Source organism: Bos mutus, chromosome 2 (assembly GCF_027580195.1).
Source record: "Bos mutus isolate GX-2022 chromosome 2, NWIPB_WYAK_1.1, whole genome shotgun sequence".
Taxonomy (NCBI): domain Eukaryota; kingdom Metazoa; phylum Chordata; class Mammalia; order Artiodactyla; family Bovidae; genus Bos; species Bos mutus.
In genome coordinates, this window is record NC_091618.1 from 40,176,935 (window position 1) to 40,249,023 (window position 72,089).

Below are 72,089 nucleotides of genomic sequence, written 5' to 3' on the forward strand. Positions count from 1 at the left end.
TAGATGGGGAACCTAGATTTCTCACAGCCTCTTAGTGCATGATTCTGTCATTCCACTAGCTCCTCTCAGACTTCCCTTTTCACAGGCCTTTGGAGGCAGCAAAAATATGAAACAAAGCTCCCTTTGCTTATTTCCTTACATTGTGGTTAACAGTGAATTAGTTTCTTAGTCGTATCCGATTCTTTGCAATCCCACGGACTGGAGCCTCTCTCCATGGGATTCTCCAGGCAAAAATACTGGAGTGGATTGCCATTCCCTTCTCAAGGGGATCTTCCCAACCCAGGTATTGAACCCAGGTCTCCCAAATTGCAGGCAGATTCTTTACCGTAACTAACCCAAGGCTATTTTTAATGCACAAATCTCAAGTTCTTTGGGGGATATAGCAGAGCCTTGAAGAAACTGGAGGTGGGTGAATTAGTTATTTCCTCACAACCTCTCAATCAAGTGAAAGCGGATCTCAAGACAAATTCTGCCCCATATATGAATATGAACAGGTTGGCACAAAGGAGCTCATACAACCTGCTCTGCCAACCTGATGACATCTCAGGGCTCTCACCTTTTGGTTGTGTTTATCTTCACTTGTATGAAAGGTCCACTTGGGGAAGACATGGTGATATTGTAGAGGTAGAATCTGCAACTGTTCAGACCAGTTTAGGCTACAGAAGTCCTGGCTAATGACTGGATGTAGGACCATTCAGACATCAAGTCTGGGGCATCATCTTAAAGAGACAGGCTACAGGTCCAGCTCGATTCTGATACCTAAGCAAGGATGCAGAGGGCCTTATAAATATTTTATTCAGTCTATACATCTTGAATACATCTAATTTTTACCAATAAAGCACATTTTTAACCTTTTGAACCTCAGGTTTCACTTCTGTAAAATAAAATATTTAAGGAGTGATGTTACAAATATGTGGAAACTTCTGTGATACTCTAAAAAGCCATTCATTTATTTAATAAATCACCATTTAAAATATTTCTAAAATTTACTTCACTAATTAGAAAACCTTGGGTACTGATTGAGACTACGGAAGACAAAATCATTTGCAGTAGCTGCTTCTAGAACAGTCCTCTCAAATGTGATGCTAACTGGGCACCCCAGGAGTATAGGTTTTCCATTAAGGCAGCTGACTGCCCCTGGAGTGGGAGCTTAAACTAGCATATTCAGAATATCTCAGTCTAGGCTAAAATATTTCAAATTAAATTATAATTAATAAATAAATTAATAAATATGCAAAAAACTCCAAGTAATGTACTAGGGCTGCCAGTTGCTTTACATATTTTAATTACATAATTGTTATGCTTATGTCCTCAGGCTTGTTTGCAAAGGACACAGTTTTTCCTTTTTAAAATTTTTTTAAATTTTTATATAATTTTAAATGTTACTTTCCATTTACAGTTATTACAAAATATTCACATATTCCCCATGTTGTACAATACATCCTTGAGATTATCTTACACCCAGGGGTTTGTACCTCCTAATTCTCCCCCATCCCACTGGAACCATAGTTAATTCTCTGTATCTGTGAGTTTGCTTCTTTTTTGGTATGTTCACTAGTTTGTTTTTCTTAAAAAAAAATCTATTTTTTAAAGATTCCACATATAAATGATATCATGCAGTATTTGTCTTTATCTGACTTTTTTCACTTAACAATGCCTTCTAAGTCCATCTATGTTTTTGCTAATGGCAATATTTCATTCTTTTTTATGAATGAGTAGTATTCCATTCTATATTTATAACACATCTTCTTTATCCATTCATCTGTTGACGGACACTTGGGTTGTTGCCATGTCTTGGGAATTGTAAATAATGGTGCTATGAACATTGGGATGCATGTATCTTTCCAAGTTAATGTTTTTCTCAGATATATAACTAGTAGTGGAATTGGTAGGTAATATGGTACTTTTATTTTTATTTTTTTGAAAATTCTCCATATTGTTTTCTACAGTGGCTGTACCAATTTCTGTTACCACTGACAATGTAAGCATATTCCCTTTTCTCTACATCTTTGCCAACGTTTGTTATTTGCAACTTTTTGATGACAGCCATTCAGACAGGTGTGAGGTGATATATTTTTATGGTTTTGATTTGCATTTCCCTGATGATTAGCAGTGTTAAACATCTTTTCTTGTATATGTTGTTGATCTATATGAGCTGTTTATATATTCTGGGAATATATAAATTTAACTCCTTATTGGGAATATAATTTGCAAATTGTTTTTCCCCATTCAGTATGTTGTCTTTTCATTTTATTGATGGTTTCCTTTTCTGTCCAAAAGCCTTTAAGTTTAAGCAGGTGTCATTTGTTGATATTTGCTTTTATTCCCTTTACTTTAGGAGATGGATCCAAAAAAATATGGTTTTGATTTATGTCAAAGAGTGTTCTGCCTATGATTTCCTCTGGGAGTTTTATAGTATCCAGTCTTAACATTTAGGTCTTCAAGCAAATGATGCAAATTTTTCAAACCAAATAAAGAGAAAAATGGATAGAAGAGGAAGACATAGAGAATGGATAGAAAGGAAAAAAAAAGGCAGAGAAAAGTGGAAACTGAGAAAGGAACAGTTTTAGAGACTCAGAGAGAGGCACAGAGAGAAGAAGAACCAAAATAGTCAGGCATCCTCAGCTTGGTCATTTTTAAATTTTCATGTGATTCCTTCAAAGACCTCTTTTTCACTGCCAAGCATAGCAAGTCTGTCTCATCAAAACTATCCCTGGCTTGGCTGGAGGGATACACAGAGGACAACAGAAATATCTTCTGATAACCCCCGTGTTCATTGCGGCAGTACTTACAATAGCCAGGACATGGGTTGAATCTGTGTCCATCAGTGGATGAATGAGTAAAACTATGTGATATATATAAATTTCAGCCATAAAAAGAAGGAAATTCTGCCATTTGGAACAATGTGGATGGACCTTGAGGGCATTATGCTAAATGAAATGTGACACAGAGAAAGACAAAGGTTGCATGATCTTACTTTTATGTAGAATCTGCAAAATCTGAATTCATAGCAACAGAATACACTGTTTTCTGAAACAGTGGTGGAGAATAGGACATGGAGGAAATGGGATGGTCAAAAGGAACAAACTTCTACTTGTAAGATAAACAAGTTCTGGGGATAAAACATACAGCATAGTGATTAGAGTTAACAATACTGTATCATATATTTGAAAGTTGTTTAAGAGAGTAGATCTTAAAAACTCTCATCATGGGAAAAAAAATTGTTACTGTGTGAGGGGATGGATGTTAATTAAACTTACTATAATGAGCATTTTGAAACATACACATATATCAAATATCATATTGTACACTAATGTGTGTGTGTGTGTGTGTATGTGCTCAGTTGCCAAGTTGTGTCTGACTCTTTGGAATCCCATGGACTGTAGCCTGCCAAGTTCCTCTGTCCATGGGGTTTTCCAGGCAAGAATACTGGAGTGAATTGCCATTTCCTCCTCTAGGGGATCTTCCTGACTCAGAGTTTGAACCCATGTCTCCTGCATATCTTGCATCAGCAGGAGGATTCTTTACCACTGAGCCACCTGGGAAGTCCCATGGTACACTAATATGATTAACTAATACAATGTTGTTCATTGCTCAGTTGCTAAGTCATGTCCGACTCTTTGCGACCCCATGAATTACAGCATGCTAGGCTTCCCTGTCCAACACTATCTCCCAGTTTGCTCAAGTTCATGTCCATTGAGTTAGTGATGCTATCTAACCATCTCATCCTCTGTTGCCCTCTTCTCCTGCTTTCAATCTTTCCCAGCATCAGGGTCTTTTCCAATGAGTTGGCTCTTCACATCAGGTGACCAAAGTATTGGAGTTTCAGCTTCAGCATCAGTCCTTCCAATGAATATTCAGGGTTTATTTTCTTTAGGATATGTTTTATGTCAATTTTACCTCAATAAAATTGGGAAAAAATGAGAAATATCTCCTGAGGAAATAAATGTAAGCTCACTCTCTCTGAGTCTGGCAGGGTGTTGTGGTGCTGGTAGGCACGTGGGTAGAATCCTTCCTAGAGCAAAATGGCAGTGCTGCAGCCACACACCAACTGCAGGGGATCCCAGGGCTCTTTCCAGAGGTGGAGTGAATGACTGCCCACGGGCAATGATATAGGGGTTTCAGAAAAGGATCTCCTTACTCACGATCTACATTCATTGCCTGCCTTGGCTTTGCCACTCAGTGTGGCATCAGACGAATTATTCAGCCTTTCTGAATCTCAGATTCCACCTTCATACAACGAGGACTAGTGCCGTAAGTATATGCTATATGTACTGTAAATACTTCTTTTTCCTTAATTCATTCTCTCTCTCTCTTTTTTTTTTGGTAACAGATTTTATTTTTCATTAAGAGTATCTTTTTAAAATATCAGTGACTCTAGGAGAGGTGTCTTAAGACAGTTTTTCTCAAATACCCATCAAAGTGCCCCTAATGGAGGAGAAAGATAAACATTTAGACCCTGGAGATCTGGGGAAGGATTTGGAAGCTCTTGCTTCAGGCTCAAATTTTATTTATAGTTTTGATTCATTTTATTTTAAAAGTCCATGAATTTTGCATTTTACTCCATGTTTGTATAGTATTCTAGTTTGTAATGCTCTTAAAAAAAAGGAATTTCCCCTATTATTGGCACTTGAGGAAAATGTCTCATGTTTATCCTGCAGCTTCTTGTTCTCCTGGCATGTGGCCATGTGCTCCTTAGGGTCTATAATCCCTGGCTTGAGCAGAGTGGCCTTATGTATCAGTTAACATGCTGGCAAATAAAGCTACAGAGGAAATAGGACACCCAAAGATGATTCCAGTTTTGTCTTGAGGCCACTGAGCCTGGTATTCTCATGTCTGTGCTGTATGCTGTGATGTGCTTAGTTGCTCAGTCGTGTCCGACTTTTGCGACCCCATAGACTGTAGCCCGCCAGGCTCCTCCATCTATGGGGATTCTCCAGGCAAGAATCCTGGAGCAGGTTGCCATGCTCTCCTCCAGGGGATCTTCCCAACTCAGGGATCGAACCCAGGTCTCCTGCATTGCAGACGGATTCTTTACCATCTGAGCTGCCAGGAAAGCCTGGTATTCATGTCTAGGCTACTCTAAATTTCTAGCTAGAAACTATGGTGATTTTATTTCAGACTGAGACCAAAGGTGATAGGAGGAGTGAGTTTAAGTTCAAATATTGGGGTTTTCTGATTTTATCAGCATCCTAAGAATTTGGCTTTAAATTTGAGGTCTTTTTGGCCATGTACAGAATGACAGTTTTCTAGTCTCTCAAAGATCTTTATCAGGCTCATTCATCTGGGGCCCTAAGAGAGAGGGTGAGAATTTGAAATGGGATATGAACCTGAAATATCCTTCCAGGTAATATTTATAGTCTTGGGAGCCTTGAAGTTCTCAAGGTCCTCTTGGTTTCACAGTGCAAGTGTTCCTTTAAGATGGCCATGCTAGTGAGAAGGCATCATCTAGTCTTCTGCAGCCACTGAATTAATGATCCTACTTTCATGAAAAGGTACTAAAAGGTTAAATGTTCCTTGGAAGAGGATCTTTTTAGAGTCATCTCTCAACAAGTTGTCTTAGGCTGTACAGACTGTCTCAACCATTACTAACAGATGCATCTGCCGTGAGACAATTTTGCAAGCCCAGGCAGAAAAGAACTCATGCTTTTCTGAAATCTTTCCCTTGGCTCATATTAAAACTAGCCAGGAGAGGAGTCATAGCAAAGTTTATTAGGGACAGTTCCCTGGAGAGGAAAATAATGGGGATAATGAGACAAATATTCTTAAGGCATCCTGGGGCTTCTGGAATAAGCAGGCTCTGGTCCACCGGAATAGCTGGTGGAAAAATGGCTTTGTTATACATAATTTTAGAAAATGTGTACTGTTTTTATATTCCAAATATATTTGAAATTTCCTAAAGAAGTTCTTTGTTGTCGTTTGTTGTTGTTCTGTCGCTAAGTCGTGTCTGACTCTTTTGCAACCCCATGGACTGTAGCCCTACAGGCTCCTCTGTCCATAGGATTCCCCAGGCAAGAATAATGGAGTGGGTTGCCATGCCCTCCTCCAGGGGATCTTCCTGACCCAGAGATCAAACCGGCGTTTCTTATGTCTCCCACATTGGCAGGTGGGTTCTTTAACAGTAGCGTCACCTGGCAAGCCCAATGTAATATAACCTTAACCAGGAAGGAAGCAGATGAAGTGTATGTGTGCATGTGTGTGTGTGTGTGAGAGAGAGACAGAGAGAGCAAGGAAGAGGGAGTGAAAGCTAGAGACTGACTTTCTGGTTAAGGTGAGATATGCCATCCATTTAATGGTCTAAAAGCTACTGGAACCATCATGTTAGGTCCAGGTAAATGCTACCAAAGGCTCCACAAGTCAGTATAAGGTCCAAATATGAAGAAAGGAACTTTTATCTATTCCAAAATCACATTACAAAGCTTTATTTAGCGCATCTTCCCAATGGCATTGTAGATAGCTGTGACCCTAGATATATAATGGGGAGGTGAGAAGGGTGTTTTGTGTACAAACCAGGGAAGCTCCTCCCTGCATTACTTCCAAGTACATTGACCATTTTCTTATAGGCCTGGCCTTGACACTGAGAATATGAAATCAAGCAAATCTGGACATAGTTGAATGTGAGGAGCTTCTGGTCTACTGTAAAGGATTCATGCAGAGGTGTTATACCATGGCTAGACGCACATACAGGAGAAGGCAATGGCACCCCACTCCAGTACTCTTGCCTGGAAAATCCCATGGACAGAGGAGCCTGGTAGGCTGCAGTCCATGGGGTCGTGAAGAGTTGGACACGACTGAGCGACTTCACTTTCACTTTTTACTTTCATGCCTTGGAGAAGGAAATGGCAACCCACTCCAGCGTTCTTGCCTGGAGAATCCCAGGGATGGGGGAGCCTGGTGGGCTGCCGTCTATGGAGTCGCACAGAGTCGGACACGACTGAAGCGACACAGCAGCAGCAGCAGCAGAGGCACATACAGAGGCGTTATAGTGTCATGTAAGCTCACGGGCTTCTGAAGTCAGGCTGCCTGGGTTCATGTGCTACCATTGCCACTAATTAGTAGTTTAAGATCACTGAATCTCAATTTTATCATTTGTAAAATGGGATAGATCTTACTCTATATATGTATAGGATATATTTATTTATATATATATAGGTCTTCCTATAGAACTATTTTATCTATAAATGAGCTGATATATACACACACACACACGTATATGAAGTGTCTGATTCATAATAAACATTAAGTAAATGGAGATATATTATGATTATATATAAAAATACATTTTGTTATCATTGATATTTAGGGAGAAAATTATGTCAGGAGACCTTTAGTAATCCTCAGATTTGGGAATAATGCCCCAACTGCTTTGGAGGTAAATTTTTTTTACTTCTGTAAGTTAATACTTTGGGGAGGAAGAGGCAAGTAGACCTCAATGAGATATTCTAGTCTCACAAACTAACTATCCTATACAGTAAAACTGAAGTAGTGCTCAGCAAATGAGAAACTGCCTCTTGCCATGGACTTTTAGAGTTAGACAGGAATAGTCTATTAGGACTATCCAATTTCAGAGACTGTTGAAGGTCTTTAAGATAGCAAAGCCAGCATGAGAATGCCGATTTGCTCAAGGAACAAGAGATGGAGGAATCAAAACAATGGTCCAGTGACGAGCTTGGAAATTCTGGCTCTGCCCAGGTTGCAGAGTCTGAGACAACTGAAGTGACTTAGCACCCCCCCACACACAGCCCCACCTCTACCAGGTGAGACAGGAACAGTAGAATTTTAGGAGCTGACCTGGGGTTGGGAGTTGTTGGCTGGCCCAAACCTGAGACACAATTAGGCTATGACTGCCTTGAATTTTTGTAGATTCTTCCCATTTTTCTGAGATAGGTGTCTATTTTCTGTTTGATTTTGGATGACTATACCTGGACTCTTTCACACATATGTGAAGGGTCGAGCAAATTCAAGGTGAAATAGAAGCACAGACCCAGATGACCTTCAGAAAAGGTCTTTTTCTGCTTATTTTTCTCCCCTCTGCTGAAGGCTCCCTTCTTAAAGGGTTCCTCACCCTTTCCTATCTCTGCCCTCCCCTTCATCAATTTCTGCTTCTGCAAAAGATTTGACAGTAGTCATTTATATTTCATAATGAATTTCAGCCAACATATTACTTCTTTCAGGAGTAATTTTCCCTTAGCCTCAGATACATGTGACTGTTGAACTCAGCTTGTATTGGCTTTGCCTCGGCTCCTATGTTCGTTGCAGCATGATAACAGCTTCGGGGGCTCTGCTGTAGATTTTACTGTGATACAACATGGAAGAACTTTTGGTTTCAGAAGGACTTTTAATTCACTGATTTTCTTTGATCAAACAAAATGTTATCCGTACCAGGAAAACGAGCCATGTTTGCAGGCAAATCAGGAAGCACACTAGAAACTGAATGGAAAAGCAGAGGGAGAATGAAGAAAAGAGAGAGGAGAAGAGAGGGGAGAGGGAGGGAAAAGGAAGGAAAAGGAAGAGAAATAGAGAGAGCATCAGTATCACCTCCTGGCTGAGAACAAAGAATCCGAATGACAGTGTGGACACAAGGCGCCTGGAAGCGTCAGCTTGATGGTATAAACAGGTGCCACAGAGCAGCACACTGATATTTTACAATTCTTTTCTCCTTTTCTTTGCTTTACAAATCTTTGCCTATGAAAAAGCAGCTTACCATCTTTCTCATTTCTTACTTTTTTTTTAAACTCAAAATTTCCTTGCTTAAAACATACATACACAAAAGAAAAACAACACACACACTCCATTTAGGATTTTTCTATGTCTTCCTGTCCTTGTTAGATATATATATTTTTTTCCCATTCTGCTCATGACCTAGTCCTTTTCTCTTTCTAATTGATTTCTTTGAAGATTTTAAAGGTCAAAGTTGATTATTACCTTTAAAAATGTACATTAAAAAATAGAGCAAAGAATATTCTGAAGAATGAGCCAGGTGATGTACAAAACCCAGAAATTGTTTCAGTTTCTAATTACACGATCTAAAACTTTGCTTTTGAACAGAGAAAAAACTAAGGGGAGAAAAGAAGAAGATCATCAAAGCAAAGAGAAAGAAGTCTGAAGTGTCCAAAAAGTATTATGTTTTCTTTTTTCTCTTTTTAACAGACTAAAATAATCTAAATAGCCCATGAAACATAGTAGTTTTATATGTAGTTTATATATAGGATGTGTTGGAAATGATATATTAGCTTAAAAATGCTTTTCTTGAAAAATGGCTCCCCTGCTCCCAACTTACAATGTCAAACTGATGATGCTGTAGTTGTAGGGGGAATATGTAGCTTGAGGAAACTTAGTATCTGAGTTACAGGTTAAAATTAAAATTATGAAATAGTGGCTTTCATTCAGCCTGATAGAGTATAAACTGTGATGGCAAAGATCCTATGAATACAAGTCACATGTTCTAATGCATTTGTCCAGTGAATAATTTCACCTTTCTGCTATGTGCCACTACTTTACACGCTGAAAGAATTGGGGTTTCTTCCAGCAAACTGTGGATCCCCAGGGCTCCATCTGTCTGTCACTCTCAGACTGTATTAGGGGTAACCTTTCCCTCTCCCCAGCACTGGAATCCAACACAGATTTTCTAAGATGCATGACTCAATTCTGTTACAGAGAGTACAAGGGTAAAAGCTGTGTAACAACAATAGCCATTTGCTGCATGTTTCCTATGTGCCAAGTGCAATATGTGGTTCTTACTTCATTCTTCACTGTCTTCAAGTCAGGTAAAACCAAAATCTTTAGCCCCACTTCTGATTTGTGGAAGAAAGGTTCTTTCCTGTTTAGGCTCCAGGTTGATTTTTTCCCCTGTTAGCAGGGCCTTTCCATGCTTTCCAGGGCAAAAATGGTTCTCATGATCAAGCTCACAGTGGGGACCTAGGGTTGGGGACAGTCATTTACTTTCCAGAGTTGATCCCCAGCAAGGGTGCTCCTGCTTGGGGTCCTTTCGGCCAACACAATCAGGCCAAGCTGGGATCAGAAGCCAAGGAAAGTTTTATTTTTGGATCAGAAAATGGACAGATGCGAGATTGTGCTGTATAGCAGGGATCCCCAACCTTTTTTGGCCCCAGGGACTGGTTTTTAGAAAGACAATGTTTCCTTGGCCTGGGGGTGGGGGTGGGCGGGATGGTTTCAGGATGATTCAAGCGCATTACATTTATTATACCCTTTATTTCTATTATTATTATTTCAGCTCCACGAGATTATCAGGCATTAGATCCCAGAAGTTGGGGAACCTTGCTCTTTAGCACACGTTCCCCCCAACAAGCCATTAGCAGGGCTGCTTTACTGAAGTCTTACTATGGAGGAAAGGGGGCGGAGCTTTCGTGAGTCTGGCGCAGGCATGCTGCTCAGGGCTTTGGGTCACAGTGCCAGAGCAGCGGCTCTGTGCACACAGCCTGCTGCCACCAACTTGAATTGCAGTGCCATTCACAGCGCTCCTGCACATGCCCTGAGCCGAGGTGTGGGCATGGCCATTTTGCTCTAGGAACTGGTCTGAATGGCCAGTGTGAGGCCTCTGCACATGCCCCACTATGAGCAAATGAAACTATTTCCTTTGTCCAAACACAAAGGGAAAAAAGGTTAGACTTTATTTTATTACCCAGATTCTATTTTTAATTCTTGGAAATGTTTCATGGGCTTTGCTGGTGACAGGAGGAGGGATGCTAGCTTGATCAGAGCTGAGTGGTAGAATCCTGGAGAGCAGGGGCAGGTGGCTGGCTTGAATCACGTTATTTCCCCTACAATGTGGTCCACCTGCAGATAGTACTGTACAGTTTCTGTCTTATAGTATTTGAGATTTCGACCTGGAAAACAAATGGAGAACAGAACAGTTATACCGTTTTGTCATGCTGTGAGGTGGCTTATGCGTGAGTGGTCCCGTTCACGCTCTCATTCTGAGCCGCTCATTGACAGTTGCAGTGCCTGGAATGGTGGTAAGTGTGGGGTCTGAAGTGAGACACTTGGATTTGGACCTCTGCTTGACCACTTATGAAACACATGACCTTGGGCGGATCACTCAACTTCTCTGGGTCTGAGGAGCTTTCTCTACAAAATGAGGGTTAAACAAGACACATAATATATGCAAAGTGCTTAATGTAGTGCCTGGCACTTGGTAAGCATTCAGGAAAAGTTGTTCATGATTATTATTCTGATCATCAGTCCGAGAGCCTTAAGTAGCATGTGCTACATGGACTAATGCTTCTGAATACAGATTATTAGCCTTGTTAATCATGTTGAAAATACACAATGTGCTGCATATTTTCTTTTTATAGATACGCAGTTTGTGATGGTTTTACTCTTTGTCTTTTTTTTCTTATACATGTTAATGATCTCTTAAAGTGTTAGTTGCTCAATCCTGTCCGACTCTGTGCAACCCCATAGACTATAGCCCTCCATGCTCCTCTGTCCATGGAATTCTCTAAGCAAAAATACTGGAGAGGGTAGCCATTCCCTTCTCCAGGGGATCTTCCCAACGGATGAATCGAACCTGCATCTCCTGCTTTGCAGGCGGATTCTTTACCATCTGAGCCAATGTTAGACTAAAGTATGCTTCAAATTTCTTGATTTAAGGTCGGCAGTTATATATATTTACTTGTATAGACACATCAGTTCAGTTCAGTTCAGTAGCTCAGTTGTGTCCGACTCTTTGTGACCCCATGAATCGCAGCACGCCAGGCCTCCCTGTCCATCACCAACTCCTGGAGTTCACTCAAACTCACATCCATCGAGTCGGTGATGGCATCCAGCCATCTCATCCTCTTTCGTCCCCTTCTCCTCCTGCCCCCAATCCCTCCCAGCGTCAGAGTCTTTTCCAATGAGTCAACCCTTCGCTTGAGGTGGCCGAAGTACTGGAGTTTCAGCTTTAGCATCATTCCTTCCAAAGAACACCCTGGGCTGATCTCTTTTAGAATGGACTGGTATAGACACATACATATTACATAATAAAAACACATATATGTGGCATGATGCATAACATGGTTCTAAGTGTGATTTATTAGATTTATTTACCACATTCTTTACAAGTTTTGTGCCCAGGAAAGACATTAGTCAACTTACAATATTTTTTAAAGAAATGTGTTTAATCAACAAAAATAATAGACAACTTGATAAATTTTCATATTCTAATACAAATTCATCTAGGCAGTTAAAAATAGTATAAGTTGACTAATGTCTTTCCTGGGCACAAAACTTGTAACCAATGTGGTAAATAAATCTAATAAATTGCACTTAGAAGCATGTTATGTATCATGCCACATATACGTGTTTGTATCATGTAATATGTATGTGGCTATACAAGTAAATATAACTGGTGACCTTAAATCAAGAAATTTAAAGTATAATTTGGTCTAACATTTCTTAGATAAAATAAATTGATTATCCATTTTTGGTCTCATTCACATTGCAGGAAACCTACTTACCATTTAATGTAGTTACTAAAAATACTTCTGAGATCCTTCCATATCTAAAGCAGTGGCTTTCTCCTGAAAACGTGCCATTTTGATATCTGAGTGCTTTGAGTTAGTTAATTGAGAATTCTTCATCTTTTGATGAGGCAGTTTAAACAAGATTTGTCACCGTAGAGCGAAGAACTTTCTCTAATTCTGTTCATAAGGAAGTTGGTCCCTTGGACATGGTATTATTTTCCTTTAAGAGATCGTTTCCTGATAAAGGGAATTCAGTATTTCATAAAGATCCTCTAGTTTTGTTGAAAATTGGTTTAAGAATCTGTTTCATTTCCTGTGCCAAATACTAGTGTAAGACTTTTTTTTTTACTATCATAGTTAATTCATGGACTGCTGCTATATGCAGCAGATCAAACACTGTGTCAGTGTGAGGTACACCTTGGGTTTTTGAAAAAATTTTGAGCCTACAGAAAAATTGAAAAAGTAATATAGTCCTGATACTATTTACTAGACCCAGTGATTGCTTTAACATTTTGCCAGTTTTGTGCCTGCACTCACACAAGCATCATGTCTCTTGATTTGGACTTGTCTGGGTTTTTCTCTCCTGATAAGAATCAAGCTAAACATTTTTGGCAAGAGTGCAACGCAGCAGAGGGTGGCAAAGCTTTTAGAGCTAGGTGATGAGATAGGAAGGTGACAATGTCCCCTTTTATAGCAGTAATGAATGTGGGCAGAGTCATCCCTCAGATCAGGTGATATGGGAGGACTGCTTTATATTTGGGGACGGGCTTAGAGAGTGAATCACTTAGGGATTTGGTGAATGAGAAGGCTCAAGACAGAAAGAGGTTGGCCCCAAGTGGTGCATTTAAATACTTCAAAATTCTTGGGTCTAATTTGTAGAAATATCATCAGCTTATGAAACTTTCCTTCTCTTCCAATATTTCCAAGGCAAAATCTATGATGCTGTCCCTAACATATCCATTCACAACTTCTAGGTTGACCTTCCAAAAACTTGTTTTTTCCCTTCAAGGAAATTTTAAATTGTTGTTTTTATCAAGTTTGACTTAAATGAAAAGATTTATGGATTGGGGTACGGGCAGGGGAGGGAATCACAAGCCCCAGGTCTTGTACTTACCAAAGTCAGCTCAAAACTTTGTTTTATGTTTCATTTTGAAGCCATGATTCTCTAGGGATGGAGGCAGGGGATTATTAGAAGGAGAAGAGTTGAGAAGTTTTCCTTAAGTGCGCATCTGAAGAAACCATGATTGTAGTCCTTCAAGAGAGGATGAAACAAATAAGGAGTTTGGGGTCAAATGCCTGAAGTCCTGGAGTCTGCAGGAAAGGCTGTAAATAATAGATTTTTCTCTTTAAAATAAAAATTGGAAAGTAAAAGCAGAAAAATAAATGATAAATTTCAGAACATTTTCCAAAATTATTTACTTTTCTTTTTCTAAACTTTCTTGCCCTGGGGCTTATTACCTCTGTGGCAAAGATCTCAGAAAAGTGATAAAAAATAATTGGTCTGACTCTATAAACAATAATGACAAACAGCTATCACATAAGTTCAGGGAGGATGGGAGGTCCTAGAGCCCATGCTGAAGCTCTGTCTGGAGTCCCTGGACCATACCACAGAACACAGTGGCAGCTACTAGGATTTTTTCCCCACTAGGTGGTTCTGTGATGGGCCATTGGCAAAACTGATGTGTTAAAAATCTGGCCACCTCTGGCTGTGCTCCAGGTCTTGGAATCTCCTCTCTCCTGATGGATATAGCACAAGCAGTAGAGCAAGAGAGCGACACCAGAGTGAATTCACCAGAAAGACTGAGTTTCCTACTTTCTGTTGTTATCAATGGCTTCTTGAAGGTTGGGGGTTAGTTTGCAGAAAAAGTGGCACATTGGCTGTGAGTTAATTACTGATACAATTTCTGTCTGTGTCTTCCATGGACAGGTGGCTCATATGTAAGTCCTAAGAATCTTCAGCTTCAAGGTGCCCTGGTGGGGTTGGCATGTTGTGAAATGAGCTACACACCCTCTAATACCATACTTATCAGCAGCTGTGATAAAGAAACATCTGCCCCCATGAAAAGTCAAGGGCAGAGGTCATCTGGCATTCCAAGGGAACTCTCCACAGCAGGGAGCCTTCTAATTGGCTGATATTGATCGGTAAATTGTGTCCCCACTGTGATTAATTCTAGCTGCCCCCCAAACTCCCACAGCAGGAGCGTGATAGGTCAAGATTTGGGGCCTCTAAGCATCCCTTACAAATAGAGCTCAGGTCCTTAAAGATGCCAGTGGAAGACTGCAGCTTGTTAACTCTCTCCCGGCTGCTAGTGCTAACCCAGGAAGCTGGTTTCATTCAGTTTCCTTGCTCTCACTAATAACGGCTTAATGGGATGCTAATGTGAGGAACAGAAGTTATCGGATGGCTTGTATGATTCATGATGGATTTATTACCATTCTGAGTTCCCTTGATGTTCAGTGCATCCTTTCCCCATCCATCCCTGTTATTGGCCTTAGCAAATGGTTTCATAATTAATTAATTTTTTTTTCCTGGTGGGGGTTAAATTATTTTTGCCCTGGTGCCTCTTCTCCATATATAATTCCCAATGGATGATTCTTCTCTGTGTGCCTACCAAAAATGGAATATACTAACTAACATCTGTTCTCTCCATGGTCCCCTCTCTTTCCCACCTTTCCTGCCAGCTAATGCCTATTCATCTTTCTACAATAGTGGTTCTCAACTTTGACTCTTCACTGAAATTACCAGTGAGAGAGAGCTTTTAAAATACTTTTGCCTGAATACCTTTCCTGGAGATTCTGTTTTGACTGGTCTCGGGTACTTCTTGGGTAACAGGAGTTTGAAAAGCTCCCCAAATGATTCTAATGTGCAGTCAAGGTTGAGAACCATTGGAGCAGACTCTAAATTCATCTTAACTGCTACATGTCCCATGGTGCTTTTTCCTGTCTCCCAGTAGACATGACCTCTCATTCCTTAGAATCCATGTATCTCTTTGTATATGTCCTTGGAATTCAGAGTGCTTTGTATATTTCCATTGGCAGTTTACCTATCTGTGAACTTGTCTTATTGCCACCATTAGACTCTGAGCTTTACTGTGGTATTGTGAGCAATGCCTGAGATGTCTTTATGCCCTTGTGGTGCCTTGCACCTACCTGGGACTCAGTAAATAATTATTGACCTGAGTTTTACCAATAACCACACCCTATGGGGGGCTTCCCTGTTGGTTCAGACAGTAAAGAATTCACCTGTAATGCAGGAGACCCAGGTTCGCTCCCTGGGTCAGGAAGATCCCCTGGAGAAGGAAAGGCTACCCACTCCAATATTCTTGCCTGGAGAATTTCATGGACAGAGTAGCCTGGTGAGCTACAATCCATGGGGTCACAAAGAGTCATACATGGCTGAACGACTAACACTTTCACTTTCACACTCTATGGGAAGTTGCTCTCTAGCCCCCAATCTTAATTACATCTCAGGCACTGTGAGTGGATTTTATTTTATGGTCTTTAAGATAGATTTTGCCTGCTAGTGCAACCCTGCTGCCTTCTACCATCCCTTCTCACCAGGGCAACTACCTGACCTGGTTTGCTGGGGACAGTCACTGTTGACACGCTTTGTCCCAGCAGCATTATGTATAGTACCTCCTTTTGCTCTCAAAGGTGTTCCAGTTTGGATGGCAGATTATATGGTTCTTCTCCTCATCCCCCTTCTCTTCCAGCTCACTTTCCTTAAGTTACCCAAGAAAAGGCAAGCTTCTTTAGGGCTCAGACCTTCTTGACGTGGTAAGCTTAACTAAGCTTCAGAAAGGCTTGCACTAATAATTCCATACATAAAATTCCATGTCTAATTCCATGTCTAAAAAATTATAAAACAGATGAAACACCTACAGCATTAGGAGTCAGGCTAGTGGTTTTCTCTGGAGTTTTCCAGTATGCAGGATGGGGTACACAGGGGCACTTTGAGGATGCTGGAAATACTGTTTTCTCATCCAAGTATTGGGTACATACCCTGTGTTCATTTTGTGAAAATTCATCACATTGTAACACTCAGACTTCTTTTCTCTATGTATATTATACACCCATAAAAAGTTTTTCTAAAGGGAGGGCTAAATTATAATCAGCACAGATGCAAAAGTCAACACTTATCCTTATCAATTAATATGGTCACCCTGACTGATGAATTCTTGTTAGGCATGAGCAAAGTATTGCAATGGACAGAGCATGCAAAAATCTATTGTTTATCTTCTTGGGGCATATGTTATTATTGTTTTATTAAGAAAATATTGCTATTGACAGCAATATATGTTGTCAATCACCAAATACAGTGCAGTCTTGTTTATTATATAATTCTTCTGGTGACTCTATGACCTAGGTGTCTGTTTTCTCATGTTGCAGATGAGAAAGTTGTTACAGAACTGGTGAAAAAGTAGGCTGAGTTTCCATACAGGCTGAATTTATGCCTAGTAGGTTTAAAAATTAGCTAGTTTTTCAGCTGTCTCAAAGACAGAAGCAGATTAATTGTATGGTTGATGTTATTGATTGGGCAGAAATCAGAGAGTTTAAACAAAATAAAATTAAAATACATCTAGAAAATAAACAATTTCTTGAATTTAAAGAAAAAATCCCAGAGAGTTGGTAGCTCAATAGCAATTAAGACTGATAGTTTTGAGTTTCCAGAAAGCATTATAACAATCCAGGTCTTAGTGAGGGTTTTAGTTTCAAATCGAGAGAATCCTCTGAAGGTTCAGTGAGAACCCTGCCTGTGTTTAAGTCCTCTGCAAGCCCAGAACAGAGGTTTGTCAGGATGGAAGCATCTCATAGAGTACTTAATGACCATCTCTGTCTCCTCTTCATTCTACCCCTATAAACATGATCAGGAAATAAACGTCTTCCCTTTTTAGGTGTAGCTAATGTAGGGAAATGAAGTGAATTAGTTTTCACTATTACAGATAATAAGTACATCTTGTGGTGAAATAAATAATAATATATATAATAATGGACTAAAAGTATGGCTCAAAACTCACAAAGCTGTATCAAAACAAAAACTATCAAAAGTAGAAAAGTCAGAGAGCTATGTATTCGAACAAAAATAAAGCAGAGAAATCCTGAGGGCCTCATGCACTGTGCCAAAGTGAGTTTTAGCTATTCATGCTGTGTTAACTGCTGATGAAATGTCATTGAGCTTAAAATAAAATAAGTTTGTAGTCCCAGATAACACTTTACAAGATCAAATAATGTTAGGCCACTATAGCCAGTTATATGAAGAAATAACTCATAGCAATGTACCAATATGTCAGGATTTTTCACAGGAGGCAATATGAAGACTAGCTGGATGGTGTCAGGCTTGTTTAAAAGCTCATTTGCTCCCCGTAGTCACTGTCCTTTCACCTTCACATGTCGTATATCCTGCTCTCTTGTCGATGTAGTTGTCAAAGCACCAGCTTAATAGTGCTAGTCCCTCAACAGAGACATGTTAAATGTAAAGATGGCAAAGTTCCCTACCAAAAGGGAAATGCAAAGAAGCGGAGCCAGCTGAAGTCATGAGATATCAGGTGACAATGAGACTGTGTCATTTCATAACACATTTCCCTGAGGTCCCAATGAACTTTACATAGAGTTTTTTTCTGTTTTATTATTTTGACATCCTGAGGGACAAAAAAAGGTTAAAGAAAGACATTTCCATGCTACAGAAAGGGAAACTTGGATTCAGAGGAGCAAAATGAATTCCTCTAGATCACTGTAGTTTGGGGATTTCCTGGTTTCTGTAAACAACCATCAATCTGCCTGTACCTGTCACACACATTGAAACTCCATAGATATTCTTGCATTTGGAGGAGCAGATTTAATGTCTGTGATGGGAGAGGGGGTGTATAGGGTGAATGAGAAAGTTCATAGCTTCCTGCCTCCTGAAGTGACCACAACACGAGTTATCCACAAAATCCCTTCCTGGTTCAGTGCAACAACTGTTTGTTTAATTAAACTCAACCTGTAGGGACTTCTCTTCCACTCCTGATTTTGCCCATCTGTAAGATCCAGTGAATGCTCCCAAGTCATAGGAGTCCAACAAGAAGACTATACACTTTCTCTGAACAGTTATTTCCTGGAGAGTTTCATCTTTACTTTGGGAACTTCTACATCTTTGTGATAATGGGAAATTCATCTGCAGTGGATAGGGGTTGCTAGTCCTAGAAAACAGGACAGGGCAGAAGCATTGCAGCTCCCACTTCTGACTGGGCTCAGTGAGGGGACATCTCAGATGCTGGTTCAGCCTCATGTCTTTATGTTTTTTTTTTCTTTTGCCAAGGTTTCTATAATTTGATTTTTAATATTGAAATCTTCAGACTATCAGATTTTTTTTTTTTTAATCTTTAGCAGGGATATATGGTGAGTCTAAAGTTTTTTCTCTCTAAATTTCAGTATCACTTTAAAAATAGCCATTCTCCATTGCTTTGTGAGAAAAATATAGTAAAAGGAGGCCTGCTTTGGGAAGTCAAAAAATCTGGGCTCAAGTCCACATTCATCTTCACTTTATTATGTTGGGCAAGTCATTTAATTTCTGAGTATCAGTTGCTTCATAAAGAAAATAAGCATAAGAATAATTCTTGCTTCACTGCATGGTTTTGAAGCATAAATGGTAATGCAGGTAGAAAGCTTTGTAAACTATAGAGCCATCTATAAATGTGACACTAAGTGTAACAGAATCTGTCCCCAGGGTGTTTGGTCCTTTCCTTTGGTTTACATTTTTACATTTATATCAAAACTCAGTTATAATTGCTGATTCTTCACATCTATATTCTGATATCCAACGAGACTGATCCGTAAGACTGCTGCTGCTGCTACTAAGTCGCTTCAGTTGTGTCCGACTCTATGCGACCCCATAGACGGCAGCCCACCAGGCTCCCCCGTCCCTGGGATTCTCAGGGCAAGAATACTGGAGTGGGTTGCCATTTCCTTCTCCAATGCATGAAAGTGAAAAGTGAAAGTGAAGCCGTTCAGTCGTGTCCCACTCTTAGCAACACCATGGACTGTAACCCATCAGGCTCCTCCGTCCATGGGATTTTCCTTTGCTAATTATTCCTGTTTAGAGTTTTGATCCCTTGTTATAAGATAGGCACCAAGCTTAACAGTTAGTCCACACTAATTCTAATGACTTCCCAGAGAGGTCCTGTTGTATTTTTGGATAGAATTATTTTAATAAGTTTGAGAAGCCATGACACCTTTATGTTAAAATTTTACCATTTAATATAAATGTAACTCTTCCTATTAATTATTCAAATTATATCTCTTAATCAAAGTTTTAACAGTTTTAATACATTTCACATTGAGTTGGTAGGTCTTTTATTTATTGCTCTTTGAATAGCTTTTCTTTTCTATTTTATGGTATATTTGGTTATTGTCAGTATATTGGAGTATTATTGCTTTTTAGGTATTTATCCTATTTCAAGTCATTTTATGTCTTTATTAATGCAGAAAGCTTTTAGTTAATTCATTTGGCTTTTTCAGATATATGCTTATGTGATTTTTGAGTACTTTATTTAATATCTTAGTTCAAAAAATGGATTCTTTTTGTTTCAAGACTTACTGCTTTAGCCAGAGAATATAAGGTGATAAAAATATTAAAGGACATCTTAAGTTTATTTCTGATTTTGAATATTTCCAGTGTTTACTCATTAAATATACGCTTTATTTATTTTAAGCCAAGAGCACCTTTATCAGATTTAAAGGGCATCCTAATTCTATTTAAATGTTTACTTCATTATTAGGAAAAGATATTGATTTTATCAAATGTGGTGTCTATGAAATTATCACACAGGTTAATTATTGTTGAATCAGTGAATACTCAGTGGATTCTTTTTTTCCTTGGAAATCAATCTCTGTTATCAGCTGACCGGCTCTGCTAACAATGATAAATGTCTAAATGGTGTCTTGATGAGTTTGAACATACCAGGGCCAAACTCAATACACAAGAAAGTGGGCCAACGCGGAAGCAAGGGTTGTGAGAGAGAACCCCCCTGAACCTGTCTCCTTGGGCACATTCTCTAAAGTTGGTAGCTTTGGACAGTTTTCTAATTTGACATCAGAGTTGTTAACACTATGAAAAAACCACATTAGAGGAGGCGGTATGGAGTACAGTAAAGGAGTTGAGGACATGCCACCTCAGTATGTGAGGCTTCAGTGTATTAATTACTTTGTTTTATTTATTTATTTTTTTTTTTTAATTTTATTTTGTTTTTAAACTTTACATAATTGTATTAGTTTTGCTGTTTTAAAGGTGCTTGAAAAACAGCAGATGTAAGGATGGCACTCGGATGTTCCTTTTTCTTCCTAAAAGTAGGAAATAACGTTCCCACATGAAAGGTGCCCTCCCTGTACCAGGAGAAAGAACCATTCTTATCACTGGGGATGGGGAATCGAGGCTGAGAAAAATCTATACCAACAAAAAACGTGTTCAGCAGCTCGTCCTCCTTTAGTCACCCTTATGTTTTAGCTACTTTTCCAAAAGTGCTACTCTGGAAAGTTTCACCTGGTAGAGAAGCACTTCAGTCTAGTTACTTCTTTTGCTCTTCATTTTTCACTTTTCTTGTGAGGACCCTCATTTATATATAAATAAAATGTGTCTACTTTTCTCCTGTGAATCTGTTTTTCAGTCCCAGCTGGAGACTGCAGGAAGGTCGAGGAAATTTTACTTTCCCTACAATGGGAATGAAAATCAGTGGCCTGCTCATGAAACGTGCAGTTGGAAGGTGGTCCCAGATGGTGCCTTTCGTGTGTGCGCCTCTCTCTCCAGCCAAAAGTTCAGGCCCTGCGCCCTCGATTGCACCCCCCCACCCCCCGCCCGCCCCCGCCAGGCCTCACTGGCTCATACTCAGCAAGCTCTGGCCTCTGGGTTTAAGACTGAGAGTAGAATTTCAGTGCCATGAGTCTTACATTTTTAAATGCCAAGCTTAAAAATAGCCTCCAAAATGTAGACAAATGAACTGCTAACATCAATGTCTATACCAGGTTCTTGCTGGCACTCTGGCCACTTGTATGACCTTTCAGCATAGCATTTGAAAAAAATGAGCAGTGCTTTCCTCTTCCCCTGGCAGCTCAGAATAGCTCTGTTTCCTTTCCTATAAACAAGTCGTATCTCTGGGAATTTCTAAAGCCGAATATTGTCTGCTCAGAAGCTGTGACTCACGCTGTTTCCTGGCAGTCCTGACAAATTCATGAACGCCTCTTGAGGAAAGAATCCCAGACAAAGAGTGGTCACAGAAAAGCCTCAGATTCCTGCATGTCAAACCCAGGAAGCTGAGAGACAAAAGAAAATACCAGCAAGAATCGCTAGTCACAGCATCCCCTTCTACTTGGCTCAGCTCATGTTCATGACTGTTGGAGCAGAGAGGGGAAACCCGCTTGGAAACTTGTCCTGTTTGTCTTTAGGTCATCATCTAGGCAGGCCCCTCTGTTTGGGAATTTACCTAGCTCAGCTTCCTCCTGATTCTGGATGTACAAGTTCTCCGAGGGGGGACTCCCCGGGGAAATTACCAGGAGGTCACACACACTGGCTGGTGGGGCTTCCTCACCACTTTTATCAGGAACTCTGTGCCCCACCAAGTCTTCTTTCTGCAGCTCTCTTCCCAGTACTTTCTCCCCTCCTCCACTCCTGGTCCTGTCTCTTCACTTTTTTCTGTTCTTCTTTAGTGCCACATCATTTTCCTCATACTAATTTGTCAAGAAACAAGAGAAAAAAATATTTATCCTATCTCTCCCATCTTAACAGCATAAAAATCTGTGTGTGTGTGTGTTTGTGTGTGTGTGTTGTGAGATACATATGTAAACAATAGCGCAAAGACCTTGGTTGAAAAGTCTGCATGAATAAAACTGAAAAAGCTCTGGTTTCAGACTAATGAAGGGAGAAAGGATTGATCTGCTTATGGCTCAGCAAATGCCCTGTGGTGGAAGATTTAATCCCAGCTGACCCACAGCACGGTCTGAAATCAGACTCACTATATCCAGAACACAGAAAGTCTGAAATATCCGTAACTATGTGATCTGTGAGATAATAACACTTACCACACATACAAGGTGACATAGGTGTCCGACATGGTGGTGAATACCTCACATGCATTTTCTCAATTGCCAAACCTAACAGCTCTTAGTATTACAGTAAGGAAGCAGTACTGGAGAAATTTAGTTATTCAAGATTCTTTAAAAAGTCATGGCAAGACTGGAACTTAGCCATATATTTATTTGGAAACCAGAGTCTGGTTCTTAGTCAATGTGCCATAGAGGTACCCTGGGAGACGAATATGGGATGGGAAAGAAGGGAGAGAGAGACAGAGAGAGAGAGAATGAAAAAGAAGACAAGCATGACTGGGCGTATGATACTGTGATTTATAATAAGAAATATATACTCTTCATCCCAGTTTCTTGCACAGAGCTCTTAAAACCCTCAGAATTTTTAATCAATGAGAATGATAAAGGTGTCTTTTGTTATATTAGTGAGGTGACTTTTGAGCTACACCTAAGGATGGGGGCTGGTTGCCAGTGGAACCAACTGTGTGATTAGAGGGTGGAACTTTCAGTTTCTCCACCTCCTACTCCCCACCTCCATAGAGATGGAGAAGGACTTGAGATTGAGTTCAATCAACAGTGGTTAATGATTTAATCAATCATGTCTATGTAATGTGGGGTAGTGGGGTTCAGAGAGCTTCCAGGCTGGTGAATGCAATGGGGGTTCAGCAAAACTGTGGCTGGGAGAGGGCATGGAGGCTCTGCGCCCTTTCCTCATACCTTGCCCTTTTGCATCTCTTCTATCTGGTTGTTCCTGAGTTGTATCTTTTTGTAGTAAACTGATAATCTAAGTAAACAAAATGTTCCTCTGAGTTCTATGAGCAACTCTAGCCAATTTATCAAACCTAAGGAGTGGGATATTGGAATCTCCAGTTTAGAGCATGTCAGTCAGAAGCATGGATGACAACTTGGACTTACAATTGGTGTCTGAAGTGGGGATGGGGAGCAGACTTGTAGGTCTGAGCTGTTAACCTGTAACATATGGTACTACCTCCCAGTACTAGGGATGGCATTGAGCTGAACTGTAGGATACTCAGCTGGTGTCAGAGTATTACTGAACAGTGTGGGAAAAACCTATAGACATTGGAACTGGTAATGGGAATTATAGTGACTATTGCAGTAATATGATTTACTAATTTCATTTTTTCCTCAGCTCTTTAGTGTGAACAACTTATCCAAGTTTGCCTGGGACGTTCCCAATTTTAACTCTGGAACTCTGGCATCCTAGGAACTCTCTCTGTCTTGGACAAACCTAAACAATTAGTGAATCCATTGGTTGCCATCTAGAAAATTTCTGCTGCAGATCACATGGATTATTAGAAGACAAAGGCAACCCATTTATGACCTGAAAGAACCAAGTTATTGGGGAATAACGTTGTAATCCATGTCACAAGGAGTACTGTGCATATCCTGTCCCTATACCTCTCACAGAAACTACATAATTCAGGGCATGTAAAAGGCATGGGATAGTTGCTGACTTGATACCTAAACAGCATGGTATGTTATGTGTCAACAATTTGTGATGGACACAGTTGCAAATAATAGGATTTTAGGTAAAACCAAATTCATGAATAGTGAAATTTTAAATATAAAATCTTTGTTTTCTATATAAATGGGCAAGTTTTTTGAACAATACTAAATCATATATCTTGACTATTTTTTGTGTGTCTGAAACCACCGGTATTCACTTTTTATAATAATGGTGCTCCTGAAAGATACTATGAAAAAATAATTTTTTTGTAAATCATATATTTAGTGCCTTGCGCTTCCCTGGTAGCTCAGATGGTAAAGAATCTGCCTGCCAGTGCAGGAGACCCAGGTTCTATCCCTGGGTAGGGAAGGTGCCCTGGAGGAGGAAATGGCAACCTATTCCAGTATTCTTGCCTGCAAAATCCCAAGGACCCTGGCGGGCTACAGTCCATGGGGTTGCAAAGAGTTGGACATGACTGAGTGAGTAACATAGTGCATTAGGGAGGCTCTTTGAGAGAATCAATATAGCCCCTCATCTGATTAGTTTTGTAAATGTCAGTTTCAGATAGATAGTTATTGTACTAATTGAAAGTAGATAATACCTACACTAAAACACTTGGGGAAAAATAAACTTCAAGAGTAGTATTAAATTTGCAGATCTGGTTCTATGCTGATATGGATTTAATCTTCAACAAGACAGTTTTCCATTTCTCTGGAGACAGAATTAACTTCCTTTTCTCCTGTGGCTCTCTGTGACCCCAATCTAAAAACTCCCTTTTCTGACACTTGCTTCCTCTTACCTTGCTAAGTTTTCTCAGCACCTTGTCCTTCTGATATAATGTGTCTGGGTCTTGTCTTGTACAACTTTTTAGAACACCAGGAAGAGGCAACAGATCACAGTCGTGAGGAGTACTGAAAGGAGATTTACCACTTTGGGGGTAACCAAAGCCATATCACTTACAAGCAAACCCCAAACTGTGGTCAACTTGTAGTTCAGTTCAGCTCAACTCAGCTCTCTTCAGTTGCTCAACAGGACCTTTGTTCTTCCAATCTTGAAGACCTCAAACACCCTCCATAATTGAAGAAACATGGTTTACAGGGGCATCAATTAAAATGAAAAATCTAGGCTAACCCCTCTCCCAGTTTCTTAGAAGCAAAAGAGAGATCTGGGGGCCTCTTGTGTACTGTAGCTGCTGCCTAAGGTATGAGCACCTGCTGGTCTCTCTTGAGGATCCTTCCTTGGTTCCCTCTCCCAAATGTTCTTATTGTTATTTTCAAGTCCTAGATTGGGCTTGACCTAGGCTGGGGGAAGTTATCTTTCTTTTTCACTTCTTCTTCAGGTGAAAAACGAGGCTGACGTATTTATGGATTTTTGTTACTTGTTTAATAAATGGCACCCTGGGACACAATTCTAGGAAAATGACACTTTAAGGAATAATGTCTCCAAAGGTGGTGACTGGGCAGAATTAGCCACTGTGGTGAGAAATATTCCACACTATGCATTTCCAGCAGACTGGCGGTGGTCAGAAATGCTCTTCTTGATTCTGTCTGCAGCGGTGTATACATGTTGGTAAAATGCCTCTCACGGACATTTACAGGACTTCAGGACTAGGAGAGAAACACTTTTCCTCTCCACTCTTTATGCTGGTTTGTCATTTCAAATGAAGCAGCAGGGTTGAAACATGCCAGAGAGCTTGTCATACTTCCTCCAGAATCTGAAATACTTTTCTGAAGAATGATTCCCTCCACTCTTTAAAAAAAAAATTAATTAATTTGTTTATTTTTGGCTGTGCTGGGTCTTTGTTGCTTCACGGGCTTTTCTCTAGTTGCGGCAAGCCGGACTTTACTCTTCGTTGCAGTGTGTGGGTTTCCCCTTGCAGTGACTTCCCTTGTTGCAGAATAGGGGCATTGGATCAAAGGCTTAGCAACTGTGACCATGGGCTTAGTTGCCCCTTGGCATGTGGGATCTTCCCAGAGCAGGGATTGAACTCATGTCCTTGCACTGGCAGGCGGATTCTTATCCACTGCACCACCAGGGAAGTGTTCCCCCCACTCTTTTTAATGACACTCTATTTCTCTTGAAAGACAGAAAATAATGACTTTATTTCATAGGGTGTTGGGCTTCCACTGTGGCTCAGCTGGTAAAGAATCCGCCTGCAATGCGGGAGACCTGGGTTCAATCCCTGGGTTGGGAAGATCCCCTGGAGAAGGGAAAGGCTACCCACTCCAGTATTCTGGCCTGGAGAATTCCGTGGACTCTATAGTCCATGGGGTCGCAAAGAGTCAGACATAACTGAGCTACTTTCACTGGAGGAAGTAGGAGTCTTCCTGATGTAGTTGTATAATTTCCTCATATTTTAGAGATGGGGAAACTAAGGCCCAGGGAAATAAAGAAAGTCATCCTTCATCTCACAGTGAGTTTGCATGTTATTGATCAGGCCAAATCTCAGTTTCCCCTTCCAGTGCCCAGAAATAATTCCCTGGGGATAATCTCAAGAGAATGTGTTTCAAAACCTGGAACCCAATGCCTCAGTCCCTCCTTTTTCCTTTTTCTCATTCCTCACCTGTGCTTTGTTCAGTAATGGGCCTGCTGTAGCCAGTTCACCAGGCGGCCCATGGGCTCCTTAGAGAGAATTAGTCTTGGGCTCTTGCCTCAAGGGCCCTGATTCATTTCTAGCCATGATTGCATCATTGTGCATGTGTGTCTCTGTGTGAGACATGTGGGTGTTTCTCCAGTCATATGAAAGAGTTCGCCACAGCTATCCACCCTCCCCTCCCCACTCTGCTTTCTATCATACTCCATCAGCTATGGCTAAATAATAAAATCAAGAAGGAGGCAGCCACGAGGGACTTCATACAGACGAGAGGTCTGGTCCTCTTAAAGATTATACATGCTGCCATAGGAAACATTAAGAATTAAAATCATGATTATATTGGGTGTTTGCTTTGCGATCCTTACTAGCGTTTTGAGTCAGTGAATAAAGTGAGGTTGCTGTTTTAATTGGCTCCTTGCGAAAGTGGTTGGACAGGGTACTCAGGCTTTTTGGGGAAGTATATAGACATCTCAAGATAAAAGGTTTTATATGAGGGAAAGGTTATTGCTATTATTTTGAACTTTCAGAGTGATTTCCTTTTTGCATATTTATGATATTAATATAACTTTAATAGAAGGCTTAATGTGCAAGTTGCTAAGCACATTGCCCAATGGAAAAAACTAATGATACAACTACTGCAATGATAAAGCAGTTTTCAACTACACTTAATTATCTCTCTTTCTTTAAGTGCAATTGAAAGATTGATGAAATCTTAAAAATATGCTGGAAAAGCTTCTAGAATGAAACAGTTTAATTTTAAGATTTATGTTTTAAGTAGAGACCAGGTAATATTCTCTCTGTTTAAAAAACAAAATTAAGGTGAGATTTAAAAGTTTCATAATTGTGTGATATGTATTAGTATCAGAGAAATCGGATGTTGAAATGGACACGATGGAAAACTGAAGTGGATATATTCTTAAAAATGGTGTGAAAGAGGGAGGGAGTGTGGGAGTCCTTAGTGAAATAAATCTGACATTGACCTAAACCTATTTTAGCACTAGGCTTTGGTGTAGTCTATGCATAACTTGAGCAAAGAAAGTTTGGGCACCATTTGTTCTTTACTGGTTGAAACTGTGGCTTGGGGCTTGTAGACCATGTTTTATTAATTCTTAAGAAACTGGATATGGTCCACTGTGTCTGTGGATGGAAGTTTTATTGCAAAAACTGTTTACTGTTATGTAAGTCTGTTTCATACAACCATGTGAGTTGGTTCAGCTACATATTTACAACCTCCAGCTTTTGCTGGGTCCTCATTGCAGCCATAATCCTATGCTTCCTTTCCTGATCATTCTGAACAGCCTGGCTCATGACATAACCTACTGAAAGTGAAAGTGCTGGTCACCCAGTCATGTCCAACTCTTTGCAACCCCGTGGACTGTAGCCTGCCAGGCTCCTTTGTCTATGGAATTCTCCAGGCAAGAATACTGGAATGGGTAGCCATTCCTTTTCCAGGCGATCTTCCTGACCCAGGTACCAAACCTGGTCTCCTGCATTGCAGGCAGATTTTTTACCATCTGAGTCACCAGGGAAGCCCATAGCCTCCTAATTCACAGAATACACATATCCTGACCAGCAAGAACTCCTTCAACTTCTTTTTTCTGTCATATATAAACAGTGACAGCCACACCCTCCTTCTCTCCAAAGTCCTCCTTTGTTCAGCCTAGCCCCTCTAAGTGAGCTCTGGGTTGCAGACACTTCCACTCCCATCTCTTAAGGGGGCTCAGTTCAGGGTGCTTTACTAGGTGCTTTCAGTCACTCCTTTTCTATTGGTTTCTGTCCTCAGCACATACATACACTCAATTTCCCCCCATCTTCAAAAATATATATACAACTTTCCCTTGACTGAGAGTGTCCTAGCTACTGTAAGACTCCTTTCCATATATAGTCATAAGTGTAGCTTATTCTACTTCCTTATGTTTCATTTATAACTTAGCTTAGCTCAACCTTACTTCCATCCCCATCACTAATCATGAAATACTTTCACCCAAATCATTTAGCGTCTTCTAAACTCCAAATCCAATAGGGTTTTTGTTAGGCCTCTGATTATTTGGCATTCTGGGGTGTTCGCTTAGAGAAAAATCTTCCACGTGATCTCTTTCTCACATCCCACATCTGATCGAACAGCAAATTCTGTCAGCTCTACTTCTAAAATCCATCCAGAATTCAACTACTTCTCAACATCCCACTGCCACCTGGTCCAAGTTAGGATGACTTCTTGCCTGGATTACTGCAATGGTCTCTTAACTGGTCTCCCAGCCCCTTCCCTCACCCTCCTATACTCTGTTATCCTGCAGCCAAAGAGTTTCATGCTTAAATTAGGTCATGCTATTTCTCTCCTCAACCCTCTCCAATGACTGTCAACTCACTCTGAGTAACAAAGTTCTTAGTAGAAGCCACAGGGCCCTACAGGATCCTCCCCTTATTCCTGTTTTTAGCTCTTACAGTTTCTTTTGCCTCTCCCAGACCAAGACTAGCATAAAGATCACAAAAATTGTCTGGGGTGCAAAATTGAAGAAGGTTCCCTCTCTCCATCTTGTATGTCATTCTTAAAATGATTATTGACAACTATGGACAACTTCTTAAAATCCCTAAGTTGCCTGGTTTACCTTTAGTTTCTTTGACTTTCTCCTGAATTTCATCCTCACTCCCATCTAAGCAGCATGGTGTAATCATGCAATGGTCAGGTTTTGCTGTGCAGATATGGAGCTAGAGTGCTTGAGTTCAGTTTCTAGAACCATGTGGCCCTAGACAATTATTTCAACATTCTAAGCTTCGATTTCCTCATTTGGAAAATTGAAATAATAATGTTTACTCTGTAGTGTTGTTGTCTGATTAAATAAGTCTTATAAGCATTTAGCATGATGCCTGGCATACAAGTGCTCAGTAAACATTCATTATTATAGTAATAACAACATCATTCCTCCTGTGTGTATCCACTTAAAGCCCACTGTCCTCTCTAGTAAACTAATTGAGTTTTTCCAGAACAACTGCAAAACAATTCCTGATAGAAATTAACTGATTTTGTCTTTAAAGGCAAAGAAGAGGAATGACATAGTTCACATTCCTTTTCTTACAGGAAAAATGTTAAGGGTCACACTTTTGCCAAGAAACTTGAAGACCAAAGTTAATTAAAACATTATTCCTAGAAAGAAAGAGGAACATGACATTCACAAAATTCCCTTATCAAATCACATGCTGAAGTTATACAGTATCAGTGACATACAAGATGGAAGAGAAATTATAATCACATGTGTGAGGACCAGCAGAGATTTTTACTTGGCACATAGTGGGCTGAATCTTGGCATATGAGTGGTATATATGGATGAAGTGTTTGATGACTTTAAATTATATTTTTCTAAAACTCCAGGCTACTGGGAGGGAATTTGTTTAGCTAACAATGATTTTGTGAGTCATTCTATGAGATGCACTAGTAGGGTTTATACTGATGGAACACAAGCTGTGGGCTCAGCAAGGAACTCTGTGTGTTCCTTCTGCCTAGAATATTCTTTCTTCAGATTCCATCATGACTGTCTCCTTTTTATCAGTTAGGTTCCAGTGCCTTAATCTCCAGGAGTCAGAACTCCTAACAGTCATTCTCCATCTCATTACACTGTGTTATTTTTGACTGACAGTTGCAGTCAGAGAAGGGAGTGTGGTCATCTTTCTGCTTCTTTTCTACTCTTCCCTCTGCATATATCTAACCTTGCTTTCTGACACTACAAGTGCTGAAGCTCAGGGAAGTACTTTGTAAATGGTCAATGCTTTCTCTTTCCCTCCTGGACACTCTTCTGGCTTCTTTGGAGACACTGCTGGTGTTCCCTTAACCTGAAGTTCCCTTCATAAGTGACTAAATTTCTACTGTGGCAGTGGATGGGAACCCTAGGAGAAACCTAGACGGTGTATTAAAAAGCAGAGACGTCACCTCCTGACAAAGGTCCATGTATTCAAGGCTATGGTCTTTCCAGTAGTCATGTACAGATGTGAGAGTTGGACCATAAGGAAGGCTGTGTCAAAGAATTGATGCTTTTGAGCTGTGGTGCTGGAGAAGACTGTTGAGAATCCCTTGGACTGCAAGGAGATCAAACTAGTCAATCCTAAAGAAAATCAACCCTGAATATTCATTGGAAGGGTTGATGCTGAAGCTGAAGCGCCAATATTTTGGCCACCTGATGCAAACAGCCAACTCAGTGGAAAAGGCACCCATGCTGGGAAAGATTGAAGGCAGATGGAGAAGAGGGCAACAGAGGTTGAGATGGTTGGATGGCATCACCAGTTCAATGGACATGAACTTGGGCAAACTCTGGAAGATAGTGAGGGACAGCGAGGCCTGGTGTGCTGCAGTCCATGGGGTCACAAAGAGTCAGACATGACTTCATGACTGAACAACAACAACAAATGGAAACCCTCAACCTGGCCTCACTGCCTAGCTACAACAACAAAAATATCTCAAGTCAGTCTCATTTTCCTGCTCTCTCAACCCATTTTCAGGCAATGAATCTTTTCCTATCCCTTTGGTGTGGTAGCATTGGTCTTATATTTGGAAACAAATTTTGGGAAGGAGGGTCCATCTTGCAAGGGACCCACAAAAATTGGTACAGTAAGCAGGGTGACCACATTATTTAATGTGTTTGACATTAGTATAGCCCTCCTAGCTCTCTTATGGTTGCTGTTTACATGATATACCTTTTTCCATCTGTTTACTTTCAATTTACTTGTATCTTTCAATATAAGGTATTTAATGTCTTCTACCAGCAGATAGTTGGATTTTGTTTTTTGTTTTTTAAATCCAATCTGATAATCTCTTTTTGATTAGATTGTTTAACTCATTCATGTTCAATGTTATCATTGATATAGTTGGACTTACATCTGACATTCTGATGTTTTGTTCTCTGTGTCTCATGTCTTTTTTCCTGTTGTTTTTCTGTCTCTTTTACTACCTTTTTTTTTTTTTTTTTTAGAAAGTAGACTCAGGATGGGGAACACATGTATACCTGTGGCGGATTCATTTTGATATTTGGCAAAACTAATACAATTATGTAAAGTTTAAAAATAAAATAAAATTAAAAAAAAAAAAAAAAAAGTAGACTTTATTTTTCAGAATAGGACTCCGGGAGTTGGTGATGGACAAGGAGGCCTGGAGTGCTGTGGTTCATAGGGTCACAAAGAGTCAGACAAACTAAAAAGTGACTGAACTGACTGACTGACTACATTTATAGAAAAATTTAGAAAATATTAGAGTCCCTATATATGCCACCACTAATTTTCCCTATTGGTAACTTCTTACATTAGTATAATACATTTGTTACAATTAAAGAACCAGTATTCCCAGTGGTAAAGAATCTGCCTGCTAATGCAGGAGACGCAGTTTCAATCCCTGGGTCAGGAAGATCCCCTAGAGAAGGACACGGCAATCCACTCCAGTATTCTTCCCTGGGAAATCCCATGGACAGAGGAGACTGGCGGGCTACATACAGTCCACGGGATCACAAAGAGTCAGATATGACTTAGCAATGAAACAATGACAACAATTGATATATTAAGTAAATTCCATAGTTGATTTAGATTGTCTTAGTTTTTAAAAAAAATTTTAAAAGCTTTTTAAAAATTTAAGCTTTAAAAAACTGAAAGCTATCATTTTGGCCACTCAAAAATGTACAGTTCAGTAGCATTTAGTACATTTATATTGTTGTCTACCCATCACCACCATCCATCTTTTCATCTTCCCAAACTGAAACTCTGTACCTATTAAATACTAGCTCCAACCGTCACTCTGCTCAGCCCCTGTCAACCACCATTCTGTTTTCTATCACCATGAATTTGACTAACTAGCTACCTCATATAAGGAGAATTATGAAATATTTGTCCTTTCATGTCTGGTTTATCTCATTTAGCATCATGTCTTCAAACTTCATCAATGTCAAAGTTTTCTTCCTTTATAAGACTGAATAATATTCCACTGTTTGTACATACCAGATTTTGTTTATTCATCTGTTGATGACCAGTTGGATTGCTTCCACCTTTTGTCCATTGGAAGTAATGCCGCTGTGAACATGAGCACACAAATATCTGAGTTCTGCTCTTGACTCTTTTGGGTATGTACCCCAGATTTCCTTAGTTTTTACTTATTTTCTTTCCTCTATGATACCATCTATGATACAACATTATATTTGGAAATATGAACATATATTTGTAACAAATATACAAATTTGAACATTATATTTGTAATGTAATACAATATTATATTAGTTTCCTCTTAGGAGTGACAGCTCTCAGACTTTCCTTATTTTTGATGATCTTGATAGTTTTGAAGAATGCTAAGATGCTCCTCTATTGAAATTTGTCTAGTGTTTTTCTTATGATTAAACTGGCATTATAGGGTTTACTTGATCATAGAGATCAAGGGCCGTTTTCATTACATCATGTCAAGATACATACTATCAGCCTGACTCATCATTGTTGATCTTGACCTTGATCATTTGGCTGAGATAATGTTTCTCAGGTTTCTCCACCATAAAGGTACTCTCACCTAGCTGTATCTTCTATATTGATTCTTTGGAAGGAGGTCAGCAGTCTACACGTAGGGAATGGGAAGTTAGGTTCCCTCATTAGGAACAGAATATCTACATAATTTATTTGGAATTCTCCTGCCAGGAGATTTTTCTCTTCTCCCTATTTATTTACTTATTCAATCATTTTTATATCAGTGTGGGCACATGATATTTATTTTTATGCTATGGGCTATAATCTAATGCCATTTTATTTATTTATTTTGCTCAAATGATTCTAACCTTGGCCACTGGGAGCTCTCTCAATCGGTTCCTATATTCCTTTGGCGTATCTCTATCAATGTAGGGTTTTAATTTATTTTTTAGCACTTCCTTATTTCTGTCATTGCAAAATACTCCAGGTTCATCTTGTATATTTCTTGCCCCTGTCCTAGAATCAGTCATTTGTCCAAGAAAATCCTGTTTCCTTTTGGTTGAGAAGAGTATTAGAAACCAAGATCTGGGAGCTAGGTGTGCTTATTACTATTGTTTTGCATGTCTCACATTTTTTTTTGGAAACTGAATTTCTTGGTAGTATATTATAGCAACTCTAGATACCAATTCCCTTCCTTACTCCCAAGGGATGGTGGTGGTTGTTGGCTTTGTCAGTTGTTGATTTGTTTAGTGATTTGGCTGAACTAATCATGTGGCATCTATTTCCCCCTCAATGGGCAGCCCCTTTAATCCATACTTACATTTTCCCCCTTGTTTTTGCTTTTAAGCCTGTCTACCTAAGGGCTTCCCTGGTGGCTCAGACGGTAAAGAATCTGCCTGCAGTGCAGGAGACCTGGGTTCAATCCCTGGGTCGGGAAGATCCCCTGGAGAAGGAAATGGCAACTCAATCCAGTATTCTGACCTAGAGAATCCCATGGAGAGAGGAGCCTGGCAGGCTGTAGTCCATGGGGTTGCAAAGAGTCAGACACGACTGAGCAACTCACACTTTCACTTTTCTTCACCTAAGTAAGGGTCATCCCTAGGTCTGGGTTGGCATAAGCCACTTATTGGCCAAAGGTAGTACTTATCTCCCTTAGCCAGTCAGATTTTTGCTGTATATTTTATGACATCCATGTGGCTTCGAGGCTGCTATTACAGTTCAGGGAATTTGTGTTTATTGCCCTATGTTCAGTGAAGGACTTATAGCTTGGAGCTTCTTTCTCTGATTGTTCCCAGGAGGGCTCAGCCTTGGGGATGCCCATAATCTGCCAGTTTGTTAGGGGCGAGTGTGATTTTAGTTTTAAACCTAGGTGTCACCCTGGATCAGAATTCCTACTCTTCATGGTTTGGTCAGGGGGTGTATTTAAGCCCCTTGTGCCAGCAAGGCTTCCATCCTGGACTCTGACTGCTCCCAGGAGGGCTTTTCCTGGCTGCTCTTTTCCCAGTTCTCTCTGTTAAACTTCTGGCTGCTCTGCTGTTTTGCATGTCTTCAGGAACTATCCTTCTCCTGTTAATTACTCTCTACCAAGATCTACAATTACTCTCTACCAAGATCTTCACTGGTGGCTCAGAGGTTAAAGCGTCTGCCTCCAATGCGGGACACCTGGGTTTGATCCCTGGGTTGGGAAGATACCCTGGAGAAGGAAATGGCAACCCACTCCAGTATTCTTGCCTGGAGAATCCCATGGACGGAAGAGCCTGGTAGGCTACAGTCCACGGGGTCACAAAGAGTCAGACACGACTGAGCAACTTCACCTTCACCTTCAAGATCTCCAATGTTTCTTAAAACACCCTTAAGCATAGAGATCTCTACTTCCTTTTCCAAATGATTAACACCCTCAGGCAGAGTTTCAGGATCCTTCATCCTTCAGGTCTGCCTCACCTCCTGGGTGGGACCCTCATGCTGCTACACTAGAACTCTACTCCAGTTCTATGAGGGCACTGGTTGGGGATGGGGCAGTGCCAGCCCCTGGCCTTCTCAGCTTGCCCTTTCTGAACGGAACCTCTATAATGGAGCTGGGGCAAGGGTGATCAGGGTCCTTGTACTTTCGGTGAGCTACAACTGGTGCAGGACTTGGCAAGGCGCCCCATCCCCTAGATCTTTCTTCCTAGGAATAGAGCTTCTGCAACAGTGGGCTAGTGTATGAGAAATATTGCTGGCAACATGCCACTCCTGGGGTGAAATCATAGCCCAGACGGTGCACTTTAGGGAGAGGAGGCCCCTCTCTTCTTTGCTGCACATGCCCAGGATATGGGAGTTAAAGGAGCAGATGGTGGCAGACATGTCATAGATGCTTGTTCTTATGCAATTCAGCAGATTATTTTGCATGAGTATTTCTCCTTTTGCTCTATGCCCTTAAGATAATTTCCAGAGACATTAAATGATTTTACTTTAATTTTTGTAATTTTCTGTATCTAAATTGTTGTGATGCTAGGGAGAATTCACTGGGAGTCCCATTCACCATATTTTAATGATCTTTTACACCAACAATATGTTCCCTACCATAAATACTTGACACAGTCTTCCACCATGTTAATGTTGCTGCTGCCATGGATTGCTTGGTGGGGAGTGGGGTCTGAGAAACAATGAGAATGCGAGAGCTATGGGAGAGCTAAGGAAACAACTGGCCCTACCACCACTGGGGAAGGAAACAGGTTTTAATTTTATCAGGGGCTTCTGATTGTAATTCAGGTTGATGATCATCACCCTGGTCTTCTTACTACATTCATTCTAGCCTTCTGGGGATCCTAATATAGCCATCTGATGTTTCCTCAGGCATCTGAACTAATATCAGCACCAAATAGCATCTGTTCACTGTGAGGAGAGAAAATGCACTTTAATTGTAGCAGGAGGAATCTGGGCTAAATGTGAGGAGATAGTCCCTGATCAAAAGCGTCAGCCTGAGAGGTCTTTTTCAAGTGAAAATCAGATCATGCCTCTCTGCTGCTTCAAGCCCTCCAATGGCTGCCCAATGCAATTAGAATAAAGTCCAATCTCCTAACCAAAACCTACATTTCATTTCACTCTCTGTCATTCACATGGTTCAGTAACTCGGCCTTTCTTTCTGTCTTTCAAGTCCACCAGGCTCGCTCCTACCCTAGGAGCTTTGCATTCTCTACCTGGAATGCCCTTTATCAAATCTCCACATGGGTAACTGTGAGCAACTGTCTTAATTCCAAGTTTACCTTCTCAGGAGGACTTCCTGGACCATGATATCTAAGGTAGGTCCCCACACCCCCACTCTTTATTGTTCACTATTCCTTATTAACCTGCTTTCACTGTCCTACTAGAGTGTAACTTCTAGGAAGCAAGAATCTTGATGACTCTTAGTTATGCTGTCTGCTCTCACCTAAGTACTAGAAGTGCTTCCTATCCAGTGGGAATTTAATAAATTCAAAGAATAAAAGGAGGAATGAAAACATGGGTGGGATGAATGTCCGTGGTTTTCTTTTTAGATTTTAAATAAATGAATAAAATACTCTCTTGATGTCTCAGAAGAAGGGCCTAGATGAGATTTCATGTTGAGCTCTTGCAATGCAAGAATTCATTTTTACTAGCAGAAGAGTGATTTATAGAAAGTGGCAGCCTGAAGTGTTTTCCAGGGAAGTAAATCCTCCAAACAAGAACAATTCAAAATATATTCAGCTATTCAGTTGTTTGGGTCCTGGTTTTTAGTTTCACTCTGGCCCCGAGACAGTTTCATGTACACTTGTGCCCTGTTTTGTTATAACACCCAAGGACAGGCACAGTATGAGGATAGCTCACTGTTGACCTCATATACTTGCGATTGAAATAACTTTGAATATTATGACTCATGGAAGACACAGAAACCCCGAATAATGCTGGCTTTATCAACTGAAACAAATCCTGGTTCCTTTCTATTTCGTCAACCAATTGCATTTGGTGTTTCTAGTCTCTTTTAGTCTGAAACTTATCCCACCCCCACTTTTCCCCATGACATCACTTTTTGAGAAGCTAGGCCAGTTATCTTGTAGAACTTCCCAAATTCTGAATTTTTCTTATTGTTCTATTGTGATGTTCCCTCTGTTCCCTATACTTCTTGTAAACTGGAAGTTAGGTCAAAGGTTTAGTTCAGTTCAGGTTGTCAAGAGCTCTTCAAAAGTGATCCATACTGCGTCATAGCAGGAGGCGTGGAAGGTTAGGATATTCTACTACTAGTGATGCTAAAGTTTTTAAAGTTCTTTAATTTCAGTGTTTCTATAAGAAAACAGTTTATGTTTTGGACAGTAGAGAGCTCCTTTGTACTAAAAGTAAGGTGATTTGCAGCTTACAAAATAGACACAAGCAACAGTTTGCAAGAGTAGTCTAAATGATGACTCATTATCCATTATTCCATCAGTGATGGGGGAGACACGACTGGATGTCAAAGGGACTTGAGAAATAGCTGAGGTCAGACTACCTCTGCCCTGGAGGATGAGCAAATTGCCATGTGTCCTGGATCCTGGCAATAACTTCAGGGAAGTGGACTTGGGAGTCTGGGGGACACCCGGTAAAGGGGTTAGGAGGTTGGTAGTAAAGTTCAGTCACCTGTCCCCACCTGCTCTTCCCCTAAATTTTAGGAAAATCTTCAGGGAAATAATTAAACAGCCAGAGTGGAAATTCTGGCCCTACTGCTTGTACTGCTGTTATTTCAAGTGCAACGACTTTACATTTATCTATTTGATTTAAAAAACTGGTTCTTGCTTTAAAAAGCTTCGGGGCACCAGAACAGTAAAATTGTCCAATAAAATACTTAAATCAGTTGACAGCACCACATTTAAAAACACGGTGTATCACAACGTAACATAAATGCCATGACCAGTATGAGATTCCCTTTGGCTACACAAATTTTTAAGGACAGGCTTTACAGTGGATTTAACACATGTAAACCTGCATCTGGTTGAACCAGTGAAGGCAGATGGCATGATAGCAAAGCATGTCTTCACGGTTCAACCAGACCTAGGCTGAACAAGGAGGGGAGCTAATAAAAATGCAAAATTACTATCAAAGCTAACTTTTGATAGTGCATTGGGCTAAGAGACTCACATTCCATGTATCATCTAATTGTCACAACAAAGCTGTAAAGGAACTGTGAACTTATCCTCATTTTACAGGTGAGTAAGCCAAGGCACAAACTGAGACACAGAGAGGTTAAGCAAACGTTCCAGTGTCACTGCTTGATGATAAAGCTGGGATTTGAACCCAGACATGTTGGTTCTAGAAGCTATACTTTTAATGTTTTAAATTTCTACTGCAAACTGACTGCATTCATTCATTCAATCACTTAATGACTATACAGGTGCATGTCCATGGGCATGCATCTTACTCTGTGCCAGGCATTTCATTTTACTGGGCTCTGGAATGAAATGAAAATCCAAAACACACGGGACTCCTCAATTCAAGCTGACCCTAAATAGTAAAGGCTTGGGATTTGTAGAGAAAATCTGATGAGGGGGCCACATATCAGCAAGTTATGTAACTGCTAGTGGAGGCATTTCAGGTTAGGAAGTCTTTCCAGTCTAACCATTCCATGGGCTCTCTGTTATTAACATTTACTGGCATTTTGGAGGTCTGTTAAAGTTGATCACAGTGTAGACAATGTACAAACATAAGAACAGGCTCAAGGAAGCTACTGTTACAAGAAAGGAGTGATGGAGGAAGGATCACGAGGCAAGAGGTTTACTTGAAAAGTATCTCCCATATGAATTGCTCATGTTTGCTGTGTTTTCTTTCAAGAACAGAAACTAAATAAACATAACAAGAAAAATGCCCACTTTAACAGAACACATTTATGTTTCCATTTTGGACAAAAGAATTTTTTATGGGAGATAAGGTGGCTTATTTCAGAGAGGGATGTTTCAACAATAGCAATGCAAACAGAAGAGACTTCTTTTCATTTGCACTGTCTGATTGAAAGCTTATCAAACTTATACAAGTGCACAGACTATGAGGTGAAAACACACTTGATTTTTTTTTTTAGACCAATAAGACAGCAACATTTGTCATTGTTTTGGACTTTATAGCGTTCAAACTGCTTTCAGATACCTTATCAGAAATAGTGTATGTGTATCTTTTCATCCTCACTGGATTCTCTCATCCTCACTCACCTCCTGGCCTGGACTCAGCTCCTTGTTCTGAGGAGCTGCCCTTCCTGAAGCTGTGGGGCTGTGGGGTGTCACCACTGTGGTCAATCTTCCACAGGCCTGGAGACTTTGGCTCTTTCAGAAATTTTCAGACTTGGACAAACTTTCAGACTATGCTCTTTCAGAAGGACGTAGGAGTAGACTTTCTGGGTACTTTCAAGGGGTAGAGGCATGGGGCAATCCGGAAGTACGGGGCAGTAAGTTTTTCAATGGGTGAATATTCATCATGCCTCATCTTTCCTTGATGGGTTGTCTCAAGGTCTAGTTTCTCCATGGATATCTCACATAATCCTGCAAATATATCTGTCAAGTAACTGGTGGTGACACGATGGCTTCACATGAAGTGCTGGTCAATGCAGTAACGCATCATCTTTTCATTTCTTCCTGTTTTTCTTGTCTTGTTTCCTTTTGCCTTCAATCTGGATGCTCTAGGATTGTACCCTCTAAATAAAGCACCAGTACTTAATCCCTGCTTCAGGCTCTGTTAGGTCTCATACACATATTTATTTCAGACTCTCTCCGCACTTTGAAGCAGACAAGTATGTTAGTGTTAGTCATAAGATGAGAAAACTGAGGCTCAGAAAGTTTAAGTGATTAGTCTGAGATTACACTCATTTATGTGTTCATTCATTCACTTATTTATTTAACAGACATTTCTCAAGCACATTCTGTATGCTGATGGAGTCTAAGACAGACTAGGCTTCTGTCTTCATGGAATTTAAATTTTAAGTTTGAGGAGACAGATGGCATGTAAGTACCATTAATGTCTGCTAAATGAATGAATTAATGAGCAAATGAAAGATTCTTATCTTTCCCAGGATGACTGACATGAAAGTGTTCATCACTCAGTCAGGTCTGTCTCTGCTACCCCATGGACTATAGCTCACCAGGCTTCTCTGTTCATGGAATTCTCTAGGCAATAATACTAGAGTGGGTTGCCATTCCCTTCTCCAGGGGATCTTCTTGACCCAGGGAATTGAACCCAGGACTTCGAGAGATCAAAAAAACATATCAAATCTCAAATTATTTTCCCCATATAACCATTTTTGGGGGTACTATTGCTTTATTGTTGCTAAGTCATTTCAGTCGTGTCCGACTCTGTGTGACCCCATAGATGGCAGCCCACCAGGCTCCCCCGTCCCTGGGATTCTCCAGGCAAGAACACTGGGGTGGGTTGCCATTTCCTTCTCTAATGCATGAAAGTGGAAAGTGAAAACTGAAAGTGAAGTCGCTCAGTCATGTCCGACTCTTAGCGACCCCATGGACTGCAGCCCACCAGGCTCCTCAGTTCATTGGGCTTCTCCAGGCAAGAGTACTGGAGTGGGTCGCCACTGCCTTCTCTGAATGATTAGTAGGCTCCTTTTAGGACAACACAGGCAGAGGGAACAAAGGTATGAAGACAACCAGGTGTAAACAAGCCCAGTGACTTCAGAAATAGAAAGAAGGCTGGTGCAGCTGGAAGTAAAGTGTGAGAGGGAGAGAAGTGTGGGATAGGGTAGAATGATGAGTAACAGCCAGGGCATACAGAGTTCTGAATATGGGTTATGGCTTATCATAAAGGCAGTAGGAAGCTACAGGAAGATTTTAAGTGATATGATTAACATGACTGCTAAGTGGTAATTCTCAGACTTTCTGACTCTTGGACCTGAAGACTTCTACATGAAGCAGGTGTCAGAGTTTGGACTAGAAGGCAAGCTCTGAGGCTCTGACTTTTGATGGACTGAAGCAAGTTTCATAATGATGACTCAGCTATGAAGCCCTCTGGTGATGCAGAAATATGTCTCCAATGGCACACCTTCCAATACAATAGATGAAGCGGCAGACTCATGGAGTCACTTCCACCCAAATAGGCCTTTATTGTTCCATTTATAGACTGGGAATGATATAACCTCTTATCCAGTAATGAGGTGGAGGGGCAGAGACCTACACGTCCTTGGGAGCAGGGAGCATGTGACCTCGGGCAGCTGAGAATCATCTGTGGTTCAAATCAGTCTGAGTAATCCAGGCATCAGATAGGGAGTGTCTATCCTGATAATTCCATAAGTGAAAATTATGATATTGCCTTGTCTAGTGTAAGAGAACTGGCTGATTATATTCAGTGACAAGACAGGTGTCAGCATGGGTTTCACATTGTTTTGGACATTATCCAGAAAAGTCACAGGCAAGATAGGTAAATGCAACCTGATTAATAAAGTTCTGCTTAATTTTTGTTTGTTATTTTTGTATGAAAAGGATGATGGATTTTCCTACATGGGAGGCCTTTGCAAGGGACTCTGTGATCCTCAATAAATGGGCAGGGGACTGCCAGTATTGGGTCACTGTCCTGAAGAGAATTCAGGACTTATCCAAAGGCTTGAAGCTTGGCTCCCCCTTTACCTCTCAACTTCTATTTCCCTAAAAGAGAATGCCAGCCTGGGGACACAGCTCCCCTTTTCCCTAGGATGCCTCCCTCTAGGAACTGTGGACTTTCAGTCCTCAAGCCTTTGCTAACTCAGGAGCCCTGTGCCTTTGCATCACGAGTCCCCAGTGTGGACACCCCTTAGTTCCCAGCCCATTCTTTCTTCTGACTTTGCAGCTCTCAATCCAATAGTTTGCCTTGAGGCCAGCAAAGACTGTCCTTTTTGAGCTGACCACTAAGTGACATTTCGATGTTACTAATGTGTATTCATCTGCTCCCTTTCTTCTCCCAAAAGCAGTCAGGGAGACAAACATTGCAGAAAAGAGATTATGGGAACTGACTGGTGATCTCGTAGGTGGGGGAAGGGAGAGAGGAAATTGAAAACGAGGTGAGCTTGGTGGAGCAGAGGACGTGGAGAAGACGCCCAGGAAAGCTGATAAACAACAGTGTCTGCGCATCCCAGAATCACACCTTCTCTGAGTCTGCTGTTTCACCAGCCTGCCCCCACCAGCCCGGCGCCTCTTAGCAATTCCCCAGCTGTCAGCTCCCTACCTGCCTGGCTCTGGCTGCTCGGCTCAGAGCTGCTCCCCTGGGCCTCTCGCTGGCTTGTCAGTGGGCTGCGTCAGCATCACGCCACACTGTCTCCCGTTGGCCCGGTGATCAACGCCTGACGGGCCGGCCCTCTCTCCCTTCTCAGCTGGGGCCAATGGGAGTCAGGGGAAGGTTTTGGTTACAAATGAAAATAAAATAAATAAGTCATACTCCTGCACTCAGGAGTCTGGGAGAAACATCTTCATGGACTCGTAAATCTTTCCTTTTAAATTTGTCCTTCTCCTTCTAGATGCCCCTCCCAACCCCCTGCACACCCTTGGCTGCCCCTCAGAGTGCAGGGAATGCAAAATGCGAGGCTTGGGCGTGGGCTAGATGTTAGTATCTCCCCCTCCGCAAGAACCCCCAAAGGCATTTGTGCTGTGCTCTGTGTGTGTGTGTGTGTGAAGAGAGGAACCAGCTAAACAGAATCCAGGCCAGTGACAGCTTGTCCCCAGCCCTACTCTTCTGACCTTGTCAGTAAGACACCCAGCCCACTCCCAAGGCTCCCCCCTCAACCTGGCTACATTACCCCCAAAGTTCTTGGTTTCTTTCTTTCTTTCCATTACAGGGGGTTCTGATGATTAAATGCAACACTCTATTTTAAGATGCCTAGAAGTTTTTCTAAATGTGTATTAGGCGTTTTATTAAAGCTGTTGACTTTGAACGTTTTGCTTAAGATTTTGTCTTCTGTTTAAAGACGCGTCTTAAGGCAGGGGATGCTATTAATATCCTATACCTGAATGTGAAAAACAGTGCCCATAAGCTGGGCCTCAGAGGGTCAGGGGAAAGTGCCAGTGGTCCTGAAGGCACCAAGAGGATGACATGTGAGAGGTGCCAAGCAATATAGGCTGGAATAAGCCTTAGACCCCTTTGCCAGTTTGCCTGGGCTTGCCCAGCTTGGTCCCTAAGGAGGATTCATGCTGTTCATCAGAGGGGTGTTCCCCGAGTAGATGGGGTAGTGGTAAGAGGGAAGCGTGGTCACAGGGGCCAAAGGACGAAAGGGAAAGAAAGCAAGGAGGTGGCTGCTTGGGCAACCAATACTTGGTGCAGGGAGCTCCCCCCACAAAGATCAGCTTTGTTCTAAAAGGTCTTTTTACTTCATGAGGGTAGATGACCCTCCTTGATCACTGCTATGCCAGACTGCTTTCCCTCTCTCACTTTAATACATAATTGATGAAGCTAATGGAGTTGAAAGTGAAAGTTGCTCAGCTGTGTCCGACTCTTTGCGACCCCATGGACTTAGTTCATGGAATTCTCCAGGCCAGAATATGGGAATGGGTAGCCTTTCCCTTTTCCAGGGGATCTTTCAACCCAGGGATTGAACCCAGCTCTCCCACATTGCAGGCAGATTCTTTACCAGCTGAGCCACAAAGGAAGCCCAAGAATACTGGAGTGGGTAGCCTATCCCTTCTCCAGCAGATCTTCCCAACCCAGGAATCGAACTGGGGTCTCCTGAATCGCAGGCAGATTCTTTACCAACTGAGCTATGAGGGAAGCCCCAAATAGAGGTGTGCCACCCATTAACCATGGCCAGGCCCACTTTGCCAATATCATGAGTTGTTGAGGGGCTGAGGAGGGATTTCTACCTGATATGTTATCTTATGGGGTTAAGGAGGAGGAAGAGACTGGGAAGGGGTCAGGTTTAAGGAAAAGTTCCCCAATTTCTGCCAGATGGGAACAGTGGAGGCACCACAAGGCAATGGGGTGCCCTCTGAGGGGTGCCAAGATGGCGCCCTGGCACTACAGGAGGGTAGACAGGCAAGATGTCTGCTGTCACATAATTATCATCCAGGAAGATTTCAGTGTTCAGAGCCATGTACAGTTCTATCTCTTTGAAACTTTTCTATCTGCTTCCCCTGCATGGTTGCCATGCTGAGGTGGTAGTGAAATTTTTGTAGACTACTTTTGGGGGTAGAGTAGCTTCCACGTTGGCTTGGGTCCAAGATAAATAGGCAGCATCACAGAAAAGCTGGGTGCTGTGTAGAGGTAGATTTGCCACAACTCTGGTGAAGTTTAAGGCTGAGTCCCTCATTTGCATGAGCTCTGTTCCTGGCAATGAGGTTGTCCTGGGAATGTTTACAGTGGGGTAAAGTTGGCCCTTGGGAGGACAGACAGAGGAAGAGGGCAGGTGCTGTGTGAACAAGAAATCCTAGGATCCTATCTACCTGGAGCAAGATCAAGAAGTGGGAAGCATTGGCTTTGAGTGAAAAGTGAAAGTGAAAATGTTAGTCGTTCAGTTGTGTCTGGCTCTTTGAGACCCCATACACTGTGGCCCTCCAGCCTCCTCTGTTCATGGAATTCTCCAGGTAAGAATACTGGAGTAAGTAGCCATTCCCTTCTCCAGAGGATCTTCCCAACCCAGGGATCAAACCTAGGTCTCCTGAATTGCAGACAGATTTTCTTCTGTCTGAGGGCATTGAGTACACATGTCCATTTGACCCCGTAGATGCCTTGCCCTGTGTGCTGCTGCTGCTGCTGCTAAGTCGCTTCAGCAGCCCACCAGGCTTCTCCGTCCATGGGATTCTCCAGGCAAGAACACTGGAGTGGGTTGCCATTTCCTTCTCCAATGCATGAAAGTGGAAAGTGAAAGTGCAGTCGCTCAGTTGTGTATGACTCTTAGCGACCCCATGGACTGCAGCCTACCAGGCTCCTCCATCCATGGGATTTTCCGGGCAACAGTCCTGGAGTGGGGTGCCATTGCCTTCTCCCTTGCCCTGTGTTGAAGGACAGAAAAAGAGGAGGAACAGAGTGTAGCCTGTAAATTCAGATTCCCTCCAGCCTGGGTTAAGGGTGTTTCTGACAGTATCCCAATAAGATGCCTGAGGCTGGGTGTACATGTGTATACAGGGAGTAAAAATATTTCAGACATGCAGAGCCAGAAGCCAGTCCGTGGGAAATTCTTCCAAATCCTAAATCTCATATATAGGAAAGAAACTTGATGAAGATTTCGCCAAATTTGACAACCATGCCAACAGTTTACATGACAATACCAAAAATGACTTCTGGAACTGAAGATCTTCTAAACTATTAATAGTCAAAGTCTAATTTTGACCAATCATACTAGGGAAAACTGGTTTATCTTTCTATTTCCTCTATGGGATAAAATATATCAAAGTTATTGTCATGTGAGGAAATTATCAAAGAGCAAGCAGCCAAAAATAGTTTTCATAGAGGCATGTCAGGAAGTTAATAAAAAAGTTACTTTTTTTGTATTTGTGATGTATGTGATATTTATTCATTAATTTTGAAAAATTATGTGTATTTTGTTTCTTCCTTCTAAATAAATGGGCTTTAAGGTACCTAATTTTAAACTTGTACTTAGCATTTTTTTTTCAGAGGGGCTTCTACATTTTATAAACTTCAGCCCCCCCAAAACCTGTACCAATACCTATCACCCTGATTTTTTTCTGGGTAACAATATCTGATTTCCTTCATGACTGTAGCTGAGAATAAGAGAAAATTGCTGTAACCACTTGAAGTCTTCAGTAGATTGGGCTGTATATGCTAAGCCCAAGGTTAATAATATTTGTGATGTTAGAATGTTTGTCTGTGGGGTGGCACAGAGTCGGACACGACTGAAGCAACTTAGCAGCAGCAGCAGCAGCAGAATGTTTATAATGTTTGGGATATTTACCAAACTTGCAGTATCATATGATCTGGAGTAAGCTATGAACAGTTTGAATTTTGGATTCCTTATTTATAAAGTGAGAAGAACAGATAAAATGTTTTCTCAAAATTTCTAATTTTCTCTCCAGCACTAATATTCTATACTTTCCCCACTGAACACTGAACTCAGCATTAGCAATTGGTATAAGCTGAGGACTGTCTGTATGAATTATAATCCACAGCAATAACTAGATACCCAGATAATGTCGTCCCTAAAAAGCCTCCAATCGCACAACTTCTCTCCATATCCCACCTCCATAAAGGCATGGCTCACAATTTACATGTGCTTCTTCAAAGTCATTTTCCTGATTCAGAGTACATAATGGATATGCTAGGGAAGACTCAAGAAAGAAAATCTATCATGAAGCTCTTATTGGCAAATGTAAGCAAATGTGATTTTACAAAAGGATTCTTCAAGTGGATTCCATCTATGCAAAAAGATTCACACCTCATATATAATTTCTTAAAATTCATATATTTGGATTAAGTTATATGAAGCCAAATTAAAAACGGCAAAAGTGACAATTAGGAGAGCCAATTTTGATCTTAGAGTGGGGAGAATGGGACAAGATGGCCAGATTCCAAGTCTGGGGAAGTTGAATATGCCAGCAGAAGGAGGCCCTGTTATCCCCAAATATCTGGGTGATACCAAACTGAAAGACAGTTCTTGGGATGTGTCTCAGGTGCCACACTTACTCCTACTTTGACTGTAATACTTTCTGGAACCAGAAACATGGCCAAGACAATTTCATGAGTTCAGTTCAGTTCATAGGTTCTGATAAAAGGATCTGTTTCTATTGGGGTGCCATTGCCTTCTCCCTATTAATACATACTGTGTATAATATAGAACTTCCCATGTGGCGCTAGTGGTAAAGAACCTGCCTGCCAATGCAGGAGACAGAAGAGGCACGGGTTGGATACCTGGATCAGGAGAGTCCCTGAAGAAAGGCACGCAGCCCACTCTAGTATTCTTGCCTGGAAAATCCCACTGACAGAGGAGCCTGGCAGGCTACAGTCCATGGGGTCACAGACTGAAGTTGGACACTACTGAACCAACATAGCACGCATGTGTATAGTATGTTCAGAACTGGAACATTCATATGTGTCTCTAACTGGATCCATGCAGTGATGCAGCTGAAAAACTTCTGCCCAAAGGAGTCTCGATCTCCAGCTCTAACAGACAGACAGACTGTGCTGACACCTTGCAATTGTTCAACAGGCATTTCTCCCCTCTTTCATGATCTCTGGGAAACTGTTTCTGTGTACACATACCCCCACCGTAAAATGTACTCTAGCTTGGTGCATATGTTATTCTGAGGCAATAGTGGCTCTGAGTACACACTTCTTAATTCATTCTGCTGTGTCACCGTCTCACCGGATCAATATCTGGCACAGGAAGTGCTCATTCGGAGTGAAGGCTGCTTCTTCTGTCCTCTTGCAGAGGAGTCGGGTCTCCCTGGAGTGTGGCTTACACTTATGCACTGACCATTCCTTTTTTTCCCCTCCTGTTTCTGTCTTCCTTCATCAGCTGAGGCTGACTCTGTTTTAAGAATGGATTTAAGGATGGAGGACTTAGGTTTTATTTTTTTTTCCCTTTTCATTCCTATGTAAAGTTTTATTTTAAAACAAGGAAAAAATCTATCTATTTTAGACTTCATCCACTGCCCAGGCAGCGTTGTGCAGAGTTTAAACATGTGGATGTGGAGAAAACTTCAATTATTTCATATCTGAGTGTCCTTGGGCAAGTCACTTAACCTCTTTAAGCCGTAATTTCACAATTTGGGAAACAGAGATTAAAAACGTACCTCCCTGAAGAGCTGTGAGATTAGATGACATGATGTATGTCAAGTTCCTAGGGTGGCTCTGACAAGTAAACAGTAAACACTCAATGGGTATTTGCTAAGATTATTGCTTCCCATGTTTCCAGTTCATTCTGCACACATGTGTGTGTGTGTGTGGGGGGGATTTATTTTGTGACCTGAGTTTCTGCAACAGAGACAAGAAGCTGTCTCAGATCTGTATTTTTAGCCTTTTGGCACTGTATTGTGCTTCCTCCCACACACACACCTTTTTCTGTCTTTCTTTTTAAATCTTTCTTCCAGACCACACCTCCCTCACTCTTTACTTCACATACACATTCACCCTGACGAGGTGTTTCTCAGTGGTCAGTAGTGAGTGCCTTTATCTCTTATCCCTAGCTCCTGACTTAGGGCACGATTTATACCAAATGTCTGAGAAGTGTCTTTCAAGCGGTTTTCTGTCTATCTTCTGATTAGATTCTTGTCTCTTTGCTTTTTGTTGGGCTTCCTACAATCTGCACATTGACTTGTTTTGGCAATGGAGTCCACGTTTGTAAGATACTCCTGTAAGGCTGTGTCCTAAAATATTTCCCAAAGTAAGTATGACCTGCAGGGACACTAGCTCAATGGAAAATATCAGAAGAAAAGATGTCTATGGCCATCTGCCTCCCCTCACCACTTTGTGAGGAGTGGACACTTGTGAAGAAGTGCCAATTCAGGAGACAAAAGAGACATGGGTTCGATCTCTGATTCAGGAATATTCCCTGGAGGAGAACATGGCAACCTACTCCAATATTCTTGTATGGAGAATCCTATGGACAAAGGAGCCTGGTGGGCTATAGTTCATAGGGTCACAAAGAGTTGGACACCACTGAAGCGACTTAGCACATGCACATTCTTATCTAAGGGATTCCCAGGTGGCGCTAGTGGTAAAGAATCCATCTGCTAATGCAGGAGATGCAAACGATATATTTTACATATCCATAGAATTTATCAGTGTACATGTTTATAGTATATTCACAGATATGTACAACTATCACTGCAGCCTGCGTTAGAGTATTTTCATTATTTCAAAAAGAAATTCCATATCCTTTGGCTATCATGGCTCCCAATCTTTAACCCCCTGGCCCCTGTACTGTGTGCCCTTTTTCCCTAGCCCTAAGCAACCAATAATCTACTTTTTATAATAGTTTTTGCCTGTTTTGGATATTTCATTTAAATGGAATAGTATAGTATATGGTTTACTGTGATTGGCTTCTTTCATTTACACAGTGTTTTTAAAGTTCATCCAAGCTGTAGAATGTACTTCATTCTTTTTTATTTTCTGTGTTTTATTTTATTATTATTATTATTTTTTTACTTTTCAATATTGTATTGGTTTTATACATCAATATGCATCCGCCACAGGTGTACACGTGTTCCCCATCCTGAACCCCCCTCCCACCTCCCTCCCCATACCATCACTCTGTGTCATCCCAGTGCACCAGCCCCAAGCTTCCTGTATCCTGCATGGAACCTGGACTGGCGATTCACTTCTTATATGATATTATACATGTTTTAATGCCATTCTCCCAAATCATTTCCCCCGCATCCCACAGAGTCCAAAAGACTGTTCTATACACCTGTGTCTCTTTTGCTGTCTCACATATAGGGTTATCGTTACCATCTTTCTAAATTCCATATATATGCGTTAGTATACTGTATTGGTGTTTTTCTTTCTGGCTTACTTCACTCTGTATAATAGGCTCCAGTTTCATCCACCTCATTAGAACTGATTCAAATGTATTCTTTTTAATGGCTGAGTAATACTCCATTGTGTATATGTACCACTGCTTTCTTATCCATTCATCTGCTGATGGACATCTAGGTTGCTTCCATGTCCTGGCTATTGTAAACAGTGCTGCAATGAACATTGGGGTACACGTGTCTCTTTCAGTTCTGGTTTCCTCGGTGTGTATGCCCAGCAGTGGGCATTCTTTTTTATGGCCAAATGCTGAAGTCAGGTGTTTGCTATCTGTTCTTACCCTAGAAGGCTGAAAATGACTAGGGTACTTTCCTGCAATTAGGAAAGTACTTGTAAAGAGAACTAGATATACTGCCTGGGCAGTAAATGCCCACTGATCCCAAGTACATGAAGAATATAGTTTTATAGCTAATTTAAAGTAATGTAGGGAATTAAGAGCACAGCCTCTGCAGTCAGATTGCCTGGGTTTGTTTCTTGGATTTAACCTTTTATTCACTAAATAAGTGGCCTAATCTTTCTGTACCTCTGTAAAATGGGATTAATATAACTGTATTCACCTTAATAAATGTCAGCCATCAGGTAGGTTATACACATAGCAGGCTTTTGAATTTTGGGTCAGTGGTAAAGGGGCTTTTGAATTTAGGGTCAGTGGTAAAGAATCAGTATTAGTGAAGTCCCTCAGTTGTGTCCGACTCTTTGCAATCCCATAGACTAGTCTACTAGGCTCCTCCGTTCATGGGATTTTCTGGACAAGAGTACTAGAGTGGGTTGCTATTTCCTTCTCCAGGGGATCTTCTCAACCCAGAGATCAAACCTGGGTCTCCCACATTGCAGGCAGATACTTTACCATCTGAGCCACCAGGGAAGTAATACAGTTATATATATCTATATATATATATATATATATATATATATACTATATAAATTATACATGATAAAATTTATATTTATATCATATATTTATAATTGATAAATTATAAATATATTATATATGATATAAATATAATTTATATCATATATAATTTATATAGTGTTTATCAGGGAAGTGGTAAAGAATCCACCTGCCAATTCAGGGGACACAGTTTCGATCCCTGGGTGGGGAAGATCTCCTGGAGAAGGAAATGGCAACCCACTCCAGTATTCTTGCCCGGAAAATCCCATGGACAGAGGAGCCTTGCAAGCTACACTCCATGGGGTCGCAAAAGAGTTGGACACAACTTAGCAACTCAACAACACATAGATCAATGGGATCATTTAATGACAAGCATGGAATATCAGTTTTCCAAAAAGGAATTAATAATGCATTCAATTATGATCAGTGTAGTTAAGTGTTTCTGGGGTGATTCAGAAAGCACTTAGGCATTTTACAGGAACCCAGCATCATGCCTCTGAGAGGAAGACGTGAGGGAGATGGGCTGAATCCAACCTGGCCCCGTGACATCCCCTAGAAGTTAATTTGGTAATAACCCTTAAAATCTGCTTAGCTTACTTACCATTTTTATCTTTTCTAAAAGAAGTGTGCCAAATGTATGAAGAAAAAACCACTATTGTTTAAATGCTGTATATACAAAATTTTATTGTATTCCAAACACAACAGGTGTCACAGCATTTCCTGGGGGGTTGGGTAAGACGAGCCATAAGGTCTCCTCTCATCCTGAGATGTGTGATGCTTTGTATCAGCATCATCAATACTTCTTCCTCCAAAGCCTCACTCACGGCGCTGCCAAGAAGAAGCCCCACAGAGCACTTTGGTGAAGTAAAGCTTACTCTTACTCCTTCTGCGATCATTATAAATTCATCATTTCCAGCTGCTCCCAAACTCATTTCTTCCTTTCTTCTTTGTGCTTTACAAATTGTGTAGCTTGAGGGTGGAAAGGGGATAACTTTAGTAGGGAAGCTACTGCCAAAAAACATAAAATGAAAGAACCACTTTTCTTTGTTTCAATTCTGCCATCTCAGAGGATTTCTTTTATTTTATTTTTCTTGTTAAATTACCTCTCCTAATTAGGTCATGCTACTGGAGGTGACCTACATTTCAGAAGCCAACAAGCAACAACAGAGAGACAGGGAACTGGGTGAGAGAAAAAAGAATGACTTCGAAACGGCTTCAAACGCAGCTTTTCTCAAGTGATTTGCTTGCAACAGAAGTCCATAAACTTGATCTTTAAATGAGAGTCAATTCAATGCAATATTTTGAAAGCCTATCTAATGGGATACACTGTGCTCTTTTATTCATTCAATATGCCCACATTTATCAAGCATATTGCATGTGTGTGAAATATATATATATATATACACACACATATATACACATATGTATATCCACACACACACACACACACACATATATAATGTGAAATATCAATACCTATATATATAGGGCCTCCCTGATGGCTCAGATGGTAAACAATCTGCCTACAATGTGGAAAACCAAGGTTCAGTCCCCGGGTCGGGAAGATCCTCTGAAGAAGGGCATGGCGGTATTCTCACTCCGGTATTCTTGCCTGGAGAATTCCATGGACAGTGGAGCCTAGTGGGCTACAGACCATGGGGGTCACAAAGAGTCAAACATGACTGAGTGACTAAAACTTTCACTTTCATATATATATATATATCTGTATTTATATATGTATAATTATTAGACATGTTTGAGGATGCAAAGAAATACAAAAAATGATGCCTGCTTTCAATTGGAATCTAGGAGTAGAGATACCAAGGGAACATTTTATGCAAAAATGGGCACAATAGAGGACAGAAATGGTATGTACCTAACAGAAGCAGAAGATATTAAGAAGAAGTGGCAAGATTACACCGAAGAACTATACCAAAAAGATCTTAATGACCCAGATAACCATGATGGTGTGATCACTCACCTAGAGCCAGATATCCTGGTGTACAAAGTCAAGTGGGCCTTAGGAAGCATCACTACAAACAAAGATAGTGGAGGTGATGGAATCCCAGCAGAGCTATTTCAGATTCTAAATGATGATGCTGTGAAAATGCTGCACTCAATATACCAACAAATTTGGAAAACTCAGCAGTGGCCACAGAACTGGAAAAGATCTGTTTTCATTCCAATCTCAAAGAAGGGCAATGCCAAAGAATGCTCAAACTACTGCGCAGTTGCACTCATCTCACACACTAGCAAAGTAATGCTCAAAATTCTCCAAGCTAGGCGTCAACAGTACATGAACTGTGAACTTCCAGATGTTCAAGCTGGTTTTAGAAAAGGCAGAGGAACCAGAGATCAAATTGCCAACATCCACTGGATCATAGAAAAAGCAAGAGAATTCCAGAAAAACATCTACTTCTGCTTCACTGATTACGCTAAAGCCTTTGACTGTGTGGATCACAACAAACTGTGGAAAATTCTTCAAGAGATGGGAGTACCAGAACACCTTACTTGCCTTCTGAGAACCCTGTATGCAGGTCAAGAAGCAACAGTTAGAAACAGACATGGAACAGTGGACTAGTTCCAAATTGGGAAAGGAGTATGTTGAGGCTATATATTGTCACCCTGCTTATTTAACTTTTATGCAGAGTGAGTGAAGTGAAGTCTCTCAGTCATGTTCAACTCTTTGAGACTCCACCACACTCCTCCGTCCATGCCCACCACACTCCTCTTTCCAGGCAAGAGTACTGGAGTGGGTTGCCATTTCCTTCTCCAATATGCAGAGTACATCATGTGAAGTGTCAGGCTGGTGAAGTACAAGCTGGAATCAAGTTTGCCGGGAGAAATATCAATAACCTCAGATATGCAGATGACACCAGCCTTGTGGCAGAAATGAGAAGAGGAACTGAAAGAGCCTCTTGATGAAAGTGAAAAGGAGAGTGAAAAAGTTGGCTTAAAACTCAACATTCAAAAAACTAAGATCATGGCATCCAGTCCCATTATTTCTTGGCAAATGGATGGGGAAACAATGGAAAAACTGAGAGACTTTATTTTGGGGGCTCCAAAATCACTGCAGATGGTGACTGCAACTATGAAATTAAAAGATGCTTGCTCCTTGGAAGAAAATCTGTGACCAACCTAGATAGCATATTAAAAAGCAGAGACATTATTTTGCCAATAAAGGTCTGTCTAGTCAAAGCTATGATTTTTCCAGTAGTCATGTATGGATGTGATAGTTGGACTATAAAGAAAGCTGAGCGGCAAAGAACTGATGCTTTTGAACTGTTGGAGAAGACTCTTGAGAGTCCCTTGAACTGCAAGGAGATCAAACTAGTCCCTCCTAAAGAAAATCAGTCCTGAATATTCATTGGAAGGACTGATGCTGAAGCTGAAGCTCCAATATTTTGGCCACCTGATGTGAAGTCCTGACTCATTAGAAAAGACCCTGTGGCTGGGATAGATTGAAGGTGGGAGGAGAAGGGGAATAACAGGATGAGATGGTTGGATGGCTTTACCAGCTCGATGGATATGAGTTTGAGCAAACTCTGGGAGTTGGTGATAGACAGGAAAACCTGGTGTGGTCCATGGGGTTGCAAAGAGTTGGACATGACTGAGTGACTGAACTGAACTGACTGAACTGAAGAGGAGTAAAGACATTCCCCCAAATATCTTTATCTTTAGAGCCAAGCAATTGAGCTAGTGTATGTGAGTAAGAGTTGTATTATTTGTCTATTGTTGCTGATAAAATTACCCCATCACCTAGCATGCTAGAACAGTAGATATTTTTTACCTCATATAGTTTACGTGGGTTTGGAATCCAGGAGTAGATTATCTTGATAATTCTGGTTCAAAGATTCTTATGAGGTTTTAGCCAAGATCTCAGCCTGGGCTACAGGCATCTGAAGGCTTGACTGGGATTGGAGGATATGCTTCCAAGTTGGTTCACTCTCATAAATGGTGAGTTGTGAGGGCTGTTACCATGTGTCTGTCTCCTTAGGGCTTCCTGAGTGTATAATGACATGGCAACTTGCTTCTTCCAGGGGGAAGTGTCCAAGAGAACAGGGAAATTCTGCAGTGACTTTTATGACCTGGCCTCAGAAACCACACACCATTTCCATAATGTACTCTTGGAAATATATATCAGTCCTATCAACATGGAAGGGAGCTATACAAGGGCATCAATACCATGAGGTGGACATCCCTGTGGGCCATGTGGGAGGCCGGCTACCACAGCAGCCAAAGGATTTGTTTAGAATTTAGGAGCCATGGGACTCAAGGAGTAAAAGAGGGTGATCATGGGTAGGAGCAGTGTATTAGTTCCCTAGGGCTACAATAACCAATTATCACAAATTGGTGATTAAAAATAACATGAATTTATTCTCTCATCACTTTAGAGTCCAAAGTCAAGGTGTTGCGGGGTTCCCTCTGAAGGCTCTAGGGGAAAATCCTTGCTTTCCTCTTTCTTGGCTTTTGATGGGTACATCACTCCAATTTCTGTGTCTATTTTCACATGAACTCCCTATGTGCCTCTGTATCTTTACTTGGCCTCTTTATAAGGACACTATCCATTGGATTTAGTTCCCACCCTAATCCAGTATCACCTCCTCTTAGCTAATTATCAATACATCTGCAAAGATTCTATTTCCAAAGACAGTGATTCACAGGCACCAGGTGTTAGGACTTCAGTACATCTTTTGGAGGGACACAATTCAACCCGCAGTGATCAGGAAAAGGGGTCATGAGGAAGCAAAATCAGTCTTTCATGTATGGTTAAAATTTGGATGGAGAAAGAATAACATTTTGGGATAGAGGGAGGAGGTGTGGTTGATGTTTTGCTGAAAGTTTTCACTTTCGTCTCAGGTTCAAAGAATTTGTTAACAAAATAAGCCACATAAATAATGCAAATATTTATGAGAGAATTGTCTAGCTTACTTTCAATATACTAACATTGAAAGAAAAGAGAAATAGAAACAGCAGAGGATACATCACCAAATTGGGTTTTGCCCAACATCCAGACTCAAACAGCACTGGGAAGTCCCGTGTCACAGCACATCTGGAGTCCCAACTGGGAAAATGTCCCAGGCAGCCCATCCACTCCGTGGGTGAGACTTCAAAGATTGCAGTTTGAGGTTCCCGCTTATAATCCCAGGATGCAAAGTAATATCATTATCAATCTGTGAGCAAATTGCAGCTATGGTTTCATATTAATGCTGTTCGTTTTGTCATGTGAAACTTGGGATGTTGTTAAGCCTGGGGCTTGGTTGGCTGAGAATTACTCTGCCAACAAAGGTCTGTTTAGTCAAAGCTATAGTTTTTCTAGTAGTCATGTATGGATGTGAGAGTTGGACCATAAAGAAGGCTGAGCGCCAAAGGATTGATGCTTTTGAACTGTGGTGCTGGAGAAGACTCTTGAGAGTCCCTTGGACAGCAAGGAGATCCAACCAGTCCATCCTAAAGGAAATCAGTCCTAAATATTCATTGGAAGGACTGATGCTGAGGCTGAAACTCCAATCCTTTGGCCACCTCATGTGAAGAGTTCACTCATTGGAAAAGACCCTGATGCTGGGAAAGATTGAGGGCAGGAGGAGAAGGGGATGACAGAGCATGAAATGATTGAATGGCATCACTGACTCAATGGACATGAGTTCAAGTAAGCTCGGGAGTTGGCAAAGGACAGGGAAGCCTGGCATGCTGCAGTCTATGGGGTCACAAAGAGTCAGACATGACTGAGCGTCTGAACTGAACTGAACTTGGTAGTTTTGGAGTTGATCTTTGCACCACCCTTTGATAAACACTGATGAAGAATTTGGAATTTGAGAGAGGGAAATTGAACATCTAAGTATTTTCTCACTGATGTGTCTTGATGATCACCTGAACTACGATGTTGCCCCTGGGAGTGAAAAGGAAGTCATGGTTATCAGATGAGAAAGACAGAAGGAAGACTCAACAGGCATTGTTGACAGACCAGCAGTGAGGACAGAGGGAGACAGATGAGTCTAAATCACTCTGTGGTGTCATGCTGGGATGACTGTAGAAAAGGTGACATCATTTACAGTGATAGGAATGTCATACTAAACAACTTGTTTTATGGAGCTGATAGGTTCAGGGCAGTCCTGTGGTTTGAGGAGATGATGTAGGCCCATGACAACATCTGGATGGTGATTGAGGAGGCTGTGTTGAAGGTCACTGCTATTTTCTGGTCAGATTGCTGCCATCTTATTGAGCTTAATGCTAGTCAAGTTTCTAAAATGTCAATTCTGAGAGGTTCTCAAAGTCTTTCTGGTCTTCTCTCTGTTGCTAACCAAGCTCACCCAGAAAGAAATCCCAGGTATAACATTGCTTAAAGTTTCCAGACAGACCCATAGCCTCTTTTGATACTGTTAGAATGGTTCTAAGTAGTCCTATAGCCAAAATAGTCAAAGATTTAAACACCTATTCACAGTATATCTGGTTGCTCTTGAACAGCCATGCGTTTGTTGTTGTTGTTCAACTGCTAAGTTGTGTCCAACTCTTTGCAACCCCATGAACTGCAGCATGCCAGGCTTCCCTATTCTTCACTGTCTCCCAGAGTTTGCTCAAACTCATGTCCATTGAGTCAGTGATACCATCCAACCATTTCATTCTTTATTGCCCTCTTTTCTTCCTGCCCTCAATCTTTTCCAGCATCAGGGTCTTTTCCAATGAGTTGGCTCTTTACATCAAATGGCCAAAGTATTGGAGCTTCAGTTTCAGCATCAGTTCTTCCAATGAATATTCGGGACTCCTTGTTGTCCAAGGGACTCTCAGGAGTCTTCTCCAACACCACAGTTTGAAAGCATCAATTTTTCAGCACTCAGCCTTCTTTATGTCCAATTCTCACATCCATACAGGACTATTGGAAAAACCATAGCTTTGACTAGATGGACTTTTGTTGGCAAAGTGATGTCTCTGCCTTTTAATACACTGTCTAGGTTTGTTGTAGCTTTTCTTCCAAGGAGCAAGCGTCTTTTAATTTTGTGGTGGTAATCACCATCCACAGTGATTTTGGAGCCCAAGAAAATAAAATCCATCACTGTTTCCACTTTTTCTCCGTCTATTTGCCATGAAGTAATGAGACCTGATGCCATGATCTTAGCTTTTTGAATGTTGAATTTTAAGCTTTTGCCTTCAGTTAATTCATAGAAACACTGGTTGTGCATATCCCTTCATAATAGGGTTGAGAGCTCCCTTTTCCTACTAGTCCTTCCTTCTTCTTGAGGATATATTTTACATTAGTCTTTCTGCATAGATCCAATTTCCCAAACCTTTAATCATTTTTTGTGCCTCTCATCTGGAAACATGTGATTACATGCTTGACTAAGAGAAGCATTCGTTTTCTCCATACTGTGCTGGGATTACTGGAAAGTGCTGAAAGAATGTGATCTACAGGTATAGTTCACTTTTAATCATGGATGTGTTCCCTTAAAAATGTGCATATAAAATCACCCTTTGGGGGTGAAATTGAACTGTGCTTTCCCTTTTGTTCAAATTGTAATCTCAGCAATGCTTTCACTTACTTCTTATTGACCTTCTCTGAACTCTAACGTCTAACACGTTAGTTGTAAAGTATGCTCCTCTTTCTAAATTGTCAGCAGCTGCAACAATTTTCCCCTGAAAAGCATGATAAAATGTCTCTTTATCATGATTTAACAATGATCACTTCCTCAAAAATCAGATTTATCTAATTGGAAAACTTTTAAGTCTCTTTAAGTCGAGAAGTGGCAAAATACCAGAGTGTCAAAAACTCTGGCAGGAGCTTGGGTAGGAGGCAGAGACCACTGATTCAAAACAAAAGAATATTGAGAGTGAGCCAACTTCTCTATAGCTCAGAGAAGCACTTGCCCCACCCCACCTCTTGTTGAAGGCAGAACTCCATCAGTTCTCTTGGTAGAGCTGGGCAGGGCTTATACACGGAGATGAAAAAGGAGAGCACAGCAAACAAGGCTGGCCTTCCCATTCAGAGAATCACTTAAGTTTGTGAATGCTTGAAGCAATATAGAAGCATCCTCTATCTTGCTCCTTTGAGTATTTGAAGAAAGATAAGGGTAATTTCAGCTGGCAAAGTATTCGCAGCCCAGAGAGTTTAAATGATTAGCTGAGGATGACAATGCAAGTAAGTGATAGGGTTAGAAGAACTAAAGATTACAGATCTAGTGTGTTCTTGCCAGAAACCAGAGGGTTATGATCATGGTGAATGATGTCAGGCTTGATAAAGATGTTTCTCACTGGGGCAGCATGGATACATGCCCAGACAGGCAGGAAAATCCTGTCTTCCCTCATAGCCATCAGCCTTTCTAGCCTCCACCTGGAGAAAGTGTTCCAGAGCCATTTCCCAGGAAGAAAGGATGATTTATTTAGGATTTAAAGAGAGGGCAGAGCCAAAGTGGGGAATGATATTCCGTTCTCCCAGCTGTTAGTGTTAATAGACAGGGTTTTGTCGGTTGCCTCTTCTGGTTGTCCATGTTTGTGTTGAAGCTTGCCCTCTCAAACCCCAGCGTCAGCACCAGGCTTTGTTTCGATGTTTGTGAGCTTCCAGAGGAGGTCCTGGACTCCAAGCAGAGGAGTAGTGTGGGTAAGAAAAGCAGAGCTTCATGTTCCCCAAATGCAATCATGCCTGGACACATTTCCTTCTGCACATTTCTTAAGGAAAGTTCAGACCAAATAAAAAGGCTCCATTTCTAACTGTGGCAGCAGAACTGTAATACTGCTTTTACAGCACCCTGTCAAATCTGAGGGGTGTTCAGAGGCAGAATGCACTTTTCCCAACCAGGTTGTTTTCTCACAAGTGAACAGGCTCTTCTAGGCAGTGAGGCTGTCCACACATGTGGCAAGTAGTTCATCTAACTAGAGCCACGGACATACCCTCGGAAGAATTCCTGGCTCTGTGTGACTGGGTTATGGTGAAGTTGAAACAATACACACTCAGGGGTATTTATCTCAGGGAGGCCACGAGCTTTCCCCTTCTTTTAGGGTAAAAATGTCTTGTTTACCATAATAGTATGATAAGATGAGGGCTTTCTTGTGATGGTGAGTTCTTATTCCCTGGAGTCTCTGAAAAATCCAAAGGCCTCTGCTCCCCTGCAGAGGGCACGGGGAGGGTCAACCCTGCATAGTACTTGGGTCAGCTATATTTGGAGAGCACTTTCTTAGCTGTCTCCTTATTTTAACTTTAAAAAAGTATTTATTTATTTGGCTGTGCCAGGTCTTAGCTGTGGCATGTGGGATCTTTAGTTGCCACATGTGGAACCTAGTTCTCTTACCAGGGATCAAACCCAGGCCCTCTACATTGAGAGTGTGGACTCCTAGCCACTGGACCACCAGGGAAGTCGCTTATTTTTACTTTTTAAGTAAGCTTTCTATTGACGTGTAACTTATACACAGAGAAGTGCATAAATCCTAAGTGTATAGCTAGATGAATTTTCACAAAGTGAAATCTGACAATGTAAACAGTCTATAGAGGACTAAATGGGCTTTCCTGACGGCTCAGTGGGTAAAGAATCTGCCTGCAGTGCAGCAGACACAGGAAACCCAGGTTTGATTCCTGGATTGGAAAGATTCCCTGGAGGAGGAAATGGCAATCCACCCCAGCATTCTTGCTTGGAGAATCCCACGGACAGAGGAGCCTGTCAGGCTATAGTCCAAAGGGTCGCAGAGAGTCATACACGCCTGGAGACTGAGCACAGAGGACTAAATAGAAGATCCCAGGACTCAGAAGACTCCTCACTGCCCCTTCCTCTCACTGACTTTGTCTCCCAGGAGTTGCTACTATCTGTGAACTCCAATACCCTAGAGTATTTTTGCTTTTAAAAAACTGTACAGAAATGAAACTCTACACTGTTCTTTGCATGTCTGGCTACTTTTGTCCAACATTATGGGTGTGACATTCAATCATTTCAAAAAGATAGTTGTTCAGTCGCTAAGTTGTCCAATTCTTCACGACCCCATGGACTGTAGCCCACCATGTTCCTCTGTCCATGGGATTATCCAGGCAAGACTACAGGAGTGGATTGCCATTTCCTTCTCCAGGGGATCTTTCTGACTCAGGGATCGAAACCCAGTCTCCTGCACTGGTAGGAGGATTCTTTATCACTGAGCCACCAGGTAAGTGCCAACATATACTGATCCACAAATGTCCTGTAATTTCTGCTCAGTATTCCATTGTATGTATATAGCACAATTTGTCTGTTTTTCTGTTCGTGGACATTTGGGTGATTTTAACTTTGGATTTTAGATGTCTTTTGATGTTGGACATAAATGTCCATGCATTTGTGTGACCTCATTCTCTGCAGAGATATAGCAGCCAGAGAGCATAGATTCTGGGGCTCAGGCCTGATTTCAAATACTAGGATCTCAGATATACCTATTGTTCCATGAGTTTCCTTGAACTTATCAAAGCACTTATGGCAAATTTGGGTTTGGAGAAAATGGTTACTGTAGATATAAGACATGTAAACATACTTCTCACAAAAGTCTGTTCCTTTCACACAGGTATTTTGATGCTTTGTGATTTTCAGCTAATACATTAAATATGTGCATTTAGGAAAAGCTTAAGAAGCATGTAAAAGCAATCCAAGTTATTTATACAGAATTTGAGCACAACATACTTTTACTGATATGAAGAACATTTTTAACCAAATTATACTTTTTACCCATCTTGATGGGGTCGTCTTGCTAACGTATATTCTCTTTATTACACATTTTTCACTTAATAAGGCTAAGCATTTGTTTACAAATGCAAAGTGAAATGTTTTTGGAAAGGGCATGAACAGGTATAAAGTGTGTGGCTTTTGTTGTAAGTTTATCAAACATTTTGATTTTTACCCTTTTACATATGATTTTTACCTTTCATATTTTCAGCCATTAGGGATGAGAAAATGGTTCATCTTTCTTTTTAGTATATGTATGAACCAAGCTATTGAGGTTGTCTTTACTAGATTAATAACTACCCTTCCCCAACTCTGTTTGACTTCTTAAAAATCTTCAATTATGTTAGCCAGTACCACATAAGTAGCTACACTAAATTATCCTATATGCCAACTGGAAGATGAACATAACTCTTCCCAGGACAAAATGAGGCAAGCAGTGAAATTACCAAGAATACTTATCCCCCTAAAATTAGAAACACTTTTAAATGGATTCAAATATGTGAACAAATATTTGGAGAATATTTTTGAGTAAAACATGTGTACAAGAGTCACCAATGAACTACTAACACAGTAATTAATTTACTGTGCAACTTAGTTGGGAAAATGATTTGAAATTGTAAAAATGTCTTGTAAAGAATGATTTAATATAATGATTTAACAGCAAGTATTATCCCCTTTAAACTCAAATTTATGGAAACCCCTTCTGTGGTGTCTCCACGTGCCTAGCATAGTAATTCAGTGAGGAAAGGGGACCCTTAGAGGAAGGCAGACCCCTCTACTCCAGGGGGAAGGTGGAGGGAAATTACCCTGACTTACCCCTGCTCTTTCCCACTTTTCCTCAAGGAGCCTTTCTTGCGGCTCTCTCACCAACCTGTTCTCCCCTTCTATCCTCACCTCCTATGGAATAACTGAAGATGTGACCGGAGGAATGAAGACATAACGTGCACAAAATTTCCTTCCATCTGGGTCTAGATGGAGTCAAGGACAAAGGCGATTTATGAGTGTATGTTTTCATTTGTGTCAGTGACCAGCTCTCATGCTGAAAATTCAAGCAGAAAAATCCTGATGACTTCCATGTTTTTTTGATTACTCAAATAATTTACCATATACAGCCTGAGTTCCCTCTACTCCTGACCATGACATTGGACAGTCGCTTAGCCAGCCTGAATCTGGAAATGGGGATGACCACACCCTCTCTTTGCTGTTTTGTGACGCTCAAGCAAAGTAATATCATTGGAAAGCTCTTTATAAGAGGAAAAAGAGGAAAGCATTATAATTTTTATTATACTTGAGTAAAGAAGATTTTTTTTCAGACTAAACTGTATCAGCTCTTCTGGCTCACTCTCTCCAGGTCCTTTAATTAGTTTGTGTAGTATGGATTTAGTCTGTATGTATTCTGATATTCTGCATGTTTTGGGAATGGTAAAGACTTTAGTGTTCTAAGGATTATATAGAGTTCTTCAGGCACAGTGGAAAAGCTTCATGTATTTTTAAATAAACAGTAACAAAAAATTTACTATTTTAATGAACCAACATACAGTCTTTATATGCATGCTATGGACTCAGCTTTGTACAATTTCTATTTTTTTAGAAGCAACAATAACTAGAGAAAACTTTCATGGTTTTGCTCCTATAAAGTGTAATAGAAATTTCATCCTCTAGCCAAAGGATGTAGTCAGGTAGAAATTAACAGTAAACTAGCTAGTCTGTGTTTGATCTTATTCAGGTTCTTCCCTCTGGTTTCCTAAAGGTGTGTGTGGGGTGTAGAGGGAAGGACTTTGTAGGGCTTTGTAGATTCCTGTATGACTCCAGCTAAGTCTCCCTGGAGGACCTGCCCAGCAATGCTTCAGGGATTCGCACAAGCCTGGAGGGATCTCTCTGCTCCTCTCATGTTTTCAGCCTGGGCAGGAATGATTCAGGCCAGGGTATGACTGTGGTTTGCTGGTTGCTCTCATGTCCAGGGGAGGGAGGGTGCCTCATACTACTCACAGGACTATAGGGTGCTTCTTTGCAGGAGACAAGTAATAACAACTCCTGAACTATTCAGTTTGTTTGTTTTTAAAATGTAGCTGTAATATTATCCATCTTGGCAGTTGTTCTGAACATTCAGTGAGATAATACTTATAAAGCAGTTAGTGCAGTGTCTGGCTAAGGTTAGCTTTTTAGTTGTTACTGCACGTCTCCCGTCTTCACCTGGAGAGCTCTACCTCGAGATTTCAGTGTCCTTGTCAAGTGCTGCTAGCCTCTCTCCCAAAGCTGTAGCGGTCTGATCCCACTGGGGATCCACAAGAGAAGGACAAGGATTCCCACCGTTGTGTTGTTTCTGCTCATCCAGATTCATCCTCCATCAACTGATTCACTCTTTTGAGCAGATGGTCTTTTCCAAAAGGCGTGTGCATCATCTTCTGTAGGAAGTCCCAATCTTTGAAGGGATGACTGGGAACATAGTTTAAAAATAAGCAACAATTACAATCATTAGAGCAATAAACATTGATTGGCCTGAATTGGGTTCTTCCTTGTACATGTGACAGGGGAAGAGGGTGAAAGAAAAGGTCAAGCCCTCTGCTTTAGCCTCTCCTGTGTGGGGACCCAGGGACCCTTTCTTGAGTGAAAGGAGCAATGCTATTTGTCCTGGATGAGACGCAACATGACAGTAACATGCCCCCAAATTCATAAATGTTGGAGGGAATTGACAGCTGGTATTTTAAGGGGAGATGATTTAGTGGCTAATTTTATTTATCTTGCTTCCTTTGCCAAGATCAGCTGCTTCTTTGCCCTGTGCCATTAAGTCCCAGGGGGCCATAGGCAGCAATTTAGAAATCTATTCCCTTCCCGTGGCTAAGGCTCTCTCTACCACCATGGATTTTTCATAAAGAAAATAGAGACTCTAGAAGCCATATAACCAGAGACATCTTTAATGTTTCATCAAAGCTGTCCTATATGAGTATTTATTTATACTTGGCCCTGAGTGAGAGGCCCCGGGAGGTTGCAGCCTGAGCAGATTTGGCTCAATATCTGCAAAGGAATTTAAATAAGCTCACCAATGAAGAAAACGTCCTACATGAAGACAAAAACTGGAGCTTGATTCTGGTTGACCTTGGGACAAAGACAAGCTGGAAACCCTTCAATGCCAATAGCACAGCTAAGCGGCATGTGTACTCATGTCTTTGTGAGTGTGGCTATGTGTAAATCTGGCCAGGTGTGGAGGGAAGGATACAGTATCCTCATGCGGTCTCCATGGCTGCATTAGATTGGGAGGAGGAGTTGATTTGTTATGAGGGCAGACTTTAAAAATCAACATTTTGAAAAATGTTGACAACCTGGTTTAAATAAAATCATAACAGATGAGTACGAAAATGGTATTGCTGGAGATGAACAGTTGTGTAATGGATATCCTGGTGTACAACATTTGTGAATAATGCATTCTTGTCTATTATCATTAAATCTATCCAGGATTAATAGTGTTGCTATTAATTAATCAAAATTAATAGTGATTATTAATATCCACAATTTAAGGGATAAATCAAGATATATATGTTTTGATAATTAATGATAATCAATTTGTTCAAAAACAAACATTGAGCCAATTTCAGTTAAACCTTTAGAGCTGTCCTTATTCTCTGATGTGCTGGCTTATTTCCTAAACTGCAGCTACCATGCTGGAAATTTGGGATGTTGTCTTCATAATCTATGTCAATATTGTGGGGGGAGGCGAGGAAGAAAAGACCTCCAAATCTCAGGAAAAAATACAAAAAATCTTCTCCAGGAGTTTCAGTCTAGAGGAACAAAACTTTCTACTGTCCTTGGGGTTTTGCTGCTGCATCTCTTGGCACTGTGGGTTGAACAATGATTGGTTTCCTTTGATAAAAGTTCTATGGGAAAAGAACAGCTGAGTCAGAGAAGGCTACCAGGCTGTGTGACCCAGCCCTGAGGGCTTGGGCAGCTGGGAAGCACAAAGGGAGGAGCAGTCCTTGCGTGGCTTCCCGCTGTCCCCAGGGAAGAAAGCTGGGCTGGGGAAGGTGGCAATCGGCTCCACTCACGTTTGGAAAGATCTGTGTTTTTCCCCATTTCAACATGGATAACTGGGTAGAAAGGAGTTGAACCTAGCTTACTGACAATGTGGGGGTCAGGAGAGATTGCCCGCCCTCAAATCCTATGCTATTCCTTTCTGTCCTTGAGTTTATCCGCTCAAAGTATGCCCTGATTTCAGACTTATTATGTCTTTCCTCTGCCTCCACTTTTCCTTTCCTTTTTCTTGCTCTACAATGCTGAGCTTTTGGCAAATATAACAAATAGACAATCCATTTGCAGCCAAAATGCAGAGTTTATGTGCATGTTGATTGTTTCTGATGAGTGGATTGAAACCTCAGCTTCTCTGTGCCCTTGAGCAAAAAGAGCTGAACAAGTGGTGTGTTTCCACATTACATATTGTCGAAATAACTAATTCCTTGGTTGCAGGATATTGTCATATATTGGATTCTGGGGTTGTAGCTCAATTCACTCTCCTTCATAACCATTGCACACGTTCTCCTGACCGTGTGTCACAGCTTTTTGTTTAGACCGATAGCTGGTTTCACAGGGGTTAGAAGCTTGTGTTTGCGAAATGTGTTTTGCATTGATTAAAATTTCTTAAAGGACATGCAGCAATTGAATGACAGGCTATTTTTAAATTATTTACAAGCTCGACATTTTACTCAAAGCAAATTGTCAACTAAATCTAGTTATCGTTTTATCTACGGGACCCACGCCCCCTTGAGCTTACCAACCACCAAAAAGATTATCCCCTCAATTTATTGCTTTAGCAATTCAGTAGACATCTTCTTGGCACCACCCCCCACCCCAGTACTAATGGTCATAGGAAGGCATTGGTGAACTTGGGGGGACATTTGGTTTCAGAATTTCCCCAGACACAATTTTTCAATTGCATTATTGAGGAAGGCCATGATGTGAGGGCTTTTTGTGGATTTAATTTCTCCTATAATCACTCTGGGCTTCCCTGATGGCTCAGTGAGTAAAGAGTTGGCCTGCAATGCAGGAGACATGGGAGATGCAGGTTTGATCCCTGGGTTGGGAAGATTTCCTGGAGGAGGAAAATGGCAACCCACTCTTGAAACAGCAAGAGTGCCATGGCAACCTAGTCTTCTTGCCTGAAAAAGCTCGTGGACAGAGGAGCCTGGGGTACTACAGTCCAAAGGATCCCAAGAATCAGACATGACTGAGTGACTATGCATGCAAGCATATAATCATGATTACTTTTTCACTCACACTTTCCCCATATTATTAATACTATAAGTTGACATTGTTTCCTCTGTAATCTTCTATCATGTATGTATTGCCATTAAATATCATTAATACAGTTCCAAGCTCTTCTCCACCTTACTACTTTTGTACTTCGATTCTCTCTGACCAGGACGTTCTTGCCACTGAGTTTTGCTTGATTCTGTCTTTATTATCTTTCAAGTATCAAGTATCCGCTCCTTTAGGGGTCTTCTCAGGCTGCCTTATCTAATGTTGCTTGCTTTTCCTAACATTATTCCAGTGGCCATCCATTACCATGTTACCTATTTAATATCACTTATTTAAAATACTCCTGTTTATTAACCTACATGATTACTATTTGCTTCTTTCAATAGAAGGTAAACTCCATGAAAGCCAGGATCTCATTTTCTTGTTTATTACTGTTTCCCAGTGCTGTAACAGCGCCCAGGATATAATAGGCACTCAAAATAAATATTTCTTACACAAATGAGTGAATAAATGCATGATTGCAGTTAGGAGACCTAGCCGCATTTCTGTTTGAACTTTTGGCTTTTTGTTTAACTCTGGACCAACCACTTTCCCTTTGTATGCTCAGCTGCTTAGTCGTGTCCAACTCTTTGCAACCCTGTGAATTATAGTCTGCCAGGCTCCTCTGTCCATGGAATTTTCCAGGCAAGAATACTGGTGTGGGTTGCCATTTCCTACTCCAGGGGATCTTCCTGACCCAGGGGTTGAACCCACGTTTCTTGCATCTCCTGCATTGGCAGGTGGGTTCTTACCAACTCAGCCACTGGGGAAGCCTGGACCCTTTTGAATCCACTGATTTTCCGCAAACTCACAAAAGATGGTTTTCAGGACCAAAGCTATCTTGAAGATAATGTAGTCTTGAGGAAATGGAAGCCCAGAGAGGTTGGATCACCCAACTAGTAAGTGTCAAACATGGGGTTTAATTCCAGATCTCCTGTTTCCTTAGAGCAGTGACTTTCAACCAGGGCAGTCTAGCCTTTAGTTGACATCTGGAGACATTTTTGGATAACTTGGTGGGAAGGGAGTGATGTGTATTACAAGAGTAGAGGTCAGTGATGCTGCCAAACATCTTACAAGGCACCCAATAATCTCCCATGACAAGGAATTATCCAGCCAAAAATGTCAATAGTGCCAAGGTTGAGAAACCCTGCTACACACAGCAATAATGAAACGTCTCCCTTCTGTTTGAGGATGAACGAGATAAGATCCATATAGATATGGGTTTTAATTTTTTAAATCAATTGGCTTTTTTTTGCATATAAATTAAAAAAAATTTTTATGTAGCTTTAGTATTTTTTGAGTATAGAAATTATGCATGCTTATTATGAAAGAATGGTAAAACACAAAGGTATTAAAAAGAAAGAGAAAATCATTCATAATCCTACTGCTTTTAGATAAACATATGACCATGTTGGTATGTATTTTTCAAGACTGTTTTCTATGCATACATACATATAGATACACATTTTGACAAAAATGGGATAAAGTGTTTATGTATACTATATTTAACTTGTTTTATTCACTTGACAATGTTTTGTGGGCTTCCTATAAATATGAAGCTATATTATTACTTCTAAAGATTTCATAATATTTTGCTGTACAGATGATCCAAAATGTGTTTTATCAGTCTCTTATTGATGAGGATTTAGGTTGTTTCTGGGGTTTTAGTATGATAAACAACCTTACAGTGAATATCCTTTTTCATTCCTTCTTTGTTCATACTTAATTATTTCTTTAGGATAAACTAGTAGAGTGGGATTGCTGGGGCGAATAAAATGTAATACATTTTGCCAAGCTGCCTGCCTGAAAGTTTACCTGATTACAATGGGAAACAAATAATTAAAAATCTCAGTATGTTGGAATTTTCTGTGCCACTTCCCTTTTAAATGAGAGATGTAATTCACAAGGCAAAAAAAAATCAAATTAGGCTTTTTTTCTGTTATGCCTTACTGTCAGAAAACGAAATCATTCTTATTGCTTATACTAATTTAAATTTGACTTGGGAAAAATTGCTTCAGAGAAGCAAAAGGAACATTCACTGAGTCCTACTATGTGCCATGTACTTTATACTAGGAACTTGTATTCTCCCAACAATGTTTCCCTTTGGGTCAGTTGTTAGGCAGTTTCTTTCTGCTTGCAGATGGGAGCCCTGGGAATCAGATACTCTCACTAGAGAACACAAACTTTGTACCTGACAGAATCAGAATTTGAATGTAGTCCTTGACCTTAAGAGCTTATAGTTTAATATGAGACAAAATGTGCAAGGGACACTTTTCATATCACTGCTATGTATGATGAGATTAATGTTCAAATTATAACCCTGAGGATCTTAAGATTTTATACCTGTAAAGAAATAGTCAGCTATAGTCAGGATATTGTACTTACCAAAGTGGGAAAGTAGATGAATACACATTTGAAAAACACTTTCAGTGAATAATGTTGAAAATATATAGATGTCCAATCTCTCTTTAGTAACCAAAAAACTTAATCATTTAATTGAAGTTTGTATTCAATAATTCTTTACTTCAAAAGATCCCAGAATACTTGCCAATCATCAACATACAAGACGTATATCGATATACAAGATATACTACTCAAGTCAATATCTAGGGCTTAAAGATAATTTCTTTTAAACTGCTGAGAAGGCAAGAAGAAAATCTTTAAGAGAATATTAGAAAACCTCTTGCCTAAACATTTTCTTATGTCCTTTTATTCCCCCTCATCAGAATTCTTATCTTCTCCTTAAGCTTATGTACCCTGGTTAAGATATTCCAGGGTCTTTAAAAGAAAAAATATATTGGGCAAGGCTGAGGCCAAGGGAGTACAGTTAGTTTCAGAGTGAGATTTTCAAGATGGGAGAGAACTTATTTGGGAAAAAATATCTTTCCATTGGCCTTTGTGGTTTGAAACTGCTTTATCCCATGACTCTGTAACCCATGTTTGGGTAATTCATTAGGAAAACACTCAAAGATGTACAAGTATATTCATTACCACACTTATTTAGATAATGAACTAATAGAAACAGACTAAATGATCATAATTGAGGGATAAATATAAACTATGACACATACATACTATGGAATAATATGCAAAGTTAAATCTGTTCTGAATATGAATTTTTTGTTAAATACACTTCTTATAAATATCTTGTGTGGCTTGTCTTTTCACTCTCTTAATGGTGCCTTTTGATAAACAGAAATTTAAAACTCTGTAACTTATCATTTTATAATTTTTATATATTATATTATATTTAATATATTATGTTTATATTATTGGAGAAGGCAATGGCACCCCACTCCAGTACTGTTGCCCAGAAAATCCCATGGATGGAGGAGCCTGGTAGGCTGCAGTCCATGGGGTCGCTGGGAGCTGGACACAACTGAGCCACTTCACTTTCACTTTCCACTTTCATGCATTGGAGAAGGAAATGGCAACCCACTCCAGTGTTCTTGCCTGGAGAATCCCATGGACGGAGAAGCCTGGTGGGCTGCGGTCCATGGGGTCGCACAGAGTCAGACACGACTGAAGTGACTTAGTAGTAGTAGTAGTAGTAGTTTATATTATAGTTTTTATATACTGTTTATGAAATGTTTTCTCTCTGCATGGTCATTGAGACTTTTTTTCTTTAAAAAATGTATTGCTTTACTTTTTATAGTGAAATCTACAGTCTATCTAGGATTTATTTTTTATTATGGTGTGAGGTAGGGACTGAAATGTTTATTTTTCTGTATGAATATCCTTTTGACGCAATATGATTTACTGTAAAGACATTTTCCCCTACTTTTCATCACTTCCAGTTTTATTCCAAAGCAAGTGATTGTATTTGTGTGTAATTTCTGTTTTTTCTATCGATCTATTTGTCTATTCTTATGCCAATACACACTGTCTTAATTAACTGAAGCTTTAAAATAGATAAAGGACTTAAAATCTTCATAAAAGAGAATATTCAAATGTCCAACGAACTTATTAAAAAGCACTCAACCAAAATAATATTCAGGGAAAATATATACTAAAACCATAATGAGATATCACTACTTATCTACCAGAATGGTTAGAATGAAAATAAAAAGACTGACAAAAAATACCAGATGTTGATTAGGATGTTGAACAACTGGGACTCTGATTTACTTCTGAATATACCTTGGTACAATTGTTTTGGAAAGATGTTTGGTAGAAATATATGGATAATATATGTATATTACATCATTTGGCAATTTCATTCCTAGACATATACTCAACAGAAATGCTTATATACACGGGCCAAAATACATATACCCACATTACATACATACATACACGGGTATGAGTGCAAATGTATCCTTAAATAGGACTTTCATGTCCATCAGTAGTAGAATGAGTAAATGATTTGTGTTATAGTCAGTCAATGAAACTGAACAAGCTATTGCTCATTTGTATGGACAAGCTATTGTTTACTTGTATGGAAAAACATGGATGGATCTTACAAGGATAAGGCTGAAAGAAAATAGACACAAAAGAATATGTTCTCTGTAATTCCATTGACATAAAGTACACAAACAGGCAAAACTAATACAAATTAGATAGAGACTAGGGACTAGAAACAGGAAGAGGAGCTGAGGCAGGGTTCTTTGATGACATTAATTTCTATTTCTTGATTTTGGTAGGGATTACTGAAGGAATGTTCACCTTGCAAAAATTCTTTGAGCTGTACACTTGTGCCCTGCTTAGTGTATATTATTATCAATAAACATTTATTTTAAAAATTAATCAGATATTTATATTATTGAGTACAAATTACTGAAATATGTATATATATATGTATATATTTATATAGCACTTTTATGAGTACCCAAAAAGTTTGGTTCAGTTCAGTTTCAGTCACTTAGTCGTGTCTGACTCTTTGTGACCCCATGTACTGCAGCATGCCAAGCCTCCCTGGCCATCAACAGCTCCCAGAGTTCATGCAAATCCATGTGCAATGAGTTGGTGATGCCATCCAACCATCTCATCCTCTGTGGTCCCCTTCTCCTCCTGCCTTCAATCTTTCCCAGCGTTAGGGTCTTTTCCAATGAGTCGGTTCTTTGCATCAGGTGGCCAAAGTATTGGAGTTTCAGCTTCAACATCCGTCTTTCCAATGAACACCCAGGACTGATCTGCTTTAGGATGGACTAGTTGGAGCTCTTGTAGTCCAAGGGACTCTCAAGAGTCTTCTCCAACACCACTGTTCAAAAGCATCAGTTCTTTGGCCCTCAGCTTTATTTATAGTCCAACTCTCACATCCATACATGACCTTTCAAGGACTAAGTGTCTTTTAATTTCATGGCTGCAGTCACCATCTGCTGTGATTTTGGAGCCCAGAAAAATGAAGTCAGCCACTGTTTCCACAGGTATTTGCCATGAAGTGATGGGACTGGATGGCATGCTCTTAGTTTTCTGAATGTTGAGCTTTAAGCCAACATTTTCACTCTCCTCTTTCACTTTCATCAAGAGGCTCTTTAGTACTTCTTCACTTTCTGCCATAAGGATGGTGTCATCTGCATATCGAGGTTATTGATATTTCTCCTGGCAATCTTGATTCCAGCCTGTGCTTCTTCCAGCCCAGTGTTTCTCATGATGTGCTCTGCATATAAGTTAAATAAGCAGGATGACAATATACAGCCTTGACTTATTCCTTTTCCTATTTGGAACCAGTCTGTTGTTCCATGTCCAGTTCTAACTGTTGCTTCTTGACCTGCATACAGGGTTCTCAAGAGGGAGGTCAGATGGTCTGGTATTCCCATCTCTTGAAGAATTTTCCACAGTTTATTGTGATCCACACAGTCAAAGGCTTTGGCATAGTCAATAAAGCAGAAACAGGTGTTTTTCT

General features: G+C 40.6%; 1 long non-coding RNA gene across 3 annotated transcripts; it reads right to left on the reverse strand.

Moving 5' to 3' along the window:
• Positions 1–10,154: 10,154 nt before the first annotated feature.
• On the reverse strand, positions 10,155–42,618 carry LOC138990077 (uncharacterized). 3 transcript variants are annotated; one of them, XR_011466247.1, is made up of 4 exons: positions 42,155–42,618; positions 32,552–32,623; positions 13,582–13,790; positions 10,155–10,847 (listed from the first exon to the last, which is right to left on the reverse strand). It is a non-coding gene; the product is annotated as an uncharacterized lncRNA (long non-coding RNA). The 3 variants fall into 3 exon arrangements; XR_011466259.1 differs by lacking the exon at positions 42,155–42,618 and adding an exon at positions 39,169–39,613; XR_011466253.1 differs by lacking the exon at positions 32,552–32,623 and having other exon boundaries at positions 42,155–42,613.
• Between the last annotated feature and the right edge of the window lie 29,471 nt (positions 42,619–72,089).